Source organism: Lampris incognitus, chromosome 1, assembly GCF_029633865.1.
Source record: "Lampris incognitus isolate fLamInc1 chromosome 1, fLamInc1.hap2, whole genome shotgun sequence".
In the NCBI taxonomy this organism is placed as follows: Eukaryota; Metazoa; Chordata; class Actinopteri; order Lampriformes; family Lampridae; genus Lampris; species Lampris incognitus.
The window spans coordinates 50,666,008-50,738,096 of record NC_079211.1 but is presented as its reverse complement, the minus strand read 5'-3'; the positions used below and the strand labels follow the sequence as shown (position 1 = coordinate 50,738,096).

Here is a 72,089-nt window from a genome sequence, read left to right as displayed (position 1 = left end):
GCAGATATACAAGAAGCTGCTGTGCAGATGGCAGACCAACTGTAATGCAGAACGATTTGCGGAAGTTTATTTTTATTTTGATTGTATTTCACACAAACATTGCAGAGGTTCGGCGTCCGGGTAGAGTAGCGGTCTATTCCGTTGCCTGCCAACACGGAGATCGCCGGTTCGAATCCCCGCGTTACCTCCGGCTTGGTCGAGCGTCCCTGCAGACACAACTGGCTGTGTGTGCTGCTGGTGGGAACCCGGATGTACGTATGTGTCCTGGTCGCTGCACCACGCGCTACGCTCCCCCCCCCCCCCGGCGAAATTCCTCACTCCTCACTGTTGTTCCAAGTGTAGGTGCATATGAATAACAGACAGAGTCGGGCTGTGTCGCTTAGTAACATGTATTCACCGGCTGTGCCCATAACAGAACTGAGGCATGTTACACAGGGCAAGTATACATCCATCGGTGCCCCCAGGGGGAGCTGTTGGCTGCATAACATTACCCTACAACATCTCCCTTCCTTTCGTAGAATACAATACTAAGTAATATAATGGATAGTATTAGCCATTAGAACATTAGTGCTCACATCCCAATATTAAAGTAGTGCATTGGAAATAGTGCATCAAGAAGGAACAGCAAGTCAATATCAACCAAAACCTCTGCAGAACAATAACGACAAAATGGTAGCATCAGAGCATCCACAAGACCACTGAATAAGAACATTAGAAGTGAACATCACAGTTTTTGTTTCGTTTTTTTTTTTTTAATGTCCACAGTCCAGTGTGTGTGTGTGTGTGTGTGTGCGTGTGAGCGTGTGTGTGTCAATCTCAGTACAGTGTATGACCTAGAGGTCAAGTCTTTCTGGAGGCTTAATCTGCCTCCCGCTCCGGGAGAAGGCCCGGCCCTGTAACTCACGGCATGGTGTGGTCACAGCCTGTGGGGGAGATGGCGGCGACCTCGGGGCTGACGACCTTGGAGACATTACAGGGCTGCTGACGACTTCCTCCATGCTGCCCCCGCCCACATGGCCCCCTTCAGCTGCACACGCGCCCACAGGCTGCTCCGGTGGCCGTTCTGTGTGGGCTGACGGCTGTGGAGGGGCAACCTCCGCTGGTCGGAGATCAACCCTGTTGCGACGGTACGTGGTTCCCTCCACGTTGACGAGATAGGACCGCGGTCCCACCTGCTGCAGGCATACTCCTCTCCTCCATCGGCCCGTCCTCTCACCCGGGATTGGTTTCATCCTGACAGGCTGGCCGACGTTTAGCTCTGGCAGATCCCTCGCAGTTCTGTCATATGTCAACTTCGCTGCCTGATGCTTCACCCTCAGCTTGTCTGTGACCCCAGTGATGATCTGAGGTGCTAGCAGCTGGTCGGCCACAGGGAGAAGAGTTCTCAGCCTCCGTGACATCAGCCGTTGTGCTGGGCTGCCGCGCATGTCCTCAGCGGGCGTGTTTCTCCAGTGTAGAAAAGCCTTCCAGGGGTCCTCGTCGGCCAGGTCTGCTTTTCTGCATAGGCCTTTCACAATCTTCACTGCAGACTCTGCTTTGCCGTTAGCTTTTGGGTGTCTCGGGGAGGACATGACATGTTCGAAGCCCCACTCCCTCGCAAACGCCCGAAACTCTCCACAATCAAACTGACCTCCGCAGTCGGAAATGACCCGGTCAGGGATACCGTACCGTGCAAACTGCGCCTTGCACCTTCGGATGGTCGTTTCTGCCGACAGGTCTGGGAGTAGATCAATCTCCCAGAAGTCTGAATAGTGATCCACCATGAGCAGGAAGTCCTGCCTTGCGTAGCTGAACAAGTCCATGCTCACCAGCTGCCAGGGACGTGTGGGGAGCGGGTGTGACATCATAGTCTCTTTTTGTTGCTCGTGTGCATACTCGTTACACACTGAGCACTGCTGCACATAGTCTTTGATTTCCCCCTGAATATTTGGCCAGTAGAGAGTATCCCGGGCCTGTCTATAACAAGCCTCACCCCCCACGTGGTTGTAGTGGATCCGTTTCAGCATCTCAGGACGCATAGCTTTCGGAATGATGACACGCTGGCTCCTAAAAAGCACACCGTCCTGTGCGCTTATTTCATCTCTGATGGCCCAGTATTCTCTGACGGCTATGGGGCTCTCCTCTTTGTGTTCTGGCCATCCCTCCAGCACGACCGACTTGAGTGTTTGAAGACACACATCCTCCTCTGTGTGTTTTCGAATCTGTGCGAGGCGTTGGCTGGTGACGTTTAGATAGTCTGCCTGCTGAATGGCTGCCGTGTCGTACTGCACCTGTTGCATGCTGCAGACCATTTCACGTCTGTACTGAGTGTCCGTTCTCTGTGGCGGGGTGGTGGCTCTGCTGAGCGTGTCACTGATGTACATTTCAGGGCCTGGCTTGTACATCACCGTGAGGCAGTAGTTCTGAAGTGTGAGGAGCATGCTTTGAAGGCGCTTTGGTGCACTGAGAAGGGGCTTAGTGAAGATTGACACCAGCGGGCGGTGGTCGGTCTCTGCAGTCACATCACCCCTCCCATATAGGTAGTAGTGGAAGCGTTGACAAGCGAATACGATGCTCAGGCACTCCTTCTCAATCTGTGCATAGTTTTGCTCCGTCTGGTTCAGCGCACGGGAGGCGAACGCGACCGGCTGTCCCCCCTGAAGCAGGCAGCAGCCCAAACCGGTCTGACTGGAGTCGCTCTGTATGGTGACTGGCTTGCTGACATCATAGTAACGTAGTACTGGCACCGCCGTGACCAGCGTCTTGATTTCTTTCATAGCAGCATCATGTTTGGGCAACCAGTGCCACAGCACACCTTTGTCCAGCAACCTTCTCAGCGGTTCACACACCTCTGACAAGCGGGGCATAAACCTCGATAAATAGTTAACGAAGCCGACACACCGCTGAACGCCTTTTGCATCCGTGGGGTTTGGCATGTCCAGGACTGCCCTGACCTTCTCGGGATCAGCTTTGAGGCCCTCCACCGACAGTATGTGGCCGTGGAAGCGGACCTCCCTCACACGAAACTGTAGATTTTTTATGCTCAGCCTCAGCTTCACTTCCCTGCATCTGTCCATCAGAGCAATGAGGTTTGCGTCGTGGTTGCGAACAGCCTCCTCCTCCGTGTCCCCACAGCCGACAATGAGGATGTCATCGGCTATGGGCTCAATTCCTTTCAAACCGGCCAGCAGCTCATGTTGTTTCCTCTGGTACAGCTCTGGTGCGACTGACACGCCAAAAGGGAGCTTCAGCCATCGCTTTATACCCCACGGCGTCCAGAACGTTGTCATCAGGCTGCTCTCCTCATCAAGGCGACACTGCAAGAATGCGTCGCGCGCATCCACTAGGGTGAAGATACGTGCCTTAGGCAGCTTGTACAGCACGTCATCTAAAGTGGGCATGAGGTAATGGGACCTTTTCAGGGCTCGGTTAAGTGGCTTGGGGTCGATGCAAAGCTTCAATTTGTCTGGCTTCTTCACTATGACCAGATTGCTAATCCAGTCTGTGGGCTGAGTGACTGTGGTTAAGTGTCCATCCTTTTCATATTGGTCCAGCTGCGCCTTAACAGCTGCCTTGAGGGCCACCGGGACATTTCTTGGTGCGCACTGGACAGGGGCCACAGTGCTATCCAACTCGAAGTGAACATCACCCGGCAGTGACTCGACTGGGCTGGTGAACACGTCATTGTAAGTGTTAATGAGACAGCCTTTGGTTAGCTCACCTGTCTTGCAGTGCTCCACTTTATTCAGCTCTTCGGGAATGGTGAAGCGTATCAAGCCAAGTCTCTCGCATGTCTCCCCTGAAAGCAAGGGCTTCTGGCTGGTGCGCACAACCTCAAAGTCCAGTCTGTGCGTCTTGCCCCTGATGACACACTGTGTGCTGTACACGCCCATTGAGCTCATCCACTCACTGTTGTAGAGTCTCAGCCTGGTGAGACTTTTCTGAAGAGGCACTCTAGGCGCCAGTCTCATCTTGTCTTTCAAGCTCATCACATTGCAGGTGGCTCCAGAGTCAAGCTGGCACCTCTGGACCCCTCTGTGCAGTGGCAGGTTTACAAACCACTTTTTCCTTTGAGTGTTCACAGCCCCCACGCTCTCAGCCGTGTACACATCCCTCTCATCGCGGTCGCTGTCCTCCGGGTCCCCTAGCGGCGGGTCATCCACAGCGTTCAACTGACGTGCTTGCTGGCCTCTTTTCATGCATACTTTGGCAAAGTGATTAGCAGTGCCACACAAGCGACATGACTTTCCAAATGCGGGGCACAGGTCTCGCCCCGTCTGTGCGGTGTGCCACAGTACTTGCATTCACCTGTGCCTCTCTGTGGCTGTGCAGATGTGTTGGTGGGCTCGGATGGCCTGCTGGTAGGTCTCCGTCCTGGTCGCTGTCCATGTGCTACATTGATGCTCTCCGCAGTCACAGAGCTGCTAAGTGACATGGATTTTAACTTATTGTCCAACACCTCCGCTGCACGGCAAATGTCAATAGCTCCCTCCAACTTAAGCTCCTTTTCTCTTAGCATGCGTCGTCTGGCGCCCTCATCAGTTGTTCCAAGAACAAGCCTGTCCCTTATAAGCTCGTCTCTTATAGCTCCATATTCACATGTGGCAGCCTTTTCTCTCAGTCTCGTGACAAAAGTATCCACAGGTTCTCCTTCCTCTTGTTTAAGGTTGCCAAAAACATACCTCTCAAAGATGACGTTTTTGGTAGGTGTGAAGTATTCCCCCAGTTTGTCGAGTATCGCTCCGGCGTCTTTCTGCTCTTCCGCTGTGAGTCCCAGGTTGTGCACGTAAACATGGAGGCATTCCTTCCCCATTAGCCTCCGGAGCGTCGCTGCCTGCACCGGCTTCTCTGCCTTGTCGATCCCGATCGCAAGCACATAATCCTCAAACTCTGATCGAAAGCTAGCCCAGTTGCTGTGAAGATCCCCAGTCATCTTCATGGGCTCCGAATATTGGAAGCCATCGTCTTGGCTCGATGCTAATGCTAGCAGGCTAACTGAAACTTCTAGCTACGCTTAGTAAAAAAATAAACGCTCGCTGTTCAAGCAACAGGCAACGTAAGACTCACGTTGGGTTCCAATACAGCTTCTGACACCATGTTGCAAGTGTAGGTGCATATGAATAACAGACAGAGTCGGGCTGTGTCGCTTAGTGACATGTATTCACCGGCTGTGCCCATAACAGAACTGAGGCATGTTACACAGGGCAAGTATACATCCATCAGTGCCCCCAGGGGGAGCTGTTGGCTGCATAACATTACCCTACAACAACTGTCAGGTGAAAAGAAGCGGCTGGCGACTCCACATGTATCAGAGGAAGCATGTGGTAGTCTGCAGCCCTCCCCAGATCGGCAGAGGGGGCTCGGAAGAGTGGGCCAAGTACAATCTGGGAGAACAAAGGGGGGAAATACCCCCTCCCAAAAAATAAATAAAAATAAAAATACACAGGTTTGACAAATCTAGAAGCACATCTTATTTAAACTCTAGTACGTGTTGATAGATGTAGTCCATATTTAACAAGTCCAGCTGCTATGGTTGCCCAGCTAGACCAGGTGGTTCGTACCCTGCCCCACCACGTTATGAATGCACAGCTCTTCATAGCAACGTACACTTTTTGGACAGAGAAGATAGATGGTTTGAAAGAGGGGTGAAGGAAGCCATCTAAGCGAAACTGGAAAAACCATCCCTCAACAGAGGAGGAGGTCTGCCACACCACCTACCTCCCACTTACAATGCCGTCCTCTCATCTCCACCCAGGAGACTCAAGAAGCCTCGCCTCCAAGAACACCAGTCGCTCACTAACGGCTCCAACGACCCTCATGACCACTGAACAATGAAGTGGAAACTAACCCCCCCAACCACCGTCGCTGCTAAACACATGCAAACCAATAGCTCCGATAACGACGGGCGCGGCCAAACATCGGGACACAAAAGAGCCATGGACATCTACAGCTCTGACAGCGACTCCTAGAGGATAAATGCTGAGTCTCATCAGCAGCCAGTCAGACCAGCTTGGTCTAGTCAGAAAGGCAGGAACTGAGGAAGCCTCCTGGATGAGAGGCGAAACGTCTTCACGGATATATACCAAGTCCAGCTGCACTTGATTCACCTCCTTTGGGTAACCATGACGACCTGGATGAATGAGAACATTCACAGACATCTTCATAAACTATGTGCTTGTTTGTTGGGGCTTGACAGGCAAGTGTGTATTTGTGAACCAGTCCATGAATCGTTCTTAACCATCTGCAGTTGGTCTGACATCTCCGCTGGTAGCTGGTACGGCTTCCTGCTACTGGATCATATTTCCCCTGCTGGGAGGGAGAGACGGCAGGGTGTTACGTCTGCATAGGACAACACAATATTATCTCATATTGAACCGTTGTCATGTTGTCTACAGCACATACAGTCGCACAACAGTCCTGCTGTGCTCCCCTCTGTTCTGGGCAGGATGGTGACGGGAGAGAGGGCAGGAGGCCAGGGAAGAAATCAATACCTCACACAATCACATGCAAACACAAGGGCGGCTACACAACAACAGATTTGCTGTGTGTGTGTGTGTGTGTGTGTGTGTGTGTGTGTGTGTGTGTGTGTGTGTGTGTGTGTGTGTGTGTGTGTGTGTGTGTGTGTGTGTGTGTGTGTGTGTGTGTGTGTGTGTGTACATGTGTGTCTTCTCCTGGATCGCTACCTTGCCATTGTGGAGAAGCCTGCATGTACCGATGATCCCAGTAGCTATGCCGTCCGGAGCTGGTGAAACTGGGCCAGATCTGGGCCGGATGTATCACATCAACTGGCGCGGACCTGTGAAACGGATTTTTGCACAAGGGGCCAATACGGACGTGGATCCGGCTTACGGAGCCGTACCGGCTTTGGGCCGTACCTGGCCCAAAGCTGGTACGGACCCACAGGCGGACTAGGAGCGGATGTGATTGCTATAATGATCTGCCGGAATCGGCACAGAGGCGGGGGGGGGGGGGGTCTATGGGCGGATGTGATTCCTATGTGGATCTGCCGGACTGTGGGTGGATCCGGCCCAGTGTCAGGTGATATGAGAGTAGGGTCACCCAAGGTGGATAGGTCAAGTGGGAGGTTCCAGACAAAGCACGATCCAACAAAGACCTCAACGGTGGAACTGGTGGAAGATGTCTCCAGGCCACAACGGCAGTGAAGCTGGATGAAGGCTGCAACAGAGGGTGCTCCCCAGTCGTCTTGGTTCTCCATGACATTGGACTCTGGTCTCTCCCTGCCAAGGACCGTGTGGCGGCTGCAGGCACATCAGCCACTCCACGTAAGCTGTCACTTGCAGGAGTCCTCCCATTATGTGGCTCCAGGATCAGCATCTACACCCACCTGAGGACCCAGAGAGACCCAGAGGGAGGATGGTCATACTCAACCCATGTGACCGCTGATGATGACGACGATGATGATGATGATGATGATGATGATGGTGGTGTGTGTATGTGTGAGTCTGAAGTTTGGCTGTGGTGCTGCTGAATTGGTTTTGCTTGACTGCGTGCAGCATCTCACCTCTTTGCCAATTATTTGTCTATTATCGTTGTTTTTTGAAGAAATATTGTTGCTCATTGCTCATCTTAAGCAATTAAGAGCTCTTTTTTATCTTGAGGCCATTTCAATCAAGGGAGCCCATATTTATTTTCATTTTTTTCGTTTTTTAAGACCGGGATCTCATTGTGTGAATCATATAGCTGCAAGTTACATTCCCTGGTGCTGCCTTTTCCCCTAATGAAGTCATAATTGTAAATTAAATCAAGAGGCCTTAAGGTCTCACACCATCCTACTGTTTAGATATTGCATCATTGTTGGAGCTGTCAGGATAAGGATGATGTTCAAACATTTCACTTTATTGATGCAAACTAGTTATTTTTATGACAATGTCCAAATTAAGCTACATGGACATATGAACAGTAAGAGGAGAGACAATTTGGACAAGAAATAGTCTTTGCTGGTGTGTAACCTGGAAAGAACTTGGCCCATAACTGTCAGATGGAGATTTATCAATAGTCATGTTATTTTCTTACCAAAGGGGTCTAAATTAGCCAAATGTTCTCAAGGGGGGACAACAGTGCTCTCTTAGTGCTGATGGTCCATTACTGTTAACTACTACTACTACTATTACTTCTTCTTTTGGCTCCTCCCGCTAGGGGGCGCCACAGCGGATCATCCGTTTCCATCTCCTCCTGTCCTCTGCATCTTCCTCTGTCACACCAGCCACCTGCAAGTCGTAGTGCCAACATTCAAAGTTCCGACTCTCACCTCCACACTCCTACCCTTCCTCCTCTCCTGCTGCCTCTGGACATGAACCCCCCCCCCTTTCTCCTTCACCCAACAGTAGTATAGTTTCCACCAGCCCCCTGCTGGCCAACATTACCGGTGGCGGTCGTTGGTAGCCTGTCTCTCGACCTATCCGGAATGGAAATCTGATTTATAATCTTCATATTTGATTTGGCAAAGATTTTACGCCGATACTGTTAACTGTTAACGCCATTACTGTTAACTATATAATGGAAAAGTAACACACACCATCGGCTGTAGTGGTGCTGCTCACTAGAAGTAGAGTTGAAAGTAGGAAAAAACACTGGCTCCACATGTATATCTCCGTTTTATTTCTATTTTATTTAGATTACATTTCGGCCCTCAGGCCTTCTCCAAAATCAACAATAATAGTAGGACACAGGCACTGGTATGCTGTGTAGGCCACACACTAGTAACACCTCTGATGGTGATTAGACCATCATGTTCCACCACTAGGGGGAGAAAACCCATCAATGGGCATCCAGGTGGCATGGCGGTCAATTGCTTTGCCTATCAACATGGGGATCACCGGATCAAATCCCCGTGTCACCTCCGACTATGTCGGGCATCCCTGCAGACACAACTGGCTGTGTCTACGGGTGGGAAGCCGGATGTGGGTGTGTGTCCTGGTCACTGCACTATCGCCTCCTCTGGTCGGTCAGGGCGCCTCTCGGGGGGGGGGGGGATAGCTTGATCCTCCCACGTGCTGCGTCCCCCTGACAAAACTGCTCACTGTCAGGTGAAAAGAAGCGGCTGGTGACTCCACATGTATTGGAAGAGGCACGTGGTAGTCTGCAGCCCTCCCCAGGTCGGCAGAGGTGGTGGAGCAGTGACCGGGATGGCTCGGAAGAGTGGGGTGATTCGCCAAGTACAATTGGGGAGAATAGGGGGGAAAAAATCAAAAAAGGAAAACCAATCAAGAGGTCTTCAGTGAATCAAAACTCTCAACAGTGACAGGAACTACAGCCAATCAAATCACTTCAGACAAAGTGACAAGAACCATTATGTCTCATACCACATATAGAGATTTACATTTTATATAACAACGTTTGGTTAAGTATATTCAAAAATATTATAAATACATTTATTTTGAATAGATTTCTACTAGGTAGAGAGAAGAGTTAAACCTCGGCTTTAGATGAACATCATAAACAACTTAATCTAAATATCCAATAAATATAGGTACATTACAGAAAACACTTCAAGTCATAAGCCGTGACTCCGGTAATGGTCAAGCGAATTATAAGCAGGCTCTCAAAATGTCACCAAAAAAAAAAACCAAACAAACAAACAAATTAGGCACACTTCCATCAACTGGTTTGGAGTGAGTCAACTAGGCTGCACAGAGCACAGTTTCTTTAAAAGTTGGTGGTATAGGCTACATTATCATGGCTGTAATAAGCAGAGTAGAAGAAATAGAGGTTTTGAACCGGAAACACAACCAGTCACCTTGGCCATCTATGAGAGAAAGTGGAGAGAGGTCTTCAGGAATTGTTTCCATTGGGAAAGTTGTAATTGTTCTTTCACGTCAGCTATTATTGGCCATGGGAAGATGCTGACAGCAGAAACTGCTGATCAGTCATGTGAGTTACATCAGAACTTCTTCTGCAAAGGGGTTTCCATATCCCATGTAGCGCATTAACTCTTTCCAACAAGACAAAAACCACCTCAAGCGAGTGTACAAACTTTTTTTGCGAAATGGACTTTTTAAATTTTTTTTATCATGAACCTTTGCTAATGAGGTGCTTCAAAATGTGCATAAAAATACAATATGGAAACACAGCTGCTGTCTATATTCAGTCCATGAGGTTACAGGGTCCTCAGATGGTGGATCCAATAGTGTTCCCACCTGGAAAGTAAAACATCCAAGTTACCTCCTCTTGAGGGGAGTGATACCTTCTCAACACCAATAGTTCAATCAGGAGAGCCATAGTGAATGAATTAAATATGATTATTTACTAAAACAGATTATTTAGCAGAAATCAATACATGTCAAGAAAGTCTTAGGCACATAGACTCATCAGGGAGATTTTGTATTTGAGGGGCATCAGCCCTGAGCAGCAGCATAATACAGCATATCCCCCATAGAGTCCAGACACTGGTGCTGGTGGTGGCGTATGACTTCAGCTGAGATGATAGACAGATATTCCAGTTCATCTTGCCATGCCTAGGTCAGGGGCATTAACACTAATATGCATGTCTTTGATGGTGGGAGGATACCCACACAGACATGGGGACAACATGCAAACGCCACACAGAAAGGGCCTCTTACGGCCTGGGGTTCGAACCCAGGACCTTCAAGCTGTGAGGCAACAGTGCTAACCACTGGGTCACCATGCTGCCCCATAAGGCTGGTAAGGCTGATGAAGAGATAAAACTTATGATCTGTAAGGACTAAGTGGTGGTGGGGAGGTGGACGGGCACATATAGTAGCGGCACAAATGCCTAGAGGTGCAGAGATAAACATATTTGAAAAGATAGCAGCAAGATGATAGGCTCACCGTGCAGGTGTGTCACCACGCTATTGGATAGATGAGAACGGGTGATGTGTTCAGCTGATAACTCAATTAATAGCCCCAGACAATGACAGCGAGGGAGAATATGAGTGAGCATGCATGAGAAAACGGCAGGATAAAATAAGAAATATAACTACAGAACTATGCATTGCAAAATATAGTCTTCCTGACTGAGCGTTCGCTAAAGGTCAGTATTTTAGACAGGAAATTACATTTTTACTGGCTAATTCACATTTTTTTGTATCTAATATAGTGTTTCTATGTTCAGCATATGAGTTTTCAATGTTCTACTTGTCTTTCCAACATGACCTACCACAAGAGCAAGTGATAAGATAAGTGGCCGACTTGGTTTAACAGGAAATAACTGCTTTTATAGTGATACCTTCATCTGTGTGAGCATGTTTACAACTGTTACAGCAGTAAATATAATTACACTGACTACAACCACCACAGTGGCAGTAGCCCTCAGGGAGAGGTGCTAAGGTAGCTTGGGCTGGTACGGATTTAGGAGGAGGTAAATAGGAGTGTACCAGGTGTGTTTTTTCTCCTCTTTTATATACCATAAGAGGTCGTTCTTTCAATACACCATTGAGTTGACAATCAGATTTGAGTATTTTTGTTTGTTTAATGAGATCCCCATTAGCAATTCTTCCTTTGCTCCACAAAAAAAAAGCTTTACACTGTGACAGCATCATGACACCTCCCATAACAAAATAAACAGAGCAAACACTAGGACACATACAGAGACAAGAGAAGCTTCTGACACTACAATAACCCAAATATATGAAATCCAGTGACTTCATTTCCAGTGTTACGCGATATCTTCCGTCTGTCTAACCTGAAGAGCAGCTCACTCAGATGAGTGATGAAATGTATCTGTCAGTAAACATTGTATCCAGATGAACTGATTCAACTTTCTTTGATTCCCTGGGTTTACCTCCCTTATTCCTTATGCTACAAATGTGTATGTGGGCTATTGTTAGTCCCTTCTTAGGTAGTTGAATAAACTTATGATAATAACTTTGCTCTTCATCTAATAACCAGTAGACATCAGAACTCTCACTAAGACAACTTTTATTTATACACAAAACATACAGACAGCCACACATCAATTAAAGACACACACATACAAACACATTCACTCGCCCTGTCACACCAAACATCCATGTTTCCCGGCCTGGGTAACCTGACCTCCACGCTGACCATCTTGTTGTAATTCCTTTCATTTTTATTAATGATTCGGCTATTTCTATATGTTTTCCAATTAATCAATTATTTGTGAAAAAAAAGGAAAAAGTATAGTAATTTAGCTGAACACTGAAACAGTAGATTATTCTTGAGGTTCTACATTTTGAAATAATTCCATTTGTTTTAATATATAGTTTCAACACAATACATACTATATAATGTATAACTATCCTATTTATAGACCCATGTCTTATTCAAAAAAATGAACCCTTTCTAAAACAAAACAAAAATGTCTACTTTAATCTAGACATTGGGTCTCTCCTAGAGATTAGCCTATGCATATTAAAATACTGAAAATATATCAAGTGTACAATGAAGTTAAAATAAGTAATATAATTGAAACAAATACATTGAATAGGCTAATTCACAATTCAATTTAAATAATGAATCCACACTTTACCCAGTACTAGTTCCATTTTAGTTAGTAGTCATTATTTCCTTTATGTCTTGTCTATCTTGATATAAGCAAGTCCCTTTTCCAGTATCAACCTTATCACACTGGTAAAGTGGATTTGATCACCTTGCTGAAATAAGTCTCTGGAGCCTTATGATCCCGGAAGTATTTAGTATCTCCGTTGAAGGTGATTAGTGTGGCTGGATGGATTATCCCATGTTTAATCTCAGCTTCACATAATTTTGCTCTGACTTCTCGGCATTGGGCTCTTCTTTTGGCCATTTCCGCTGTCAGATCTGGGAAAATCCTCAACTTCATTCCTTGAAAGTTCATCGCTCTCTCCTTCTTCGCTATTTTCAAAATAGCTTCCTTGACCAAATATCTTTGCATTCTCACTGTCATCGCTCTGGCTACCGATTCAGTTACTGACCTGACTGTTCAATTTCTACTTCAGGCTCACATCGGACGATGTCTTTCCCCTTGAATACCTCTTTGGAGAAAGTTGCCATGAAAGTGGTGGGATTTCCCTTTTCAACATCTCGGCTCAGTCCAAATACCCATATACTGAACTTTCCTTTGTGGGACTTGAAACATTTTGCCCTTTTCTCTCAAATCCTTGTTCTCCTTTTGGAGTAACTCTTTGGAGTCTCCAGCAAGGTTATCTGACCCTGCATACTTGAAAGGGCCTGCTCTACCTCCATGAGTTTTTTTGTTTTATTCATTCAAATGGCTTTCATGGAGTTAAGTAGAGGCTGTAGTTTATTTTTTTTCTTCTGTTGGAGCGTTTATCCCCTCTCTAATTATAGAGCATTAACATGTCATGCTGGTCCTCATCTTTAGCACTTTCATTGTCCATGATGAGGTTCCCAGGTGAGTCAGCTGGATTGTCCCACTGATCTGTCAGTTCGTTCTTCATTTCTTCCCACATCACCATTAGCAACTAATATACATATATATATATATATATATATATATATATACACTACCGTTCAAAAGTTTGGGATCACCCAAACAATTTTGTGTTTTCCATGAAAAGTCACACTTATTCACCACCATATGTTGTGAAATGAATAGAAAATAGAGTCAAGACATTGACAAGGTTAGAAATAATGATTTGTATTTGAAATAAGATTTTTTTTACATCAAACTTTGCTTTCGTCAAAGAATCCTCCATTTGCAGCAATTACAGCATTGCAGACCTTTGGCATTCTAGCTGTTAATTTGTTGAGGTAATCTGGAGAAATTGCACCCCACGCTTCCAGAAGCAGCTCCCACAAGTTGGATTGGTTGGATGGGCACTTCTTGCGTACCATACGGTCAAGCTGCTCCCACAACAGCTCAATGGGGTTCAGATCTGGTGACTGCGCTGGCCACTCCATTACCGATAGAATACCAGCTGCCTGCTTCTGCTCTAAATAGTTCTTGCACAATTTGGAGGTGTGTTTAGGGTCATTGTCCTGTTGTAGGATGAAATTGGCTCCAATCAAGCGCTGTCCACTGGGTATGGCATGGCGTTGCAAAATGGAGTGATAGCCTTCCTTATTCAGAATCCCTTTTACCCTGTACAAATCTCCCACCTTACCAGCACCAAAGCAACCCCAGACCATCACATTACCTCCACCATGCTTAACAGATGGCGTCAGGCATTCTTCCAGCATCTTTTCATTTGTTCTGCATCTCACAAACGTTCTTCTTTGTGATCCAAACACCTCAAACTTGGATTCATCTGTCCACAACACTTTTTTCCAGTCTTCCTCTGTCCAATGTCTGTGTTCTTTTGCCCATCTTAATCTTTTTCTTTTATTGGTCAGTCTCAGATATGGCTTTTTCTTTGCCACTCTGCCCTGAAGCCCAGAATCCCGCAGCCGCCTCTTCACTGTAGATGTTGACACTGGTGTTTTGCGGGTACTATTTAATGAAGATGCCAGTTGGGGACCTGTGAGGCGTCTGTTTCTCAAACTAGAGACTCTAATGTACTTATCTTCTTGCTCAGTTGTGCAACGCAGCCTCCCACTTCTTTTTCTACTCTGGTTAGAGCCTGTTTGTGCTGTCCTCTGAAGGGAGTAGTACACACCGGTGTAGGAAATCTTCAATTTCTTAGCAATTTCTCGCATGGAATACCCTTCATTTCTAAGAACAAGAATAGACTGTCGAGTTTCAGATGAAAGTTCTCTTTTTCTGGCCATTTTGAGCGTTTAATTGACCCCACAAATGTGATGCTCCAGAAACTCAATTTGCTCAAAGGAAGGTCAGTTTTGTAGCTTCTGTAACGAGCTAAACTGTTTTCGGATGTGTGAACATGATTGCACAAGGGTTTTCTAATCATCAATTAGCCTTCTGAGCCAATGAGCAAACACATTGTACCATTAGAACACTGGAGTGATAGTTGCTTGAAATGGGCCTCTATACACCTATGTAGATATTGCACCAAAAACCAGACATTTACAGCTAGAATAGTCATTTACCACATTAGCAATGTATAGAGTGTATTTCTTTAAAGTTAAGACTAGTTTAAAGTTATCTTCATTGAAAAGTACAGTGCTTTTCCTTCAAAAATATGGACATTTCAATGTGATCCCAAACTTTTGAACGGTAGTGTATTTTATTGTCATTATTTTCAAATTGTCTCAAATGGATCTCTTATCGGCTTGTCAGTCATCTGTGAGGCACTTTGAACGTCACTAACCTGTATGAAAGGTGTCATTCAAATAAAATTTGATTGATTGACACAAGATAAAAAACCTTACATCTAAAGATAAAAATGTTGACACAGTAGTCGACTATTCTGACCCATACCTACTTAATACATCTTCAAAACAAGACTTGTTAAATAGTCTTCCGCTGTTTTTAGCAGGATCCATCAGGAGAGCCCAGACTCCCCTGTACCCGGTGTGTGTCCATTAAGAGTGACTGGTCTATGAATCCACCTCTTAGATTCAAAGATGGACACCACTCTACTGAGCAGAGGTCAGAATTAAACAGCTGATATGAACAGATGGTTTGGTTGTTATCAGACTCTACTGAACAGACAGAGGTAACAAGTCATGACACATAGAATTGGTCTGAACCTTCTGTTGGTTTAGTTTCTTCTCTCAAAACATCTCATCTGGTCAACACAATTTTTCTTGCATGGGGTTTTTCAATGGATTCCTGCTAACTTTTGGGTGTTGAATCCAAATCTGGCATTAGTTTTTGCCTATCAAATCAGATTTTTGAACAATGAAAAATCCTTATTTTTGAGAAAACAGCAATTTTACACTTGAAGTTAAAAAACACTGTTGCATTAGAAGATCGATAGATGCAAAATTGATTACAATGAAAGGTACCTACTTCAATTACAATATTAAATCATACATTAACATTTAATCCATGCTGGCTTGCACATATTTTTACACATTTTCTCAATATTTTTAATGTATGAAAAGTTTACAAATTTCACTAAACTAATATATAGACGGAAAAAGTTCCCCTAAACATGGTGTACATCACTTAAATACAAGGCATCACTCAAGCTCAAAGCAGTTTTGTGACTTTTCACGACATTCAAAATGCAGCAAAAATTTGCAAATATAAGAAATTAAGTACCGGTACTTGAAAGCGTAAGTATCCAAAGGCACAGGTATAATCATATTACAACATGGTAAACTTCCTGTTTGTGGACGATCTCTTATATACAGCATCTGGGACATCCCTCATCAAACTCCAGCAGTAATCTGCCGTCATATTTGAGTCCCAACGACCTTGATAACGTTCTTCCATCACTTTAATGTCTTGATGGAAACGTTCACCCTGTTCCTCGCTTACATCTCCAAGGTTATCTGGAAACTTGCTCAGGTGACTGTGCAAGTAGTGCACCTTGATGCTCGTTCTGCACCCCAGCGCTCGCAGACTAAGGAGCAGCTCCTCCACAATCTCTCGGTAGTTGTCATCTTTCTTGTTCCCAAGAAAATTCTGCACCACATTATTGAATGCATTTCATGCTCGAGCTTCGAGCATGAAACATAATCAATCAAGGACCCACCCTTCATAACGAAGGGTGGGTCCTTGAGTAATGTTCTGATCTGAGGTCCGTCGAATATCCCTGGTTTTTTCTTCTCGTCGCTGAGACTCGGAAAGGTTGAACATATGTAGCCAAAGCAGTCTCCAGTGTGATCAAGAGCTTTAACAAACTGCTTCATCAGACTGAGTTTGATGTGCAATGGTGGAAGGATGATATTTTTCCGATCAACCAGTGGTTCATTAATGATGTTCTTGTCACCAGGTATCAAACTATTCCTTGATGGCCATTCCTTTCTCACCCAGTGCTCCTCCTTAGCCCGACTGTCCCAGTAGCATAGGAAACAAGGGTATTTGGTGTAACCTCCTTGTTGCCCCAAAAGGAAGTTCACCGTTTGCAAATTCACACAATCAACCATTCATGATCGTGGTACTTCAATTGTTCAAGTACAACACTGATGTTTGCATACTCCTCCTTCAAGGTCACTGAGTGTCCTATAGGGATGGATCCATAGATGTTCCCATTGTGAAGTAAAAGACATTTCAAACTTCTTTTCGATTGTCAATAAAGAGTCTCCACTCACTTGAATGGTACGCAGGCAAACCCATAGTGAGAAGAAGCCCTGCAACATCATTGCAGTATACAAGTTGACCATCAGAGTGGAAATACTTCCTCAGTTGTGCCTCTCTGTTGCGATAAAATGAGACGCTTGTGCCAGGTTTGAGAAGGTTTTTCTCTTGCAGCCTGGAAGCCAACAACTCAGCAGATTGTTTTGGCAAATTCAAATCTCGGATCAGATCAGCAATATATTTATACAATACATGTGATATTACATGATAAAATACATTTATTTCAAAGATATGACAAATAAACACTCAGCCTAGCATGAAATTACTTAGGAAATGAATAGGGGTCATGTTTATCCCCACCAAGATTGCCAGACTAGATGGTCAACTTTTGTAAAATCCTGAATAAGGAGCGTACAGATAGCACAAAAACTTGATGTGATAGAGCAAATTTGAGCTCAGATTTGGATTCAGCAGCCCAAAATTAGCCAAAAACAGTTTCCAAAGTCCATGCAGGAAAAAAAAAACTATATTTTTGTAGACCAGTACCTGCATCCATCAGGACACAACACCTCAACCTCCTGTGTATGTGTGTGTGTGTGTGTGTGTGTGTGTGTGTGTGTGTGTGTGTGTGTGTGTGTGTGTGTGTGTGTTGCCAAATTTGAATAGCCCAATCAGAGCCCTGAACCCACCCAAAAATAGCCCTTTTTTTTTTTTACTGTTTAGTAGAAAGTTTCTCTGTCCGTCCGGTGTATGTATGTAATAATAATTATGTTTATCAGAGCCATTTTTACCCACTCAATCAAATAAAAAGTAGCCCAATCTGCCAACGCTGCGGTCGTGTGTGTGTGTGCGGTCGTGTGTGTGTGTGTGTGTGTGTGTGTGTGTGTGTGTGTGTGTGTGTGTGTGTGTGTTGATATATAGAGACCTAACATGTCATGTGTTCTCCGCAGAGACCACCAGGAGAGGTCAGAGGTTCTCAGTGGTCAGTCTGTCCAGGAGCATCAAACAGACCTGGACTCCATATTTATGGTGTGTAAATATACATCAACACCTTTTACTTCACCTTCAAATGAAATGAAAAACAATCATTCTGGTCATAATGGTCTTCATGCTCCACTGTTTACATCAGTGGGTTTTAATCAATGACAGATGGGCTTGATGTTTTGTTCCATGAGTTTAACATGAAAGTTTAATTCATATACTGATTCATTTCCAGCTGCTCGAGGAGAACATTGTCACTTTTGTGAAGAAGGAGCTGAAGAGGTTCCAGAAGGATCTGAGTCCAGATTACCCAGAGTGCTTAGAGAAACAGAGGGAGGAGGAGCAGAGGAGGAGTCCCAGAGAGGCACTTCTGAAGATCACACTGCACTTCCTGAGGAGTATGAAGCAGGAGCAGCTGGCTGACTCTCTGGAGAGCAGTAAGAGACTCTTTATTCAAAAGCCTCAACACCATGTAAAGGGTCAATAGAGGCAAAGTGGGAGGTGGAATTGTTTTCAAAACCTGCTGAAAATGTAGATTTATCACAGGAGGTTCAGACAGTTTCCATTTGGATGGTAAATGAAAAGAAATCTAATGGATAATCTGGTCAAACTATTGATTGGTTAATGAGGGTGTAAAATGCTGATGACATTGGTTCACATCAGCACAATAATACCAGAGAGAACCTCTTTAAGACGTCATCACTGTCCCCATAATCCCAGTAAAGATCTCCTATCTAATACATGGTTACTACAAGAGATGTGATAATAGCCATCAAAATATTATTACAGTAGAAATGAATTATTATTAATGTACATGTTGTTTGTGGAAATGTATTTTGATAAATCTACCCTTTATATAAATTATATAAATGTCTTCATTGTTTGTTTTAAATAAATCCTGCTTGTCCATCCACCAGTGATGAGCTGAATTAATACTATGGAGTTTGGTAAAGTTTCTGTTTCTCACATTTACAGTAACATCCACTCACTGGTTCCCTGGTTTGTTTATTCAGAAACCCTTGTTACCTTGTGCCGGAGTAACCTCAAAGCAGCTCTGAAGGAGAAGTTTCAGTGTTTGTTTGAGGGTGCTGCTAAACCAGGAGAGTCAACACTTCTGAATCAGATCTACACAGAGCTCTACATCACAGAGGGAGGCAGCGGAGAGGTCAATAATGAACATGAGGTCAGACAGATTGAAACAGCATCCAGGAAACCAGCGAGACCAGAAACACCGATCAAATGTGAAGACATCTTTAAAACCTTACCTGGACAAGATAAACCAATCAGATCATTGATGACAAGGGGAGTGGCTGGCATCGGGAAAACAGTCTTAACACAGAAGTTCACTCTGGACTGGGCTGAAGACAAAACCAACCACAATATACACTTCACATTTCCATTCACCTTCAGAGAGCTGAATGTGCTGAAAGATAAAGAGTTCAGCTTGGTGGGACTTCTTCATCACTTTATTGAAACCAAAGAAGCAGGAATCTGCAGCTTTGACCAGTTCCAAGTTGTGTTCATCTTTGATGGTCTGGATGAGTGTCGACTTCCTCTGGACTTCCTGAACAATGAGATCTGGACTGATGTCACAAAGTCCACCTCAGTGGACGTGCTGCTGACAAACCTCATCAAGGGGAAACTGCTTCCCTCTGCTCGCCTCTGGATAACCACACGACCTGCAGCAGCCAACCAGATCCCTCCTAAGTGGGTTGACATGGTAACAGAGGTGAGAGGGTTCACGGATCCACAGAAGGAGGAGTACTTCAGGAAGAGATTCAGAGATGAGGAGCAGGCCAGAAGAATCATCTCACACATCAAGACATCACGAAGCCTCCACATCATGTGTCACATCCCAGTCTTCTGTTGGATCACTGCTACAGTTCTGGATCATGTGTTGAGAACAAATGAGAGAGGAGAGATGCCCAAGACCCTGACTGAGATGTACATCCACTTCCTGGTGGTTCAGTCCATCCAGGGGACTGTGAAGTATCATGGGAGATCTGAAACAGAGCCACACTGGAATACAGACAGCAGGAAGATGATTGAGTCTCTGGGAAAACTGGCCTTTGAACAGCTGGAGAAAGGCAACCTGATCTTCTATGAGGCAGACCTGACAGAGTGTGGCATTGACATCAGAGCAGCCTCAGTATTTTCAGGAGTGTTCACACAGATCTTTAAAGAGGAGTGTGGGCTGTACCAGGACAAGGTCTTCTGCTTTGTCCATCTGAGCATTCAAGAGTTTCTGGCTGCTCTTTATGTCTTTCTCTCATTCATCAATGATGGAGTCAATCTGCTGTCAGCAACACAGTCAACCTCCAACTGGCTTAAACTATTTAGATATAAACCAGGCCTCTACCAGACAGCACTGGACAAGGCGTTAGAGAGTCCAAACGGACATCTGGACTTGTTCCTGCGCTTCCTCCTGGGCCTGTCACTGAAACCCAATCAGAATCTCCTACGAGGCCTGCTGGGAAAGACAGGAAGTAAGTCACGGACCAATCAACAAACAGTCCGGTACATCCAGAAGAAGATCAGGGAGGATCTCTCTCCAGAGAGAAGCATCAATCTGTTCCACTGTCTGAATGAACTGAATGACCATTCTCTAGTGGATGAGATCCAACAGTACCTGACATCAGGAAGACTCTCCACAGACCGACTCTCTCCTGCTCTGTGGTCAGCTCTGGTCTTCATCTTACTGTCTTCAGAAGAGGAGCTGGACGTGTTTGACCTGAAGAAATACTCTTCTTCAGAGGAGGGTCTTCTGAGGCTGCTGCCAGTGGTCAAAGCCTCCTATACAACTCTGTAAGTATATGGATTAGGCCTTTTAAAGTATTAAATCTATTATGTGTTATTATTTTTCATTGGTGATAAAATATTGTTTTATTACACTGATTATTGAAACTGTTATTGGGGTTACGGGTTCTAAAATCAAAAGTATTAAAGACATTAAAATTATAGAATAATTACAACTATTAAAACAGTAGTTGTAATAGTTGTAAGTAGCAGTAATCATAAAAGAAGCAGGTAGTAGTGGAATTAGCAGCAGTAGTAAAAGCAGTAATAGCAGTAGTAGCAGTAGTACTAGTCTACTAGTAACAATAGTATTAGTAGTCACAGTAGTTGTAGTAGTAGTACAAATTGTATTATAACAAGTAGCCATCGTAGTTATAGTAGGACTAGTAGTAAAAATAACAGCAGTAGTGGTACTCTTGTAGTAGTAATATTTTGATATTTCCATGTTTAGATGAGTACTATAATAAAATACTATTATCCAAACTGTTGTAATGATGAAAACAAGTAGTAAAATCAAAAGTATTAATGCCATTACAATGTGATAGAATGATATATTTGTGTGTGTGTGTGTGTGTGTGTGTGTGTGTGTGTGTGTGTGTGTGTGTGTGTGTGTGTGTGTGTGTGTGTGTGTGTGTGTGTGTGTGTGTGTGTGTGTGTGTGTGTCCATTCAGGTTGAGTTCCTGTAATCTGTCAGACAGAAGCTGTGAAGTTGTGTCCTCAGTTCTCAGCTCCAACTCCTCTAGTGTGAGAGAGCTGGACCTGAGTCACAATGATCTGCAGGATTCAGGAGTGAAGCTGCTCTCTGCTGGACTGGGGAGTCCACAATGTAGACTGGAAACTCTCAGGTCAGTATTCCTAAACTTCTACAACACAGGACCACTTCAGTCCTCATTTACATCCACTTTAATGGCAGTCAGTACATCCTTACCTGGGTGGTCTTTTCTCTGACTGGAGGAATTACTGACCAGTTGTAGTAACAAGCTCTGGTTCTACTTTCTACTTCCTGTCAACTGCTTTCCATGAGCACATACACCAGCAAAGAGGTCATGACAACACATTACAAATCAATACAGTTTGGTTTTCAGAGAAAAAGGTGAAATAGTCTAACAGGCATAGCAAGGCCTTCCTTCTGACCATATTCCAACTACATATTTATGATTCATATTTCTTGTTTCAGTTTGCAGTGTAACTCTGTTTTCACCTGAAAAATACTGCACTGGTTAAGATTATATTGTAGTGTATCAAACACAACTTAAATACACATGTGCTTGTATGAACACATGAATGTGAGGTGGTAACCCTGTGTAGAGGTTCATGTTTTAGTGGTTTTGTCTGTCTTTTAAATGTGGAGGTACAGGCCACAAGTTCTGGGGGTGAAGAGCGACTTCATCTTCCTATTACAGACACACTGTAGGAGTGAAGGAGACATCACTTCCTCTGGCAGTGTGTTCACACTCACATCTCTACTATGACAACACAATAGGATGCATTGACCTCTGCAGCTCTCTGAGCACACAATGTGTCCTCATCACTGTACCCCCCTAAGAACAAAACATGACAGTGTGTTAATGACATCATCTATATGGTGTGTGTTCATCACATGATCTATAAAGCTATGTGGTCCTTGTTCACTGCTGGGTTTGATACCTCTCTGTGGGGCTTCATGACTGTGTGTGTTGGCTCATTAATATCAGGATTCCCTCAAAACTGCAGATGGTCAGTACACCCAGCCACATGTGCTCACATCCCAGCTGCAAAGCATAAACTCTCATTTACATAGACTATCTGCTGTCAGAGAGGTCTGCTTGGAGCTGCCAGCAGCAGGGCCACAACACACACCTTTCTGGACCCCCACCATGTTAGACCACCCCTCATTATTAGAGATGGACAACTTCTTTACTGGAGGATCTTCTGGCAGAGATGGATGTTCTCCTGTCCTTTTTAGTTCACTTTTTTATTTTCATTTTTATTCAGTTTGGTGCAAATCATATAAAGTGTTAATGTGTTGTACCGTAGCACACATTCACACCACTGAAAGAATAAGGACAGGGAATACTGACCACTTTGGATCATGTTTTATATTTAGTCTTGATTTGTATCCAAGACCTCTTCATACAACTAGGGTTGCAGCTACTGTAAAAAATAACAAAGAAAAGTGTGCATACCAACATGGACCCTAGTCTGATCATGTGACGTGAGTTGACAGAGGAAGTTGTTGACCACCGTCGTGATATCAGTTAACTCAGATTGGGTTGGTTTGCTGGCAGCCATACCAACATGTACCCTGGCTCTTCCCATGACACAAGCTAAGCAGGTGTGGATTTGGCTCGAAGACTGCCCGGGAAAACTGAGTTGCTGCTGGATTTGGTGTAGGTTGGCCAGTAGGGGGCAGTCTTGCCTATGGGACTAAAAAAATGCCCCAGTGCACTGATGGGGACACAGTGCTGTAGGAGATGCCGTCCTTCTGATGTGACCTTAAAACCGAGGTACTGACTCACTGTGGTCATTAAAGACCCCATGGCACTTACAGTAAAGAGTAGGGGGTCCCCCGGTGTTCTGGCAAATTCCCCAGCCTGGCTCTCTCCATCTGGCCACCTAATCATCCCTAGTATGATTGGCTCAATGGTTCCTCCCTCTCCACCTCAAGCTGATGTGTGGTGAGCGTTCTGGTGCAAAATGGCTGCTGTGCATCATCCAGGTGGTGCTACACATTGGTGGTGGTTGAGGTGAGTTTCCTCCTTCTCTGTGAAGTGCTTTGGGTGTCCAGATAAAACCCTAAAAATATAATCCATTATTATTGTTTGGTTTAGTGAAGCTGAAGCTTATTCAGGAACCTGATTATGTTGAACATGTTTCATGAGACATTCTTACACATCAACAGCTGAAAGAAAGTAATCTCTGTGTGTGTGTGTGTGTCCATTCAGGTTGAGTTTCTGTAATCTGTCAGACAGAAGCTGTGAAGTTGTGTCCTCAGTTCTCAGCTCCAACTCCTCTAGTGTGAGAGAGCTGGACCTGAGTAACAATGATCTGCAGGATTCAGGAGTGAAGCTGCTCTCTGCTGGACTGGGGAGTCCACAATGCAGACTGGAAACTGTCAGGTCAGTATTGCTAAACCTGTACAACACAGGACCACTTCAGTCCTCATTTACATCCACTTTAATGGCAGTCAGTACATCCTAACCTGAGTGGTCTTTTCTCTGACTGGAGGAATTACTTGTAGATCTTCCAATAGTTGTTGAAGTTTTTACAATTACAATAGTTTTTATAAGTACAATAAGTACAATGTGTTTTCAAGACTAAAATAATAGTAACGATAACAGTTCGATAAGTTATTATTTGTACAAACAGCAATACCAAAAATGGCCATTAGTAGAAATATGAATAGTAGTAGCAGAAATTGTATTAGTTGTAACTGTAGTAGTAGAAGTAATAGTAGCAGTAGCCAGTAGGGGGCAGCCTGGAGCGGGCAGCAACAATGGTCCTATACAGTGAGAAAGGACCCTGTGCAGTTCCAGGTGACATTCTTCATATGAGACGTTAAATGAGGTCCTGACTCACTGTGGTGGTAAAAGACGGTAGGACATCTTTCATAATGAGAGGACTTACAGACGTCACTGGTTAAATAGCCAATCAAGTCATTACCCTCAAGACCACCTGACCATTTGTCCTACCTGATTGGCTGGATTAAACCTTTGTGCCCTGCTCTTTATAACCAATGTGTGGTGAGTGTTCTGCTTCATATTGGCAGCCATCTCATCGTACACGTGTACTCTAAACACTGCTGATTTTAACTGCAGTAGTAGTAGTAGTAGTAGTATTTGCAGTAGCAGTAATCATAGTATGGTAATCTCAGTATCATTGTGATTAGTAGTGGTAGCAGTAGTGGTAGCAGTAGTCCTTGTAGTAGCAGTAATCACAGTATGGTAATCTCCGTATCAAATCAAATCAAAACAAATCAATTTTATTTGTACAGCTGTAGCCCAATATCACAAATTATAAATTTGCCTCAGTGGGCTTAACAGCAACACAACATCCTGTCCTTAGACCCTCTCATCGGATGAGGAACAACTCCCTAAAAAAAACCTTTAACAGGGAGAAAAAATAGGAAGAAACCTCAGGGAGAGCATCAGAGAAAGGATCTCTCTCCCAAGACGGACAACGTGCAATGGATGTTGTGTTCATGCAATTTACGTAATACAACACTGAAGGAGGATAACAGAATTATAATGGGCATACAATTTATGAAGAACATGATGCACAGGATGCCAAGCAGTGTCCACATGCCAACGGAACAGTCCAGGACCCAAGCCACGCGACCAGCATCATCATGTAATAAAAGAAAAGTTTTTCTTTTATTACATGATGATGCTGGTCGATGGTCGATTACATGATGATGCTTATGTGAGGAGTGGAAGGGCAGGCAGCATCCAAATGGCGACCACCATCACCACGGAGACCTGGGAGGAGAACCGACTGCACATGCACGCAAGAGAGACTCACATGACACCATTCAAACACAGAAAAAGAGAAAGGAGAAGACATCATTCAGAGAGAGAGAAAATACTTGTTAGAGAAGAGAACAGTTTGCAGTAGTCATTAGCCATAATCAATTAAGTCATCAATCCATCATAATCTATACTCTGTAATCTATACTCCATAATCTCGTCGGCAGAACAGTGGTTGGTAAATTCATTGAGACAGAAAACCAACCCGCCATCCAGTACAGGTTGTGAAGCACTCAACTTAAAGGCAACTAATTGTAAACTAAGGCAAAAAGATGAGTTTTAAGTTTGGATTTAAAGACTCAACAGACTCTGATGGTCTGATGGCAGCAGGCAGGTTATTCCACAACAATGGAGCTCGATAGGAAAAGGCCCTGCCACCAGCTGACTTCTTTTTAACTTTGGGTACACACAGGAGCCCTGTATTTTGAGAACAAAGAGCTCGAGATGGCATGTAAGGTTTAAGGAGATCACACAGGTAGGATGGGGCAAGCCCATTTAGGATTTTACAAGTCAGCAGAACCACCTTGTATTCTGATCTAACATGGATAGGAAGCCAATGAAGGGAGGCAAGAATTGGTGTAATATGGTCAAATTTCCTAGTTTTAGTTAGGATCCTAGCAGCAGCATTCTGAACCATCTGAAGACTTTTAGTACTAGAATGTGGCAGACCTGAGAACAGAACATTACAGTAATCAAGTCTGGATGAAACAAATGCATGTATTAGAGTCTCTGCATCAGCCATGGAGAGAAAAGACCGAATTTTAGCTATGTTACGTAAGTGAAAAAAGGCAGTCTTGGTGATTTCTTTAATGTGCTTATCAAAGGAAAGGCTGGGATCAAACGTAACACCAAGATTTTTGGCTGCCAAACTTTGTGAAACCACAGAGTTGTCGATTGTTATCGTTACTTGATCAGACTGGTGTCTGTGTCTAGCAGGGCCAATGACCAGCATCTCGGTTTTATCTGAATTTAAAAGCAGAAAGTGAAGTGACATCCAGTTTTTCACAGTAGCCAAGCAGGCCTCTAAGTTAGTGGTTTGAGTATGATCATCAGCCCTTATAGGCACATACAACTGAGTATCATCAGCATAGCAATGGAAATGTATTCCATAACTGCGTATAATTTGGCCAAGAGGTGTAATGTAAAGAGAGAAAAGTAGAGGGCCAAGTACTGAGCCCTGAGGCAAACCATATTTAATGTCAGAAAATTTTGATATAATATTATTATAGCAGACACAATGTGTTCTTCCAGATAAGTAGGACTTAAGCCAAGAGAGAGCTAAGCCAGAGACACCAAAATTACAATTTAATCTATCTAAAAGTATACAGTGATCAATGGTGTCAAAGGCTGCACTGAGGTCCAGTAGTAGAAGCACAGAAGTGGAATCAGAGTCGATAGCCAGTAGAAGATCATTTACCACTCTGGTCAGTGCAGTTTCAGTGGAGTGACAGGGCCTGAAAGCCGACTGAAAAGGTTCATAGAGATGGTTTTCTTTTATATGGGTCAAAAGTTGTTGATACACAACTCTCTCTAGTACTTTAGAGAAGAATGGAAGATTAGAGACTGGCCGATAGTTATTAATAGACCCTGGATCAAGGTGCGGTTTTTTTAAGTAGAGGTTTAACCACAGCTGTCTTAAAACTGCTGGGAATAATGCCAGTAGTAAGAGATAAATTAACGATGTCTAGCATTGTAGGTCCAAGAAAAGGCCAGAGGTCTTTAAAAAGTTTTGCTGGTAAGGGATCAAGTAGGCAAGCAGTTGGTTTAGAAGCTGACATGAACTTAACAGTATCATTGTGATTAGTAATGGTAGCAGTAGTGGTAGCAGTAGTATTTGTAGTAGCAGTAATCGCAGTATGGTAATCTCAGTATCATTGTGATTAGTAGTGGTAGCAGTAGTGGTAGCAGTAGTATAAGAAGTGACAGCATCAGTATCAGCAGCAGAAGTAATGGTAGATGTAGTATGAACAGTAGTCAGGTGACAGGCATGGACACAAGTCCATGAATACTGGGACGGCGTCCAGCGCTTAACCTGTGCCCCGTCCACAGGGTTAGTGTTGTGTCAGGAAAGGCTTCTGACCTAAAATTTTACCAAATCATTTTATAGATTGACAAGACCGTACCAGATCGGTCGAGGCCCGGGTTAACAATGGGCACCATTGGTGCTGTGCCCTCACAGGGTACCAAACTGGAAAATCCACTGTGGTGACCCCCGAGAAACAGGGAACAAGCCGAAAGAAGAAGTAATATGAACAGGAGAAGTAACTGGAATTGGGTTTGTAAAAGCAGTTGGAGTTGTAGTAGTAGTAATAGTAGTTGTAGCAGTAGTAGTAATAGTATTGGTAGTAGTAGTAGTATTATCAGTGTTACCAGTATTAGTACAAAGTAATTGGAGTCTTTTCTAAATGTTCAGTGGTAATTTCTACTGGACTCAAACTGGGTGTATGATCTTATACAATACCAGTCAACAGTTTGGACACACCTACTCAGTCTCATAGTAGGATGTTTCTTTATTTTTACTAAATGAAAAGACTTGTTGAGCCAGAGGACATTTTATAATATATTCTTTAAATTCAAATTTGTTTTAAAAAGAGATTCAGATATAGGCAGACTTTTGACTGGTACTGTATATGTAGTGACTTGTACTGTATATGAGGGGACTGGTACTGTATATGTAGTGACTGGTACTGTATATGTAGTGACTGGTACTGTATATGAAGTGACTGGTACGGTATATGAGGGGACTGGTACTGTATATGAAGTGACTGGTACTGCATATGTAGTGACTGGTACTGTATATGAAGTGATTGGTACTGTATATGAGGGGACTGGTACTGTATATGTAGTGAGTGACTGATACTGTATATGAAGTGACTGGTGTAGTTACTGGTACTGTATATATAGTGACTGGTACTGTGTATGAAGTGACTGGTATTGTATATGTAGTGACTAGTACTGTATATGAAGTGACTGGTACTGCATATGTAGTGACTGGTACTGTATATGAAGTGATTGGTACTGTATATGAGGGGACTGGTACTGTATATGTAGTGAGTGACTGATACTGTATATGAAGTGACTGGTGTAGTTACTGGTACTGTATATGAAGTGACTGGTACTGTATATGTAGTGACTGGGACTGTATATGTAGTGACTGGTACTGTATATAAAGTAACTGGTACTTTATATGAAGGGACTGGTACTGTATATGAGGGGACTGGTACTGTATATGTAGTGACTGGTACTGTATATGTAGTGACCCGTACTGTATATGAAGTGACTGGTACTGTATATGTAGGGACTGGTACTGTATATGAAGTAACTGGTACTGTATATGAAGGGACTGGTACTGTATATGAAGGGACTGGTACTGTATATGTAGTGACTGGCACTGTATATGAAGTAACTGGTACTGTATATGTAGTGACTGGTACTGTATATGAAGGGACTGGTACTGTATATGAAGTAACTGGTACTGTATATATAGTGACTGGTACTGTATATGAGTGGACTGGTACTGCATATGTAGTGACTGGTACTGTATATGTAGTGACTGGGTGAATTTATGGCCCCACGGTGGACCTTCGGGGGTTTGACTCCCTCTAAAAAAGAACTGAGTTTGTGTCTCAGAGGCAGCAGGATCACAAACCCGGATGAGAGAAACATCCACTGACTGAGAACATCTGCTTGCCAGATGTTTTCATTTTGTGTGTCTTTTTATGTCTGTACTTTCACTTCATATAAAGTACACACACAGTAGTAACCGCAGTACCAAAGTAGTAGCAGTACTAACAGTAGTTGTAATAATCATAGTAGGGAGCAGTAATCATTGTACTAGTAGCAGCAGTCGAATTGGAAGTAGCAACAGTAGTAGTAGTACTAGTAGTAGTATTCGCAGTTGTAGAGGGATAAGTAATAAAAGTGGCAGCAATCATAGTACTCTTGTAGTAGTAACCATTTGTAATATCTGTGTTCAGATGAGTGTTGTCATAAAGTACTATTATCCAAACTGTTGTAATGATGACGACAGGTAGTAAAATCAAAAGTATTAAAGCCATTAGAATATGATAGAATGATATATTTGTGTGTGTGTGTGTGTGTGTGTGTGTGTGTGTGTGTGTGTGTGTGTGTGTGTGTGTGTGTGTGTGTGTGTGTGTGTTCAGGCTGTCAGGCTGTCTGGTCACAGAGGAAAGTGTTTCTTCTCTGCTCTCAGCTCTGAGCTCCAACCCCTCCCATCTGAGAGAGCTGGACCTGAGCTACAACCAGTCAGGAGACTCAGGAGGGAAGCTGCTCTCTGCTGGACTGGAGGATCCACACTGGAGACTGAACACTCTCAGGTATGGACAGGCTGGATGACACTCACTCATCATGTCTTCTACAAGGATTTTCTCCTCCTGCTCTGATGCTGGATCAGACTGGTTCTTCTGTAACAGTGGACAGGACTGATACTGGATGGAGGTTTATTAGATGGAGGATGTTCTGGTGTAACTGTGTCTCTCCTCCACCCCCAGGTTGGACCATGCTGGAGTGTGCTGGTTGACACCAGGAGTGAGGAAGTGTAAGTGTGTGTTTAGTTCCTTCATGAGAACAAAGCAGATCACATTCAGCTATTTAGATGGAAAGTGCGTCCACACAGCAGTGTGGGACATCCATTCATTCACATCCTACTGGGGATGAAGCTGATGGTGGACATGATGTTTCTTCATCACACTGCTGAGAAATTAACAGTCATTAGGTCTCATTTATCAAGGAAATTCAACACTGATGTGTGTGTGGTTCCTTCATACTGAGGTTTCCACATGAAAAGTGGATTTATCAACTTTTTCACCCATCTGACAGAAATGTATGAAAACCTGAGACCCCACGTAAGATGTGTGTCCACTCCTCACTTCTACTTTTATGCAGAAACTTTCACTTTTATTCATTAAATAGTCTTATTGTAACAGACTTTGTCCTCTAATATGGAGATATGAAGAAAGATGAACAAAAGACTTGAGAAAAACATGTTTGCAAACAATATTGAAGTGAGATAAAATGTTCAGAATGATTAATAGACTACTGAAAAGACTTCCTGTGATTGTTCCCTGTGTAATATTCATTTAATTATTGAAGAAGAAGATTTAAATTGACACAACACTGTAAAGTCCAGATGTTAAATGGGCCGACCTTGTCTTCTAGAGGATTTGACAAGAGCGTCTTTTCAGGGACAGGACGGATTTATGATTTTTTTTTTCCCTGAGAATCACGAGTGACTTTTGAGTTGATTCTGATTCACCAGAGCCCTGCTGTTAAAGACCACTATCAAGACCACTATTAAGACCACTATTAAGACTAATATTAAGACCATTATTAAGATCACTGTTAAGATCACTATTAAGACTAATATTAAGACCACTATTAAGACCGCCGTTAAGGCTAATATTTAGACCATTATTAAGACCACTATTAAGACTAATATTAAGACCACTATTAAGTAATATTAAGACCACTATTAAGACTAATATTAAGACCACTATTAAGAATAATATTAAGACCACTAGTAAGACCACTATTAAGACCACTATTAAGACTGATATTAAGACCATTATTAAGATCACTATTAAGACTAATATTAAGACCACTATTAAGACCGCTATTAAGACCACTATTAAAACCAATATTAAGACTAATATTAATACCACTATTAAGACCTCTATTAAGACTAATATTAAGACCAGTATTAAGACTAATATTCAGACTATATTAGTACAGTCCATTATCTCAGAGGTGGACTGAACAAGGAGCAGTTATTTTAATTCATGGTAAATAAGGTCATGTGACGTGCTTCCAGTTTATGAATAATTGGTGTTCATCATAATACACACAAGAATACAATGGAAACTTCATACTTCAGAACACGTGATAAATACAGCGGCAGTATAATTCATAACATGATACGAGGGAACTTACACATTTATGAACATGTTGATAGATGAGGTCCAACCTGTGACTAAATCAACACAAACCAAACAGAAGAGGAACATTAGATCAACAACCGCTGCTGTATTGTGTCTTGTTGTCTCCATCAGATGCCTGTGAACTCACACTGGACCCAAACACAGCACACAGAGACCTCCTTCTGTGTGAGGACAACAGAAAGGTGACATGGGGGAGAGAGGAGCAGTCGTATCCTGATCATACAGACAGATTTGACTCCTGGAGACAGGTTCTATGTAGAGAGAGTCTGACTGACCGCTGTTACATGGAGGTACAGTGGAAAGGAGATGTTTATATAGGAGTGACTTACAGAGGAATCAGAAGGAGAGGAGGAGGTGATGACTCTCTGCTTGGGTATAATGAAAAGTCATGGAGTCTGTCCTGCTATAGTGATGTATACAGAGCCTGGCATAATAAAAGAGAAACACAGATACGTATCTCCTCCTCCTCCTCTGACAGAGTAGGAGTGTATCTGGACTGGTCTGCTGGAACTCTGTCCTTCTACAGAGTCTCCTCTGACACACTGACACACCTCCACACCTTCACCTCCACATTCACTGAACCTCTCCATGTTGGGTTTGTGTTGTGGTCACCTGGCTCCTCAGTGTGTGTGTGTTAGATAGAGGAGGTAGAGATGCCTCCTGTGTCCTGGAGGAACACTCACACTCCTTCCCAAACACACCTGCTGACATGATAGATCACTCTGTACACACACACACACACACACACACACACACACACACACACACACACACACACACACACACACACACACACACACAAATACAGACAGTGTGACCAAAGATATGTGTTTTGTGGTTGTAATAGTTGTGTGGTGTGTTTAATGTGTGTTGGGTGTATGCTTCATTGATCAGTTTCTGCATTTTACTCATGCTTATATTCTTATATTTACATTGTTTATGTTCCCTATGTTTATGTAAGCTTTATGCCTATATTTGATATGTTGTCTTCTAATGTAAAGCACACTGAGCTTACTTGGAATAAAATGTGCTACATAAATAAAACGGCTAAACTATTCAATTGTTATTCAGTTTTTTATTGTATTGAATTAAATATATTAAACAACTTGTATTTTTTATATTTGTGTAAAATTTATCAATGCAAAACACCTGAACCACCATGAAAAAACATAGCCACACACACGCACACACACACGCACACACACACACACACACACACACACACACACACACACACACACACACACACACACACACACACACACACACACACACACACACACACACACACATGTTGGCTGAACCTGTGTGAAGTCCCTGCTGCTGTGTTGCTGTTGCAGGTCCACGTGGGTCCATGAGGCTCAGTGCAGCATTGGTTGTGCGCTCCATTGTGTTTAAGAGTGACTCGTTCATCTTCTGGCTGTACTGGAGGAACTTGTCGTCCCATCTCTCCATGTACTTCCTCTTCCCTGTGGGACAGACACACTATTAAAATGCAGAGTTCATGTGGTGCAGCAGCAAGGTGGAGCTTTGTTGTGTGTAAGTCTATTTGGACTCATCAGCAGCTCTGTGGTCTGTTCAAACTCCACTTTATTGTCATCAGCAGCTGTGTACATGTACACAGTTAGATGAAGTAGTGTTTCTCCATGACCACAGAGTGAAAACACCACACAAGACAATGTCCACAAACAGCTGGACAGTGTGGTGGAGGAGACGTGTGTAGCAGGATTGTTAAGTGAGAAAGGAGCAGCATGGGGTGGAGGTGCAGTCATGTGCAGCACAAAAAGCAAAGCAGCATATGTGTAACTGGGCAGCACCATCACAGGTGGCCTGTGTTGTGTTGTGTGAAGTGTGTTTACCTTCTGGTTCCAGTGCTTGTTGATGGTGTTGGAGGCGGTGGTTCACTGCCAGGTGGTGTTGAGCTGTTTTCATCACATGTGACGTCTTATAACACAACAGGATTATGAAATGAGTGTTTATGTGCAGTAAATACTGAACCCCACTGACTGCACATTGCAGCTGCTCACCCACTCAGCTGTTTGTATTTTGTATAAAAATTGTGTATTATAACACAATAAGTACACATTGTCTTCATTCATCAGCCCCTCAAAGTACTCCTTCCACCTCCTCAACACACTCTCCTCGCTTGTCAGCACATTTCCATCTCCATCCTTGATCGCCCTTACCTGCTGCACCTCCTTCCCAGCTCGGTCCCTCTGTCCAGCCAGTCGCTACAAGTCCTTTTCTCCTTCCTTAGTGTCTCAGGAAGGAGACGGTCTTCAAAGTCCTCTGTAACACGCTTCATTCTGAACCGGTTTTCATGAAAGGTCATTTATTATAAAGGTGAGGAATTGAGCATTTTACTGGTTCCTTATTGGAATGAAACTCAGTTACTGGGGGCAGATCTAATCCACTCTGCCCCAAAACACCACCCTTCTGAACAGCCACCTCCTCCTCTGGGAGGTGAGGGTTTGTGGAGTGTTGGAGTCAGTCTTGCTGTCAAGAAAGCAAGGCTGTGTGATGAAGACTGAGGCAGGTGACTGTGAGAGTGAAGACCTGACTCACTGATATGTGATGAAGGGTAAAGCAGGTGTGTGTCCACATTCATAGCTGATTATGAGGCCAAACTGAGAGGTGACAGTTTATCTGTTGGTTCAAGACTCTTTATTTGTTACGTCTCATTATACAAGTACAAGAGAGTCACATTCTTGTGTTTCAGCTCCTCAACACTGCAGCAACAACAACAACACAATAACAACAAAACACAACAAAACAGCAGCAATAACAATAAATAGTGTGTGGTGTATGTAAGGTGCTGTGTGTGTGTGTGTGTGTGTGTGTGTATATGAGTGTTCTTCAATGTTGTCAAACCGCTCATCCAAACAACTTCACTCGACACTGCACTTCCGTGGGTCCTCAGCAACACACCCAGCGAGTGTGAAGTCGATCGGGATGAACGGTTGGTGAGAAGACTGAAGGGCAGACAGACACAGACAGAGTTCCTTCCATTATGGTATGATAAGCAACTGTCTGGATGGTCTGGTAAATACAGGATCAGCTGGAAACCATGTGGGATACATGTTACTGCACTTTAGAGAGAAAATTAACAATCCCTGATAGATAAAATCACACCCGTCACATGAAAACAAGAACAAGTCTAAAATCATTCATTATGTTGAAGATATTTCATATCATTTATTTATATATTTTTACACACACACACACACACACACACACACACACACACACACACACACACACACACACACACACACACACACACACACACACGCTATATGTACAAAAGTATTGGGACACCTGGCCATTACACCTACAGGAGCTTTTATGACATCCCATTCTAACTCCATAGGCATTAATATGGAGTTGGTCCCCCCCTCCCTTTGCAGCTATAACAGCTTCCACTCTTCTGGGAAGGCTTTCCACAAGATTTTGGAGTGTGTCTGTGGGAATTTTTTCCTATTCATCCAGAAGAGCATTTGTGAGGTCAGACACTGATGTTGGACGAGAAGACCTGGCTCACAATCTCCCTTCTAGTTCATCCCAAAGGTGTTGGATGGGGTTGAGGACAGGGCTCTGTGTGGGCCAGTCAAGTTCTTCTACAACAAACTCACCCAACCATGTTTTATTGGACCTTGTTTTGTGCACTGGGGCACAGTCCTGCTGGAACAGAAGAGGGCCCTCCCCAAACTGTTCCCACAAAGTTGGAACCATAGAATTGTCCAAAATGTCTTGGCCCGCACAGAGCCCTGACCTCAACCCCATCCAACACCTTTGGGATGAACTAGAAGGGAGATTGTGAGCCAGGTCTTCTCTTCCAACATCAGTGCCTGACCTCACAAACACTCTTCTGGATGAATGGGAAAGATTCCCACAGACACACTCCAAAATCTTGTGGGAAGTCTTCCCAGAAGAGTGGAAGAGGAAGAGGAGCAGTTTTCCAGGTATGGACTAAGTCCCAGCAGGAGGTCTCCTTCTCCATCAAGTAGTTCAGACAGCGAGGAGGAAGAAGAGGAGGCATGGTGCTCCTGCTGCAGGGCGTTAGCCAGCAAGAGGCGCAGAGTCTGACGAGACATCACAAGAATGAGGAGTGCTGCCATTTGGAGAAGTTGTTGCACCATCTGAGTTTGGTTTGTTTTCTGACATGTTTTACTATTTTACATCAGTGTATGAAATACTTAAATGCAGCTGTACACCAGATTTTACTGCACTGAATTTAAGTATAAAAACGACCAAACAAAACACCAGATGGTGAGGGTTCACCCCCTCACAACAGTAGAGATAGTGACCCGTCCACTGTGAATCCCAGTCAATACAAACATGAAGCCCATTCAGTTAAATAACACTAGAGCAGTCCGGGTAGCGGGTTTCTATCCTGTGAATATCAAGCTGAAATGAGCATTTCTGAAATAACAATTTATTCAACTTTTGTACACATTACTATTGATTTAGTAGTGTTTAATTCCCTCCTTTTTTATATTTGTGACACTGTTAAAATGAGAAAAGACAACTACAGTGTCAGAAAGAGAACAGCAGAGAGGATCAGCTTCACCTTTCTTCTCGTCCATTCAAAGTGCGTCCTCCAAGTCTTTCTGTGCATGGGCTCTGACTCTCTGTTAGAGGACCTAATGAACGATAACACGTTTTATTTTTACACCTCTTCTCAAAACTAGGTTGTAAAAGTGCTTTACGAAACAAGACGCCGACAGAGTTCAAAACGACACAGAACAGAAACGAGAGACTAAAACTGAAAACACAAGAAGAGACGGAGAGACATGAGAGTAAATTGATAAAAAGAATAAAAGATGCACTACGAAAAAGCCTTAACTTGAAAGTCAGTTTAAAGTGTCTGTGCCCCCTCGTGAGTGTAAAAAGGGTAGAATAAGAGGTGTGGATGAAGAGGCCAGAGGTGGCGCTGTGGGGGAGACTGAACGTGGCAGTAATGTAGTACAACACCTCGCCTCAGCTCGTCACACATCTGTTAGTGGGCTCATGTCAGTGTGTTGCTTTTCTAATATCTGATGAGGTGAGTCGCGAGTCCTGCTCCTCCTCCGGACCTGCAAGGGTCTCCCATAATGTGGGGGTCCTGTTGCAGGCCCAGGCCAAGCAACAGGCCTCCTTCTTCACTGGTCTTTATTAGTTCAGACAGCGAAGAAGAGGAGCAAGAAGAAGACTGGGGTCACCCACTGGACCCAGAGGAGGAGAAAGAGGATGAAGAGGAAAAGAAAGAGGAGGTGTGGTGATCCTGCTGCAGCCAGCAGGAGGTGTAGAGTCGTAATAGAGCCAGACTCGGAGGGCCTGTCCTCAAAGAGACATCAGGAGGATGAGGAGAACCGCCATGTTGAGTCGTGGTTGGTCCCCTCAGGTTTGTCCTTTACCGCTGTCTGCTGTTGCTGCTGAAGAAAAGGGTGGAACCTCAGATTGTGAAAGTCTGGCTGTTTTCTATCACCAGTATATTAATAGTGGTGAGCGGTGGTAAACCAGACCCTAGCCCACTGTGTTTAAGATCATTTTATCCTCTGTTTAAACCCACTTGGCTCATCAGATGCTGAGGGTTTGTCATCTCACAGTGGTAAAGCTGCTGGCCTGTCAGTTGGCCGTCCCCAGAAAAACACATCAAGTTAATGGCTTCCTCGTGGTGGTCAAAGCAAAACATCAGTTTCTCCTCTGAGGATCGATGCTTGGTAATCCAAGGTACAACAGGAAAAGAGACGTGTTATCTGTTGTTGTTATGAGAGCTGCTGATGACACATTGGATGGTACGTTGGTAAGACTTGGACTTGTGTCTTCTGTTAGAAGCCTGAGGTTCAACATGGAGGCTGCTGGTTACAGCAACTCATCTGCCTCATAAGAGAGCGAGCTGGGAAGTCCCCTATCAAGTGCAGTCAGGGGAGTGTCCACCCTGTGAACGCCACATGGACAGGATCTTTCTGGAATACTGAAATCTGATAGACTGTGATGTTTGTTGCTGCTTATTTTGTGGTTTTTCTGTTAAAATTGGGATCAGAGAGAATTTGTTCATGCGGGGTCAAATATAGAGGATGTGTATTCGCCACTGTCACAAAGTGTGTGTTGTGTATTCCTGGTAGTGAAACCAGAGGATCAGGAAATCTAATGTATAGCACCTTACACAGTTTCTATTCTGAGCCTTCAGAAGAAAATTTGAAAACTCTCTGGGGTTTTTTTTTAACTTTATTTCCAGTCATGTAAGTTAACAATGCAGAACATAATCACCTTGAGACTGGGCTTCACTTGACGTACATGCACGTATATATGACATAACACCAGACATGGGTAGAACACACACATACATATGCCTACACAGATTATATATCAAAACTGTCCAGCCCAGTACAGTCCAGTCCAGTCCAGTCTAGTCCAGTCCAGTCCAGGTTTCCTAGCCAAGGTAGCTAATACCTGGTGTCCATCTCCTGATAAAAACAGGCAGTGAACGTTGTAGCTGGGCAGTTGTGCGTTCCATCATGTAGACATGTTTGACTTTTTGCAGCCATTGAGTCATTGTGGGGGGTTAGGCTTCATCCAGTGTATCGTAATTATTATTATTATTATCATTATTATTATTATTATTATTATTATTATTATTATTATTTGCACCCATCAACAAAATATGCAGTCTACAGCACGGGTCTGTGGTAAACAAGTGCTTCTGTGACATTTCCAGTAGAAACAATGGCGGGTCTAGGGGAATGTCTGTTTCCAGGATAATCTCCATCTCTTCTTTGACGTTTCTCCAGAATGTCTGTATTTTCGGGCAGTCCCAGAATATGTCAGTATGGTCTCCGACCTCACCAGTCTCTGCAGCATTTGTTGGTAGGATTGTTTTTAAAGACACAGGCGGTCAGTGGGGTCCTAAAGAACCTCATTTTAACCTTCCAGTCAAACTCTTTCAATAACTGGCTCCCAGTCTCCTCATGACAGCTTGAGCATATGTCTTCCCAGTCGTCATCGTCCACTGTTGTTTCACCTGCAGTTCCCATTGCCCTGTGATATGTATGGTGGTATCACATGTGTCCCACACCAGCTTTTTGTATATATGGGATATTTGTTTTCTTGTTAATACAGGGTGTTCAAACAGCTGTGTGAAGTGGGTTTCTATATTTACTGGTTCTCTTTTAATAACATCCCGGTCTGTATTTTCTCTAATATAGTGTCTAATTTGTAAATATCTGTATAGGTCACTTGCGGGTAGAGCAAACTTGTCTTGGACTTGTGGAAAATATTTCTGTGGTTTTCCCCACTTTTACTTGGATGTAGCATGTGGCGACAGGCAACTGGTGCAAGTCCATGAATACTGGGATGCATCCAGGGCTTCACCTGTGCCCCCGTCCATAGGGATGGTGGTTGTGTCAGGAAGGGCATCCCACGTAAACTTCTGCCAAATCAGTATGCGGACTGACAAAACCATACCAGACTGGTCGAGGCTCCATACTGGATCGGTCAGGGTCTGGATTAACAATGGCCGCCATTGGTGCTGTGCCCTCACAGGGTGATGGAAACTGTAAAATCCGCTGTGGTGACCCCTGAGAAACAGGGAAGAAGAAGAAGAAGCTTTGGATGTAGCATCTGGAGAGAAAAAAAAAACATTTTTAACAACCAGTGAAAAGAAAAATATACATTGGTTGCATAAGACTGCACAACCCTCATAAATGTGAGTTAAATTGTTGAGCACAAAGCCAGCTTGGTTAAAGATGAAATCTGGGGTCATTTCCATGTTAACATGTCTCAGTCACTAACACTCAGCAATGAATGAATGAACCAATTTCTTTCTTATTTTGCCTTCGTTCAAGTTTTCACTTCCAAACACCAAACGTCTTCCTCGCTACTGAATGCAAAGAAATTCAAATTCATGCCAAGGAAAAGTATTGGAGGTACACATCTTGTGAAAACCATGACATGGATAGACAAAGAAGTCCAACTCAGAGTCCATCAGTGAGAAAGAGGGAATAAAGAAACATCCTCCATGATGACTTATTTTACCTTTAATCTGAAAACAGAGCTATCTCAAAACTACAGCAGGACTTCCCCTCAGCCTCTCCATGTACTGAGTTGATTTACTGAAGCGGGTTTTCCTCATTTTTAAATTCATTTAGAGCTGATAGACATTAGTAATATCAGTCTAGCTCCTGTCATCTTACGTTCTTTCATAAACAGACGAAGGGACAACATGAGATTAATGAGCGTTTTAATCTTAAGGTAAATATCTTGTTCCTTCTACAGCCGCTGACTGATAGATGAAGACACTTCATGTCAAACCTCATCTTCTATGTGTCTTGTGTCTTCTGACTCTTATTGTTATAGAACTCAAATGATGGGTCTTACAGTGCCATTTTTATGGGGACTGGCACACATTGGCATTGAGGGAGATGAAATAGCAGATAAGGCTGCAAAGAAGGCTAGAGAACATAACCACATTGGTTTGGTAGTTACTTTAAGCAAGGCAGAAATAAAGAGCATCATTAAGCACAGATTGAAGGACAGGTGGCAAAAGCAATGGAGGAAGAGAGGAAAGGACGGTGGTTTTACACAGTTCAGAGGAAAGAGGGGGAAATGAGGTGTGCAGGAAGGAACAGGAGAGATGAGACAATAATTTCAAGACTCAGATTCGGACACACTGGACTAAACAGTACACTTTTCACAACAGGCCAACACAATACAGGCAGATGTGCTGGCAGTTTCCCTATTGGCTGATAACGATTTATTTTCAAAAATGTATCAAAAGTTGTGTCGTCCTCCCCTCCCCCATGAGTCAGTATAGCCTATGGTGGAGACGTAAAACTCGGTTCTACTAACCAAAAAAATGTCTGGAAACAAATCTGGTTGTAAGTGTAGCCGGGTGGTAAATCTGTTAAATATGTTAAATGATTTTCCACTTAAATTTAGTATAGTTTAACTGTTAATATATGTAATTGTTACACTGTCAAGCCATGTAAAATGTCATTTGATGTATTTAAATTGTGAAGCAGATTGTGAGTGTATTTTTATAGTTTTGGTTGTCATTGCATGTTTTGACCAATAAGTGGCAGTGTTGCGGACTTTTATTGTAACTCCGTGCAAGTCATCCAAGTGCATCTTGGGTACTCTTTCTGCAAGTTATCCAAGTGCATCTTGGGTATTCTTTCTTTTTTTCTTGTGTGGAGCACCTGAAGATTGCGGTGTGACGGTGCTCTGACTCCGCAGTAAGTAAGGGTAAATATCTTGTGAAATATACCTGTAACATTATTCCAAACAATATTGTATGTCGGTAATTTGACAAGATGGTTTGATTTAGACGCTACTGGAGTTGATGTTCGGTGATTTTGGGCGCGAGCCGTCGACCACTGTTCGCCATTGCAGGCATGAAAAGGTAATGTTGGCGTGCATAAAGCCACACCATGCCATTGTATTTGGGATGTAAAGGTTTTATATGCATTTTAATTCTGTTTAAAGGTAACTGACAGAGTGAGAAGTTGCGCGATCTTCAGGAAGTTCCACATGTCTTTGTTAAACCCTGTTTAACATACATAGTCCACTGCCGTATTTTGCACCGTATGTTGTATGTTGTATTTATTTTCCTTTTAAAATCTTTTCTGTTAAACTTGCCACATCTGTGAACATTTATGAGCTGTTTGCTCGAAAGACACAGGAATTTATGCACTCAGTAAAACGATCTGCATTCGAAGGTTCAAACAATAAAATTAAAGCGACAAGAACCCCGGAAGTAATTGTGTCCTGTGTGGTATCTAATTCCACGGGCAACATAATTTTGGTACCAGGAGTGGGGTGTAGCTAAAACATTTTTTTTTAAATTGGCAACAGAGTGGCTTATTTTTACTTAAAAAAAAATACGGCAGTGGTGAAGATTGCTGGTGACGTCCGTTGGTGTTGAGTCTGAAGCCATCCTGCTGTGGAGGTGGTGACCAGCGAGAGACGACGTGAGGGGCTCTACGAGGTTCTGGTGCTTCCTATGTCACACGACTCAGCCGTACCAGCGCAGAGGACTCCAGCGCTAACTTCAGCTACAAAGACCAAGATTCAGCAAAGCTCCAATTTAAAGACTGTCCTTGTAGTATCCTTGAACCAGGTTTTGAACTAAATATCCTCATTTATACTGGACTGAGTAAAGATTAATATATCATTATGTCTAGTGATTCTGGTGATGAAGGGAGTTCACGTAATGATAATGGCCACACCTCAGGTGGCATAACGGGTATAGGTGAAGGTGCTACAAAAGAAATGCAGACCACCATGCAAGAGCTCGCCAGACTGCGAGATGAGCTCACCAGGTTAAATGGTGAAGCAAGGGCTCAGAGAGCAAGTGATAACAGTGCACCCACACGTTCATACATCTACGTTCCAAGAGAACGCCAGATCCAATCATTTAGTGGGGAGTGTGGTACAGACAGGAGATCTGTCGAAGAGTTTATTGAAGAGGTTGAAAGGGTTTTAAGATACAGAGAGCAAACAACAGAAGAACAATGTGACTATATACTATCTCTATTGCGTGGCCCTGCATTGGAAGAGGTGCGACTATGCATTAGGGGTCAGTCAGTGGGGCCCAGTGATTTATACTCTTACCTGAGCAATGCATTTGGGGAAAAGCGCAGTTCCAAACAGCTTTTGCAGACCTTTTACAACCGTAACCAAACTGATGGAGAAGACCTCCGTGACTACTCCCATGCACTATCCCAGATTTTGAGCTCTGTAGTGTAACAGTCCACAGATGTAATACCTAATGAGAAAACTGTGCTCAGAGACCGGTTTATTGAGGGTTTAAGAGAAGCAGCACTCAGGCGTGAACTCAGGAAAATGGTTAGGGACAAACCAGAGAGCAGTCTTCTAGATGTGAGGAACGAGGCCCTCCTGTGGGAGATGGAGGACAGCAGGTCTCATCGTCCCAGGGTCATAAAGAGCAACCAAGTTACATCAGAGGTTCCAGAAACCCAGTGCTCTATTATTAAAACAAACAATGACCAAGGTACTGCATTAAATGATGTTCGGAGAGCAGTAGCCCATCAGGAAAAACAGCTAGCAGAGTTAGGCAAAGCACTTGCTGATCTAGCCTTTGCTGTAGGTGAACTGAGTAAGCGCAGCACTCAACAGACATTCCTAGAGCCCAAGCCACGACCTAGACCCCAGCCAAAGTTCACACCAGATGGTCAGCCTATCTGTTTCAAGTGTAGAGGCATAGGTCACATTGCAAGAAAATGCTCACAGGCCAGAGGGGGTCAAGGGGACGCAACACCTAGTTCTTATGTAGTGCAGGAAAACTCGCACCCTCAGTTGTCATGAGCCACACAACTCGAGGGGAGGAAGCTGGCTCACCAAAAGAGACTCCAGACAGAAGCAGGATCTTAGAGCGTGCAGTCGGAGAATGTAAAACTGTTGAGGTGAAACTACGAGGTGTTACAGTGTCCTGCTTACTTGACACTGGTAGCCAGGTCAGTACAATTTCTGAGAGTTTTTTCAGGGAACACCTGTCAGTGAAAGGCGAAGACATTCACCCGGCATTTGAGTGGTTAAAGATCACTGCAGCTAATGGATTAGACATACCCTATATGGGCTATGTGGAGCTTGATGTAGAAGCCATGGGTCTGACTATCCCACAGCGAGGTTTTCTGATAGTTAAAGATTCTGAACACTCTTCCTCTGTTCCAGGTCTAATAGGGATGAACATTGTCAAAAAATGCAGAGAGCTAGTACACACTGAGTTTGACACCACACTGCAGGAGAGGTTTGACTCAAACTGGAGAGAGGCTTTTAATCATCTTCATGCAGTACATGCAACAGACAGACTCTCTTTCGCTAGGGTAGCTGGTAAGGATGTAGTCCATATACCTGCTTCATCTGCTGCTACAGTTATGGCTAGGGGACTCAGGACCGTGAGTGAGGATGGTTCTTTTTTGTTGCTGGAGTCTGTGGGTGTCCCCGTTCCTGGAGGTTTGGTTGTTGTGCCTACTTTGGTTTCATCGGGCAATCACATTTTTCCAGTCCGAGTCATGAACATGTCTGATGAAGATATCTGGCTAGGGCCACGGACGAGGCTAGGGGTTTTGACTCAGGTAGACTGTGTGAAAAGTGATGAGCTTTGTGAGGTACAGTTCCAGAGAATCTCAGCAGACACTGAACAAGTGAGTATCAGTGAACACCCCGAAACACCGACAGATGTGCAGGAAATTCTCGGCAAGCTCAATTTTTGTGGTAGCCCAGAACAGCAAGCACAGCTGACTTTGTTACTGGAGAGGTACTCTTTTGTGTTTGCAACAGAAGATGAAGATCTAGGCCACACTGACAAAGTACAACATGAGATCCATCTGACAGATGGCATACCTGTAACACAGCCATACAGACGAATCCCACCCACACAGTACAGTGAAGTCAGGGAACATATTGGCAAGCTGCTTAAAAAAGGGGTCATTCAAGAAAGCTCTAGTGCTTATGCTTCGCCCATAGTACTAGTGAGAAAGGCAGATGGTAGTCTGAGGCTATGTGTCGATTACAGGAAACTCAACTCAAAGACAAGACGTGATGCATTCCCGCTCCCGAGAATTGATGAGAGTTTTGATGCGCTGAGAGGGGCAAAGTTCTTTTCGACCATAGATCTGGCAAGCGGATACCACCAGGTAGCTATGCATGAGAGAGATCGGACTAAGACTGCATTTACTACACCGTTTGGTCTGTATGAGTACGTGAGAATGCCTTTTGGTGTTTGTAACGCTCCAGCTACATTTCAGAGACTTATGCAAGTTACTATGAATGATCTCATTTTTCAGATACTCCTGGTCTACCTAGATGACATCTTGGTTTTTTCAGAGACATTTGAGCAGCATTTGGAGAGACTTGAGACTGTGTTTAAGAGACTGGCAGAGACGGGCCTTAAGGTGAAGTTGCAGAAGTGTGCTTTTCTACAACAGTCAGTAAAGTTTTTGGGTCATCAGGTGTCAGCAGAAGGTATAGGAACTGACCCCTCCAAGGTCTCTGCTGTTAAGAACTGGAAGGTCCCAACCACTGCCAAAGAGCTGCAGTCGTTCTTGGGTTTCTGTAGTTACTACAGGAGATTCATTTGAGGCTTCTCACAGATTGCCGGGCCACTGCATGACCTAGTCAACAAATGTTCAGGTGTGAAAAAAACAGGGAAAGTAGGTCACCAGTTTTGTAATATGTGGACACCAGAGTGTGACTCTTCCTTTGAGCAGTTAAAGGAAAAACTTACCTCTGCTCCCATTTTGGGTTTTGCCGATTTCACACAACCATTTGTAGTTGAGACAGATGCTAGTCAGCATGGATTAGGCGCTGTATTGTGTCAGCAGCAAGGTGACACCAGACGTGTCCTAGCATATGCTAGCCGCAGACTACGCCTGGTTGAGAAGAATGACCGAAATTGTAGTAGCATGAAGTTGGAGTTGCTTGCCTTTAAATGGGCAGTTGCTGAAAAATTCAGGGGTTACTTACTTGGTTCAAAGTTTGTTGTCCTGACTGATAACAATCCCCTCTGCCACCTCAAGACAGCCAAGTTAGGTGCTATAGAGCAGAGGTGGGTAGCGCAACTGTCTGTTTTTGAGTTCGAGGTTAAGTACCGTCCTGGTTGCAGTAATGCCGCCGCAGATGCTCTCTCTAGGCAGGAGTTTGCAGGGGAGCCTGAAACAGACCCTGACTCGGATTTTGACGACTGTATCACTGTGTGTAACCTGATTGAGCGAGGAACAGTTCTGGATCCTGGTCTTGTCTCTAGAGGTCTGGAGTGTTACAAAGTGAGACAGATCCGTGCTGGGGAGTCGAGGTCTGGTGAGACAGGTACTAAACAGGGCAACACCCCCACACTGCCAGGTTATACCAGAGAGGAGCTGGTAGGTTTTCAGGCCGGTGACCCCACCCTAAAAGAGTTTAGGGCATTTTGGGATCGGGGGAGGAGGCCATGTCCCAGAGAGAGAGCAGCCCTTTCTAGTCAAGTGAAAAGATTGTTGAAACAATTGAGATGCATACAACAATGAGAAGGGTTGTTGTACAGGGTTATCACAGACCCACGTCATAGAGAAGTGTGGCAGTTACTCGTGCCTAGTTGTTTGAGGGACCAAGTTCTAGAAAATGTACATAACAACATGGGACATCAGGGCATAGAGCGCACTGTAAACTTGCTAAGAGGGAGGTGTTTTTGGGTAGGGCTATGCGAGGATGTTGAAAGCTGGGTTAAAAACTGCGAGCGGTGCATTTTGACCAAGATGCCTCAGCCAAAAATCCATGCTCCAGTTCAGGCATTCCTGGCCTCCCGACCTCTAGAAGTGGTGGCTGTTGATTTTACAGTGTTGGAGGCAGCTTCAGATGGCCGTGAAAATGTCCTTGTTGTGACCGATGTGTTTACAAAGTTCACACAAGCGTATGCTACCAAAGACCAGAAGGCTGACACTACAGCTAAAGTTTTGCTCAGGGAGTGGTTCATGAAATATGGGGTCCCAGAGAGACTGCACTCAGACCAAGGTCGAAATTTCGAGAGTGAAATTATAGCAGAGCTGTGCAAACTCTATGGGGTTAAAAAGACACGGACAACTCCCTACAGGCCACAGGGAAACGGTCAGTGTGAAAGATACAATCGCACACTCCATGACTTGTTAAGGACACTCCCACCAGAGAAAAAAAAGCGTTGGCCAGAGCATCTGTCTGAAGTAGTATATGCCTATAATGTCACTCCTCATTCCACCACAGGGTACTCGCCTTATTATTTGCTTTTCGGGGTACAGCCACATCTCCCAGTAGATGCTTTATTAGGGCGTGAGTGTGTGTCAGACAGGAAACAGGATTGGTTGTCTGTTCATCAGGAGAGACTCCGACAGGCACACGAGAGAGCCAGAGAGTACTCAGAGCAGAAGGCAGCTGAGAGGATCTCACTGCAAAATGAGAAGGTGTATTGTCCTCCTGTGGACATTGGTCAGTTGGTTTTCCTACGTCACAGACCCCCAGGTAGACATAAGATTCAGGACACATGGACCTCAACAGTCTACAAGGTAGTTGACATCCAGGGTACCACACACACTGTTGAACCTTTTGAGGGAGGTCCCATTAAAAGAGTTCATAGGTCAGAGTTGCGACCTTGTGCAAAACCAGTTCCCAAACCAAGAACTAGAACTAGGTTACAGACCACTACACAGCCTGTAGCTGAGGATGAGCCTGAGTCACCTGAGGCTGATTTTGTTATTGTTGAGGAAGTCATCCCTCGCCGGCTTGTGCAAGTACCTAGCCTGCCTCTTGCAGCAGAAAGTGTTAGTTTACATGTGACAGCACCCACAGATGAGAGTGACGGTGAAGGACCTGAGGAAGGTTATTCAGATATGAGAAATTGTGGCACAGAAACAATGTGTTAATGATGTGCATCCAGACGTTAGCGACAGTGACTTGCCCATTATTGAAAACAGGGACAGGCCCGCACTAACAGATGATGCTGGTGGAGCAGGACGTAGAACCTATGCACCTAAACCTGCCATTAGGAAAAGCAAGCGGGAAATGGCTGGATCTCATTCAAACCCATTTCATCTGCCAAAGTCAGCCTGTAATGCAGTCTCAGTCAGCACAGACATGGTCTCTAAGGTTTTGACAAGCCTGGGTGCTGCTCTCTTTGAAAAGGCCTTGCAGGGAGTATTTGAGTCAGTTCATGTTTCGTAGTCACCGAGGACATTGGCTATATTTGCAGGGGAGTATGTAGCCGGGTGGTAAATCTGTTAAATATGTTAAATGATTTTCCACTTAAATTTAGTATAGTTTAACTGTTAATATATGTAATTGTTACACTGTCAAGCCATGTAAAATGTCATTTGATGTATTTAAATTGTGAAGCAGATTGAGAGTGTATTTTTATAGTTTTGGTTGTCATTGCATGTTTTGACCAGTAAGTGGCAGTGTTGCGGACTTTTATTGTAACTCCGTGCAAGTCATCCAAGTGCATCTTGGGTACTCTTTCTGCAAGTTATCCAAGTGCATCTTGGGTATTCTTTCTTTTTTTCTTGTGTGGAGCACCTGAAGATTGCGGTGTGACGGTGCTCTGACTCCGCAGTAAGTAAGGGTAAATATCTTGTGAAATATACCTGTAACATTATTCCAAACAATATTGTATGTCGGTAATTTGACAAGATGGTTTGATTTAGACGCTACTGGAGTTGATGTTCGGGGATTTTTGGCGCGAGCCGTCGACCACTGTTCGCCATTGCAGGCATGACAAGGTAATGTTGGCGTGCATAAAGCCACACCATGCCATTGTATTTGGGATGTAAAGGTTTTATATGCATTTTAACTCTGTTTAAAGGTAACTGACAGAGTGAGAAGTTGCGCGATCTTCAGGAAGTTCCACATGTCTTTGTTAAACCCTGTTTAACATACATAGTCCACTGCCGTATTTTGCACCGTATGTTGTATGTTGTTGTGGTGGACACGTATTGGGGAGAGAATTCAACCCAGGAACTAAGGGTTAAGTCATGGTTGCCCTGGCAGGTTAACGCAGGGTTAAGTTATGGTTGTCCAGCTAGTTTTCTGGTTATTCTTACCACCTCCGCTCAGTCGAGCTGTGGTTTGGTTGTCTCTCTGATTTACCGTGGATTAAAGAAAGTTGCCTACACGGCTAAAGTGTGAACCTACGGTCTTCTCCGTTCCTTCGGCTCTACACTGGTGACCCCGACGTCGGTTTTCGGATAAGTTTTCTGAAACCACACACATTATGGCTACGAACGCCGTTGCAATGAAACTGCCGGAGTTTTGGGAGTCTTCCGCGGCTACATGGTTCGCGCAGGCTGAGGCACAGTTAGCGCTCAGAGACATAACAGCAGACGAGACCAGGTACTACTATGTAGTGGCAGCGCTGGGGGGCGCTACGGCATCCAGGATAAGCGGTTTCATAACCAACCCACCGGCCGATGGTAAATACGCCGCACTTAAACATCTCCTCCTTGAAACTTTTGAACTGTCAGCAACGGAGAGAGCACGTCGCCTCTTCGCAATTCAGGGCTTGGGAGATGGCAAACCATCGGAGCTAATGAGCAGGATGTTAAACCTACTGGGTCAAGAAAAGCCATGTTTCCTGTTTATGGAGCTGTTTCTGCGCAACATGCCGCCCCACGTCCAGACTGCGCTCGCTAACTCCACCATCACTGATCCCCGTGAGCTGGCAAAGGAGGCTGACCGATTCTTCGTCGCTACACAACGTTCCTCCCATGCCGGGGTGCTGGCTCCTACCTTCACTGGCCCCCCGCCGACATCGCGGGCCTGGCCCTACGGTGGCGCCACAGCATCAGACCGCTACAAGCCCTCTGGACTCTGTAGGTACCACGCTCGATTTGGTGCGAAAGCTAAACGGTGCCGTTCCCCCTGCAACTACAGGCCGACGGGAAACGAGAGGGCCAACACTCAGTAGTGGCCATGAGTGTTGGCGATACGAGCAGGCTACTCTTCATCCTCGACACCATCTCCGGTCGGCGATTTCTTTGTGACACGGGCGCACAGAGAAGCGTGCTCCCTGCTACTGACGTCGACATCATGGGCGGGGAGCGGGGCCCCCAGTTGGCGACGGCTGACGGCAGCCCTATCCACACCTACGGCGTGCGGTCTGTAGAACTGTGTTTTGGTGGACAACGTTTCACGTGGGAGTTCGTCATGGCCAATGTAACGCTTCCCCTCCTCGGAGCTGATTTTTTGTGCGCTTACGGTTTGCTAGTGGACATTCAGAACAGCCGTCTGGTCGATGCCTTAACCTTCTCCTCCTTCGCATGTACGCGGAGGGAAGCGGCCTATGCAGGTCTAGCCAACTCTCTCTCAGAGGCAGACAAGTTCAACCGCCTCCTCGCTGAGTTCCCTGACCTCACCCAGCCTACCTTCTCTGCACCCACCGCTAAGCATGGGGTGGAGAATCACATTGCTACGAAGGGGCCCCCGGTCTACGCCAGAGCCAGGCGTCTCGACCCCGCCAAACTTGCCATTGCCAAGTCTGAGTTCGAGCACCTGGAACGCATGGGGATCATCCGCCGCTCTGACAGCCCGTGGGCGTCCCCACTCCACATCGTCGCTAAGCCTGATGGAGGTTGGCGCCCATGCGGGGACTACCGCCGACTAAATGACGCCACCACGCTCGACCGCTATCCTGTCCCGCATATCCAGGACTTTTCTGCAAACCTGTCTGGCAAATGCGTCTTCTCAAAAGTCGACCTGGTCCGTGGTTATCATCAAGTTCCCGTGCACCCCTCAGACATCCCCAAGACAGCGGTGACTACCCCATTCGGCCTATTTGAATTCCTACGAATGCCATTTGGACTCAAAAACACGGCCCAGTCCTTTCAGCGGCTGATGGATTCAGTGCTCCGTGGCCTTCCTTTCATCTTCGTCTATTTGGACGACATACTCATCGCCAGCGCCTCCGAGGAAGAACACCTGTCCCATCTTCATGCCCTCTTCACATGCCTCAGCCAGCATGGGCTGATCGTCAACCCGGCGAAGTGCCGGTTCGGGCTGACAGCCATTGATTTCCTCGGGCACCGCATCACTGGGGACGGGGCAGTCCCCCTGCCCTCAAAGGTGGAAGCGGTGGCGGCCTTTCCGCGCCCCCAAACAGCTCGTGCGCTCAGGGAGTTCATCGGGATGGTGACATTCTACCACCGCTTCATTCCCCGAGCCGCCTTTATCATCCGGCCACTGTACGAGGCGCTGAAAGGCATGTCCCCCAACCAGGCGGTCGACTGGACAGCAGAGCGGGACCGTGCGTTCACCGAGACTAAAGCTGCGCTCTCCCAGGCTACCCTGCTAGCGCATCCTTCACCTACAGCGCCTATTTCCATAACCACGGATGCATCGGACTATGCTGTTGGTGCGGTTCACGAACAGTGGGTGGGGGGGGCTTGGCAGCCTTTGGCCTTTTTCAGTCGCCAGCTTACACCCCGAGAGCGCAAGTATAGTACTTTTGACAGGGAACTCCTCGGTCTCTGGCTCGCCGTCCGGCATTTCCGTTTCCTGCTAGAGGGCCGCGAGTTTACTGCGTACGTGGACCACAAGCCCCTCACGTTTGCCATGTCCAAGACGGCCGAGCCATGGTCCGCTCGCCAGCAGCGACAACTCTCCTACATTTCGGAATTCACTACCGACATCCAGCACGTCGCTGGTAAGTCTAACCAGGTAGCTGACTGCCTCTCTAGGGCAGGGATTGGAGCGGTCCACCTAGGCCTGGACTATGCACAGATGGCTGCTGACCAGGCCACGGACCCGAGCATCCTCCGTCTCCGGGCCTCCGACACGGGGCTCCGCCTGCAGGACGTTCCTTTCAGCGACACAGGTGTCACCCTCCTGTGTGACGTCTCCACAAGACAGCCCAGGCCCATCGTCCCGCACAGCTGGAGACGCCCCGTATTTGAAGCTGTGCACGGCCTCTCTCATCCAGGCGGTAAGCCATCCGTGCGCCTGACCTCTGCTAAGTTTGTGTGGGAGGGACTTAAGAGAGACGTGAAAGCGTGGGCCGACTCGTGTGTTGCCTGTCAGCGGGCTAAGATACACCGCCACATTAAGGCGCCCCTGGAACGCTTCGCAGTGCCGGAGAGACGATTTGACCATGTCCACGTCGACCTGGTTGGTCCCCTACCCCCCTCCCATGGGTTCACCTACCTCTTCACTGTGGTGGACAGGACTACGCGCTGGCCTGAAGCTGTTCCCCTGGCATCCACGACGTCTTCTGATGTGGCCCGGGCTTTTATTGGGTCGTGGGTCTCACGTTTCGGTACGCCTTCCGACCTTTCATCTGACCGCGGGCTACAGTTTACCTCAGAGCTATGGAATGCTGTGGGTGAGGCTCTGGGCGTCAAGCTTCATCGCACTACCGCCTACCACCCTCAGGCGAACGGCCTATGTGAGCGCTTCCACCGGTCCATGAAGGCTGCGCTTCGGGCTACTCTCAAGGACTGCAACTGGGTCGACAAGCTCCCATGGGTCATGCTGGGCCTGCGGACCGCCCCGAAGGAAGACCTACAAGCCTCCTCTGCGGAGCTGGTGTACGGCACGCCGCTGCGAGTCCCAGGCGATTTCATGCCCAATGCAACGCGTCCCTGGTCAGCTGTGGACCAACGAGCCTCCTTGCTGGACGGGGTCAGAGCTTTCACACCCGTCCCTACCGCCCAACACGGCGCTCCGGTGTCCCAGGTGCCCCCAGGTCTGCAGTCAGCGGACTACGTGTTCATCCGTCACGACGCACACCGCCCCCCTCTGCAACCCCCTTATGACGGCCCCTTCCGCGTCCTGGAACGGGGAACTAAGCACCTGGTGGTGGATTTTGGGGGCACGGCCGAGCATGTTTCAGTGGACCGAGTTAAACCCGCACACCTGGACTTGACGCAGCCGTTGGAGTTAGCCCAACCTCCTCGTCGCGGTCGTCCCCCGGCTCCGCCTCCTCCCCCCGTGGAGGCCCGAGCTGCCTCTTCTGCTCCTCAGGCCGACCTCCACAGGCCCGCGTCAATGCCTCCCACAGACACTCCGGCCCCTGTTATCCGGAGCCGCCGCGGACGGCCTGTCGTCCACCCGCGCCTGCCTGACTTCGATTACTAGGGCGAATTCTGGGGGGGCTCATGTGGTGGACACGTATTGGGGACAGAATTCAACCCAGGAACTAAGGGTTAAGTCATGGTTGCCCTGGCAGGTTAACGCAGGGTTAAGTTATGGTTGTCCAGCCAGTTTTCTGGTTATTCTTGCCACCTCCGCTCAGTCGAGCTGTGGTTTGGTTGTCTCTGATTTACCGTGGATTAAAGAAAGTTGCCTACACGGCTAAAGTGTGAACCTACGGTCTTCTCCGTTCCTTCGGCTCTACATTGTATTTATTTTCCTTTTAAAATCTTTTCTGTTAAACTTGCCACATCTGTGAACATTTATGAGCTGTTTGCTCGAAAGACACAGGAATTTATGCACTCAGTAAAACGATCTGCATTCGAAGGTTCAAACAATAAAATTAAAGCTACAAGAACCCCGGAAGTAATTGTGTCCTGTGTGGTATCTAATTCCACGGGCTACATAAGAAAAGAAAATGACAGAAACGTAAGGTAGAAAATACAAAAAAGAGGCAGAAAACGCAGAGAAGGTATACGGTGCTTGGCTTAACGTTCGGGCAGCAGAACACTTTGGAGGATGCTGTGGATAGCAATGAAGCTAGCACATCCACCACATGTGCTGACTCAGCAGCAGAGGATACCGGAGCGGACAGCGACTGCGGCGCTCATGCTAGCACCTCCACCGCTATCGAGAATGCAAACGACCACCGAGAATCTGTGGAGGAAGAGGGAAGTCACGGAAGTGATGGGGAGCGTGAGTTGGACTTATTTGATCCTGCACAGTGGCCAGACAGAATGCAGGATGATGACGTCAGAACGGACATAGAAATAAACCACTGCAGGTCACCGATTTTGATTTCCCTAAAACGGATGGCCGTCGTTTCACACCAGCTAATTACACCAGGACAGTCGCTGCCCTAAAAGCACCTCGGCCATGGTTAGTCTACTCAAAGTCTGCCAATGCCGTCTTCTGTTTCTGTTGTAAGTTGTTTGGAACTGACAAAGGGATCTTCACTACTGGTTTTTCAAACTGGGTCAAGTTATCAACGAGACTGACTGAACACGAGAATTATCGATCTCCTCTTGAGAACTTTTCAAAGTGGGAAACTCTGGAATTCGCTCTGGCTGCTGGTACAACGACTGACAGCCACCAGCAAGCAGAGCTTCTCAGTGAGAGGCAACGGTGGCATGAAGTGCTTAGCAGAATGTCGGATTGCATCATGTTTCTTGCATTACAAAACCTTGCAGTTAGAGGAAGTGTCGATCGCCTTTACCAAGAAAACAACGGCAATTAATATGATGCGCCATTAGCACGACATGTCAATCATTCCAAGACTACCCACTACCTCAGCAAAAACATTCAACATGAGTTCATTGGACTCCTAGCTGAGGCAGTGTTGGAAAACATCGTGCAGAAGGTCAAAACAGGAGGATATTACAGCATCATGATGGACTGCACACCAGATGTGTCGCACAAAGAACAGCTCTCTCTCGTTTTGCGATATGTTACAACAGACCAGAAGGTAGAGGTGCATGAGAGCTTTTTTGAATTCATTGCTGTGAAAAGCACAACGGGCGAAGCACTTGCAGACACACTGCTGGGAAGGCTGGCTAAATATGGCATTAACATTGATGATTGCAGGGGACAATGTTTCCATAACGGGGCCAACATGAGGGCTGTGCACAGGGGAGTACAAGCAAGGGTGAAGCAGGTTAACAAGCGGGCTTTCTTTGTGCCCTGTTGCCCTCACAACTTGAATCTGGCCATTGAACATGCAGCCGAGTCCTCGAACGAGGCCAATGTCATGTATGAAACACTAATACTGTTCTAAACTGTTTAAGTAGATAACTGGAAAGTGCACACGGCAGACTTATGACAGTAACGTAGTATATTTATTATTACGCTGTAACAACCTAGCTATCCCGAGTAGAGCGGAGTACCAAGAGAACGCCCTGGTGGCGATTCTGCCTTATATACGCTTCAGGAACAACCAATAGCTGACCTCCACCTCATTCAGCACCAATCACATTGATCTGTGCACATTCAAAACCAACCAACCCACACTGGTTAATATTCTGTGTTGGGAACACCACAGCTCCTCCCCTGTAAATTCAAACTTCATTTTTTTTCTAGGGTTCTAACATATCCTTTTTGCTCTTAAGCTCATAACCATGTACAGTATTTCTTCAACAGTAACCATACATTACATTACAGATTTCTTTTCTTTTTTCTTTTTTTTTTCAATAACCAATCTGCATGTCAGTCACAAGTTCAGTCTATCAGGAGGACGTCTGTCTCTCACAGGTCGAGTGTTCCTTTCCACAACTGGCGGTGGTGGTTCTACAGGTCGTTCTTCCACAACCTGTGGTTCAGGATGTTCTGACACATCAGTGTCTGCATTGAAATCATCAATCTCCCCAGAAGCTCCATCACAAGAGTCCATTTGAGTCTGATCTGGATTTCCCTTGACACCCAACATCTGGTTCACATGTCTTTTCACACAAGTTCCATTTACTTCAACACTGTATGTGACAGGACCCAACACTTCACTTATAACCCCATTCAACCATTTCTCCCCTCCCCTGTAATTTTTTACCAACACGTGTTGACCAACCTTAAAAGACCTAACACAGGGAAGATTTGGTTCAGACTCGGTCTGCATTCTCTGAGAGAACTTTGGTTTGATAAGACACAACCTGGTTCGCACCTGTCTTCTCAGAAATAGCTCAGCTGGGGTCTTTCCTGTCTTAGTATGGGGTGTGTTTCTGTACCCAATCAGAAAATTTGCTACACAGTGCTCAAGCGTCATACCACCAATGGCTCTACTCTTTGCAAGGGATTTCTTAAGATTTTGGACCAATCTTTCAGCTAAACCATTACTTGCAGGATGGTATGCAGGTGACTTGATGTGTTTTACTCCATTTTTAGTCAAAAATGACTCAAACTCTTGCGATACGAACTGAGGTCAGTTATCAGTTACAACCTCTTTAGGCAACCCATAAGCTGCAAATAATTTTCTCATTGCTTCAATTGTCTTAGATGAAGTAGTAGTGGTCATGGGAACTATCTCTGGCCATCTAGCATAGGCATCCATCACTACTAAAAACATCTGCTTGTGGTCCTCAGCAAAATCAAGATGTACTCTTTCCCATGGACTCGAAGACCATTTCCATGTATGTCTCGGTGCCGTAGCAGGCATACTACGTTGCTGCTGACAAATAGTACACTGATTCACTTCACGTTCAATACTGTCATCTAATGTAGGCCACCAGAATAAACTTCTGGCGAGGGACTTCATTTTAACTATTCCCCAGTGGTGCTCATGTAATTCCGACAATAGCCTGTCTCTTAGTTTATCAGGCACTACCACACGGTAACCCCATAATAAACAATCATCCTCAATGCTAAGCTCTAATTTTCTCTGAAAATAAGGCTTCAGTGACTCATCCTGTACATGTTTAGGCCATCCAGTTAACACCAACTGTTTAACCACTCTTAACACAGGATCTCTGTCTGTTTCTTTGGCTATTTCTCTAGCAGTAAGAGGTAAGTCTGCCAGGTAAGACACTCTGTAAATTGGGTTTGACACCACATCTACATCAGGCTTCACAGGTAATCTTGATAAAGCATCAGCATTGCTATGCTGCTCTGACTTCTTGTACTGGATTTCATATGTATACGCTGCCAAAATTAGAGCCCACCTTTGTAATCTAGCGGCGGCCAGTGTTGGCACACCTGTTTTAGGCCCCAGAATTTTCAACAGTGGCTTGTGGTCTGTCAATAACAAGAATTTCCTTCCATAAAGATACTCATGGAATTTCATAACTCCAAAAACAAGACCCAGTGCCTCTTTTTCCAGTTGAGAGTAATTCTGTTCTGTTTTAGTTAACATTCTGGATGCAAATGCGATAGGTCTCTCACTTCCATCTTTCATTTTGTGGCTGATTACAGCACCAACTCCATAAGGAGAAGCATCACATGCTAGTATGATATGTAACTCTGCATCAAAATGTACTAACAATTTATCTGACTGAAGAGACTTCTTTGCACTATCAAATGCACTTTGACATTTCTCTGACCATTCCCAGGTTGCATCTTTATACAGCAATGCTGTCATTGGATGAATCAGAGTAGATAGATTAGGGATAAACTTCCCATAGTAGTTTAACAGAGCTAAGAATGACCTGAGTTCAGTTACATTTTTCGGAACTGGAGCCCTCTGAATAGCATCTGTCTTTTCCTTCATTGTATGCCCCTGGCATCAATGACATGCCCTAAGTATGTAACGCTGTTCTGCATGAATGCACACTTCTCCCTTTTAACCCTGAGATTGTATGTTTCAAGTCTACTAAGCACCTCTTCCAAGTCAGTCAGGTGCCTTTCTGTATCTTTTCCAGTAATTAAGATGTCATCTAAATAACAGATGACCCCTTCCATGCCCTGAAGAACCTGATCCATAATCTTTTGAAAAATAGCAGGGGCACTAGCAACACCGTAGGGTAACCTATTGTAGTGATACAACCCTCTGTGTGTGTTGATAGTTAGGTATTGTCTTGAATTGTCCTCTAACAGAACTTGCTGATAAGCCTGCGACAAGTCTAATTTGGTAAACTGCTGACCTCCTGCTAGTTTAGCAAATAAATCTTGGGTTTTGGGTAGTGGATACTGTTCTACATTCAACCATGGATTGATGATGACCTTGTAGTCTCCACATATTCTCACACTATCATCCTTTTTAGGCACACAAACTATTGGAGCTGCCCACTCACTGTAATTAATGGATGAGATGACACCTTCAGCTTCCAATTTTGCCAGTTCTCTCTCTACGGCTTCTCTTAATGCATAAGGCATGTTTCTAGGCTTACAGAACTTGGGCACTGCATCTGGAACTACATGTAGTCTGGCTTCAATACCTTTTAACTTGCCTAGCTCAGGTTTGAACACTGATGCATGTCTGGCACACACATCATCCACTGTATCAGGAGTCACTCTGTTGACTCTTGACCAATCTAGCTTTAATTGACTTATCCAGTCTCTGCCCATTAATACAGGACCTCTTCCTTTCACGACTAGTAGTTCTAGCTTTTCTGAGCGTTTCTTGCATTTCACCTTTGCTGTGAATTTTCCTATCAACGGCAATTATTCCTCACTGTAGGTTTTCAGCACACAATTTGCAGGACTAAGTTTCACATCTTTGAACCTGCGTTTAAGTAGAGTTTCAGATATCACTGACACGGCTGCGCCAGTGTCTACCTCCATTTTCACCCTTGTACCATTTACACTGACATACACATAGTAGGGTTTCACAATGTCACCTTTACCCGTGTTCATTGCAAAAAGTTCGGCCCCTCCACTGTCCAATGTCTGACCAGTGTCAGTGTTCTGTACAGCATCCACCATGCACTTTGTCGGCACACAGCAGTCGTCTCTGGCACTGCAGAGCTGAGGCTGGATAGGATCTCCATCTGCCCGAAGACTGTGAGCCTTGCTCTGGTCCACGTGCTGGGGAGCGTTGCAACCAAGTCTTCCCTGCTGCTTGATAGCGCTGGAATTTGTACATGTCCTGTGCTTGGGAGCGTGGCAACATTCCAAATGCCTGGTCCCTTTCGATGCCTTGCCATAGCTTCCTTCTTTAGGGGAACGGCATGCTTTTGCGATGTGTCCCTTTTTCTTGCACTGGTGACACTCTGCGTCCTTGAACCTGCATTCATCCAGTCTGTGGCCTTTTCCATTGCAGCGATAGCAGGGCTTTCCATTGGCTGTAGACTTTACCGTAGCCTCTCTATGCTTTAGGGTAGCCTTCTTTTCCACCACATTAGCTTTATAGCCTTTCTGTGCAAACTGTTGCGCACTGTTGCCTTTTGTTACCTCAAAAGAAAGCGCCATTTCAACTGCGAGCTGTAATGTTAAGTCTTTTGTGTGAGCAGCATTGAGTAACTGATCTCTTAGCTCACTGCTCTTAACTCCACAGACCAACCTATCACGCAGTGCTTCATCTAAAAATGCTCCAAATTTGCATGTGGCTGCTAACTTTCTCAAACTTGCAATGTACTCACTTACTGTTTCGTTTTCCTTTTGGTTTCTTCCGTGAAACTTGCATCTCTCGGCAATAAAGTTGGTTTTCGGGATGTAGTGCTTTTCTAGCATTCCCACCAGTACTTCATATGTTTTACCCCATGGCTTATCTGGTGCACACAAATCCATCAGCAAGCTATGCGCCCTTTTTCCTACCACCGTAAGAAATACCGCTTTGGTTTTCTCCTCTCGAGTGTCCAATCCATCTGCTGCGAAGTACTGCTCTAACCGCTGGCGATAACTATCAAAGCTTTCCTCACTTTCCTCGAAGTGGAAATCTTCTGGCTTAGCGAATGCCATCTTCTGTTCGACGGTCCTTCCACTCACCGAACGTCTCTCTGGTTGTTCGTCGTTTACTTCTGCCTCGCTGGAGCTGCTTGACATGCGAACTCTGTGACTTCCAACTTAAACATCCCATCCTCGTCGCCAAACTGTGGTGTATGAAACACTAATACTGTTCAGACTTATGACAGTAACGTAATATATTTATTATTACGCTGTAACAACCTAGCTATCCCGAGTAGAGCGGAGTACCAAGAGAACGCCCTGGTGGCGATTCTGCCTTATATACTCTTCAGGAGCAACCAATAGCTGACCTCCACCTCATTCAGCACCAATCACATTTGAATGTGCACATTCAAAACCAACCAACCCACACTGGTTAATCTTCTGTGTTGGGAACACCACAATCATTAAAGAAAGTAAGTTCTTTGTACGTGAGAGCAGAGGATTATAATGGAGGTCAGGAGAGACGTCTTACAGACTGCTTTCACTACAGAGAAGTCTTTTTTCCTCTGTCACTGGTCACAGCGCTCTCTTTACAGTCCCACTAATACGAGTTTGGACTTGACTCTGTATCACACAGGATTATACACTGAACATGGAATAAAATGTACGAAAGAGTCTCTTCTAAACTCTGTTATTGATTTAAGGTTGTGTACTCCAGCTGAATAACAATTACACATCACAAACATAGAAGCGCTGCTTAAACAACAACGTATATTCAAAGAAAATGTGCTTTTTTACAGCCATAGAAAGATTTAAAGGTATCATGACGACTTGTACCAAGGTATCACAACAGACCATGTAAACCATTGATGACATAGATTCCAGGAAAAAGGTCTCTTGTCATGTGACCTCCTGTGAGATAAACGTCTCACCTGATTGGCTGAACTTAGACTGCATCTTGAGGATCATTTTGTATTCATGTCATAGATTGAAGGCCACAACTGATTCATTTTCCCCCCAGTGGATGTGTCCTCTGGTACATGCATTGACTGGTTCAGCCCAATACATGTCTTTTAAAGCAATCTGTTGACCTGGAACATATCTGAGGAACATGACCTTTGATTTATTGTTTTATGTCTTAGTGTTACTGTTGCAATAAGCATGTGTCATCATGTATAAAATAAGGATCAGACTACAGGTTGGTAATGGTTAATAATTAAGCCTTGGTTTATCATTTAATAGGAATCCACAATCAATCAAGGAGTCTTGAGCCACAAAAAGTAGGGAGTGATCTCCTGGTTAACCTCGCAGACGTGGATTTCATTGGTGAAGAGACCAGTCTTCTCAACAAAGGACTTTCCCTCATCCCAACCCCTTCTGCTAACCCCTTACAAAGTAAGGTTGAACTTTTCAAGTTTTTTCAGACTATGAAATTGCAGTACTTTGTTCATAAGGACAGAACGGGTTGGTGATGTAGACCTGACACGTGAGCCTGTGTTCAAAGTGGAGAGTACCTTCACAGCACCTGTAAGTAATGCAGCCATAGATACCTTCTGTAAACTAGTGGACAGAGACGGTGGATCCATGTATAATTCTGCTCCTCACAAAAAATGCTCTAGTTGTACTAAACCACAGTTGCTGGTACTTTCTTCATGTGTCCGTGTCCAGGGGCCCATTGTCTCATAACTCGCCTGTGTTCTGGGTTCACATTAATGAACATAACAGCGCGAGCCACAGACAAGACTCCACATCTCCGGTAGCGCAACATTTCAAGGAAGCCAAATATTTGACTTCTGATTTGAAATTTATTGGGATTGATAGAGTTTTTCCCACCTGTAGAAGTAACTGCACTAGCCAGAGTCTACTGGAAGGTGAAGCACGGTGGATTTTCTATTTGAAGACTCTGAGTCCATTTGGGCAGCACGGTGACGCAGTGGTTAACACGGTCGCCTTACAGCAAGAAGGTTCTGGGTTTGAGCCCTAGGGTAGTCCGACCCTGGGGGTCATCCTTGTCATGTTTCCTATAATGTAATTTAAAGGCCTGCTGACACCTATGATGGACACTGATTCTTGCTATGAGTGAATTTTTTACTCGGCTGAACATTTGACTTGTGTGCATGGTCTCTGCTTTCACGTTGACTGTATGTTTCCTCCCTATGATGATGATGATGATTACTATTATTATTATATATTAATTAGGTTTCACACATGCTGTGTTATCCCAATTGGGGTTGCGGGATGCTGGAGCCTATCCCAGCAGTCATCCCGCGACCCCGATTGAGATAAGTGGCTTGGATAATGGATGGATGGATGGATGGATGGATGGATGGATGGATGGATGGATGGATGGATGGATGGATAGATAGATGGATGGATGGACATGCTGTGTTTATTATTTGGAGCATGTCTCTTCAACAAAGCTGTGGAGGAAAGTGTTTGCCTAGTTTGGTTTAGGGACAGCGTTTGCGTGGTTCGTCCTCCAGTTAGGATTAGACTATTGACAGGTGTGTCTTTTTCCTGAGCGTTTGCTCTGAGGATGGTCTGAGAGCAAGAACGTGTTGCACTGGGGAGCACTCTGCACCCTGCTCTTTTTATGTAGTGAAAGTACTTTTCTCTGCGTCAGTATTTGATGGTGTGTGAGTTGGTTTTGGACTGACTGATCCATGATCATTAAATCTCATCATAACCTTCATCATCAGTATTCATGACTCCGGTTAACAGCTGTGCAGGACAGTCAGGATTTTACACGGTAATGTCATATGAGGAATAAAAAGAGTTTCCTACAAACATTTTAACATCTTCAGAGTGTGTTGAAGAGTTTTAACATTCAAATCAAAAACATTTGGTGGATCTGTCTTTTACCAAATACCATGTTATTGTCCAGGAGCAGACCAAACTGGTTTTCATTGGTTTAAAAGGCGGAGCAGCACTGGACAGAGGAGTGTTTCACAGTCATACATGTGAAGTGGAAGTTACAGTACATCAGAGTCTCGGGGTTGGTTTAGTCGAGACAACTCGTTTTGTCAGCAGAAACACACCCTCGGTTTCTTCAGATGAGACGACAGGTAGCAGGGGTGCTTCCTCTGAATTGGAGCGCCCCCCACCATCTGGGTGGAGGAGGTACAAAAGGGCAGAGTGCCAAATTAAAAGCATCACATAGGGTACCAGCAGACATGTCATTATAGTCAGTAATCATAACGGAAATGGATCCATCACACAGTATAATCTTCTAAGATAAGCAGCTTATGGACAAGATGTCGCATGAGGGGCCACAAATACAGCAGATATTATGCTGACAACAGACACAGCAAAACACAACAGACGGCCCATCAGAAAGTCAAGCCACCTTTCTATTCAGTCAGTGGTAGAGCTGTTACACACGGGCATGTCCACATACAGTGCATCCGGAAAGTCTTCACACCCTTTCACTTTCCCCACATTTTGTTATGTTACAGCCTTATTCCAAAATGGATTAAATTCCTTTTTTCCCTCATCAATCTACACACAATACCCCATAATGACAAAGTGAAAAAGGTTTTGTAGAAATTTTTGCAAATTTATTAAAAATAAAAAACTGAAATATTGCATGTACATAAGTATTCACACCCTTTGCTATGACACTCAAAATTGAGCTCCGATTCATCCTGTTTCCACTGATCATCCTTGAGATGTTTCTACATCTTGATTGGAGTCCACCTGTAGTAAATTCAATTGATTGGACATGATTTGGAAAGGCACACACCTGTCTATATAAGGCCCCACTGTTGACAGTGCATGTCAGGGCAGAAACCAAGCCATGAAGTCAAAGGAATTGTCTGTGGACCTCCGAGACAGGATTGTATCAAGGCACAGATCTGGGGAAGGGTACAAAAAATTTCTACAGCTTTGAAGGTCCTGAAGAGCACAGTGGTCTCCATCATTCGTAAATGGAAGAAGTTTGGATGTACCAGGACTCTCCCTAGAGCTGGCCGCCCAGGCAAACTGAGCAATTGGGGGAGAAGGGCCTTGGTCAGGGAGGTGACCAAGAACCCGATGGTCACTCTGACAGAGCTCCAGCGTTCCTCTGTGGAGATGGGAGAACCTTCCAGAAGGACAACCATCTCTGCAGCACTCCACCAATCAGGCCTTTATGGTAGAGTGGCCAGATGGAAGCCTCTGCTCAGTAAAAGGCACATGACAGCCCGCTTGGAGTTTGCCAGAAAGCACCTAAAGGACTCTCAGACCATGAGAAACAAGATTCTCTGGTTTGATGAAACCAAGATTGAACTCCTTGGCCTGAATGCCAAACGTCACGTCTGGAGGAAACCAGGCACCTCTCATCACCTTGCTAATACCATCCCTACAGTGACGCATGGTGGTGGCAGCATCATGCTGTGGGGATGTTTTTCAGCGGCAGAAACTGGGAGACTAGTCAGGATCAAGGGAAAGATGAATGGAGCAAAGTACAGAGAGATCCTTGATGAAAACCTGCTCCAGAGCGCTCAGGACCTCAGACTGGCGCGAAGGTTTACCTTTCAACACGACAACGACCTTAAGCACACAGCCAAGACAACGAAGGAATGGCTTCGGGACAAGTCTGTGAATGTCCTTGAGTGGCCCAGGCAGAGCCCAGACTTGAACCGCATTGAACATCTCTGGAAAGACCTGAAAATAGCTGTGCAGCGACGCTCCCCATCAAACCTTACAGAGCTCGAGAGGATCTGCAGAGAAGAATGGGAGAAGTACCCCAAATATAGGTGTGCCAAGCTTGTAGCTTCATACCCAAGAAGACTTCAGGCTGTAATCGCTGCCAAGGGTGCCTCAACCAAGTACTGAGTAAAGGGTGTGAATACTTATGTACATGCAATATTTCAGTTTTGTATTTTTAATAAATTTGCAAAAATTTCTACAAAACCTTTTTCGCGTTGTCATTATGGGGTATTGTGTGTAGATTGATGAGAAAAAAAAGGAATTTAATCCATTTTGGAATAAGGCTGTAACATAACAAAATGTGGGGAAAGTGAAGGGGTGTGAATACTTTCCAGATGCACTGTACATACAGATTCAGATCGGCGTAATACAGAACAGTACACATGTCGGCAGGCTGGTTTATAAGAAAGGTTTGAATGTGTGTTGTGCCATTGTGCGGTCAAGGTTGCCTGTGTGTGTGACGGTTTTAAGCTGGGATATCCTCATTTTGAAGCATCGTTTTGTGCGGCCAGCGTATAATTCCACACAGGGGCAGGTCACCACACACCACATGAGTGCAGCTGATGGACTGTGTGTACTTGAATGTGGGACCAGTGCAGGGTTGTGTTAAGTGTTGGCAGTTGACAGTGTTGTTGCATTGGACACATCTGCTGCATGTGTAGTTGTCTTGTAGTGAGAGCAGGGTGAGGGGTCAGGTTTTTGGACCGGCTGCACCAAGGTGTGTTTGATGGTGGGCGCTCGTGTGTGAGAGACGGGCAGGGTTTGCTCGGTGTCGGTGGAGCAGGGCTCCGTCTGGTGGACGGACCAGAGTCTCAGGACTGTTTGTCTGATCTGATCTGATTAAAGTCACGAAGCAGCGGCGGCGCGTGCTGTCTTTACACATCTTCTGTGATAGCAGGGTGGGTCTGGGTGTACGCTTGCTCTATAACAGAGTCTGCTTTCTGCCTCTAGGGGGCGACGTTTACGATGTGAAGACAGACAGAGACACTGTCATGTCATGTGTGAATAAACACCGTCTGTGAATCTGAAACATAGAAGCTGAATGTGTGAACAGAGAATAAATCATTCTGACCATGTTACAGAATGGATGTTTGAAACCTGCCCCCTCCCCCCCTCTGTCTGTCTGTCTGTCTCTCTCCTCGTCTCTTTATTATTTGTACTTTCACTTTGTGACCTCAGGGTAGAAATGTGTAACAGCAGGAGCAGTAAAAGTGGGTTGTAATCCACAGCAACACAACAGTCTCATAGTGGGATATTCTTCCATGACTTGGTTTTAGTGGCTCTCTGTTGCTGTTGACGTCTTCCTGCTTCATCTAGCGGACAATAAGAATAATGTAAGTGTGACTGGACTTTTCCACACTCACTCTGCTGTTTGAGACGACTCTTAATATCTGATGTTTCTGTTCAACACCTCGTCAGAATGAACAACTGTTAACACAGCAGTGTCTATGTGACCACGTTAACAGAAGCCGTTTGTTTAATGGCAGATTTGACTGAAACCGATTCAAGAGATTTGTCATCAAGAAAAGACGGAACAGAGACGAGGCCTGTTGATGAAGAACATTGTAGACCTCTAAACCACGAAGGAGCACTTTGAACGGTTTTAAGGCTCCATAGACATGTTGACTATGTTCATATATCAGACAAAACAATGTGTGAAACAACAGCAAACCATTTATCAAACCAGATCTGTCAACACAGAAACATGAGAGTTTACTGTTGCTCTGGTTTCCCCTCAGTAATAGACTTTATTATTATTTATTATATTCTGTACTCTGGCTGTGATTTTGTGTCATTGTAGACAGATTCTCATAACCACTGACTTTCTACCACAGCTACTGAATTTTAAATTGATAAAAGTTTCTCCACCTCACTTTCATTTCTGAGTTTTGAGGCTTTTCTTCAGTCCACCGTCCAAGATGTGATTCTTATCCTCTATCTAGTGGACACAGATAAACTAAACCACCTGACGTGTGGTTTGTCTGACACAGACTAGACCTGACCACTGGTTAGACTGGTCTGATGTCATTCTGACATTTCTAGACTTTGATACTGAAGTTATCAGGATGTGATCAAATGTCCACAGATATCCAGGACCCACCAAAGAGAATAAGAAGCATCTTCTCTCTGTGTGTCCTCTACTAATGAAGACAGAAGGTCTGTTTGACTTGATGTGGACCTGAGTTCACCAGGTAACAATCCTACCAGGAAACATATTAAATGTATGATGACTCGTCTCCCTCCTATTACTTTGTACTGTATAACTGTATAGTGGAGTTGTACCAGATGACGGTGGTAAAATCTTTCCAAATGTTTATTTGTTGCTTTCAGATCTGAATATTCATTGGCATTCATTACATCATGATTTCCAGCATTTCTGTCTGACTTTGGTGTTGAGATGAACATTTCATGAGAATGTTTTATGTGTTTTCCTTTCAGTGGTACCCAGACAGAACCAACAGCAGCCAACAGGCTATAGTGTGTTGTCTCTCCTCATTCTGTTGGTGAGTTGATCAGAAAGTCTCACAACTGCTCTGACAGCCCAGATAAGTTTGACTGAAGTACATTTTATCTACTGTTCATCTACTGAGTGTAAAAAAAACACTACTGCCTTCCAACACTGAGACCCACTCCCTTTAACACAACCACCTGTTAAACAGTCCAGGTCTCGACGGTCCACAAGGCTCCAAATCCTTCTTTCTGGATGTTTCTGGTCAGTCTGTTAGATGCAGACAGCAGGTGGTTCTAGTATTTTATACACTCAGTGTGTATGTGACATGTTACTAATATGAATGATGACAAGCCTACAAATAACTGATCCTCTAATGAAAATCTTATGGTGATGAATGTGTCCAACTAACACAGCATGTTGTGTGTGTTTATGTGAAGGTCTACACTCTGCTATGAATGTGTCTGAGGAGAGAGAGGAGGGAGGTCCTACCTCTAAAACCACTTTGTCTGGGGAACATGACAGCCAGACAAAAGCTAAGAGGTAAGATGAGGGTCTCTAACTGACCATGACTGGTCTCCATCTCAGAGCTCAGCAGTGATGCCATTATGACATCAGTCACAATCAACGGTCTGTTTGTGTTGTGTTGAAGCCCAATCCAGCAGGAGAGACCAGACTCCCCTGTACCCAGCTGTGTGTCCATCAAGAGAGACCACTCTATGGAAATACCTATTACATTCAAAGATAGACACCACTCTACTGAACAGAGGTGAGGTCTATGGTCACATCTATAGTGACTATTAGTTAAAACCAAAGTTCTTATTACCCTCTTGCATTGGAGGGATAATACTGTTCTTTTCACGTGTCCAATAACAATGTCCAAGTAAGATGTCCTCTTTGGGTGTGTGTTCCCATTTATCACAGCATGCTGGTTATTGAAACTTTTTATTGTGCTGATGTGGTGAATTGATGAGGGCAAGGTGATCCGAAATATTTCAAAATGAAATTTGTCTTTGTTCCAGTATTAAATTGTCTTCTTTATAGTAAGAACTGTGTTCTCCTGATACCCACTAGCATTTACATCCGTCCATCCATCCATTATCCAAACCACTTATCCTGCTCTCAGGGTCGTAGTGATACTGAAGCCTATCCCATTTTTCCTTTAACTTGTGACCTTGAAACCGCTGCCTATCACCTCAGCCATCACATTGTGAACACTTCCATCTAGTGTTCAAATTGTGACAGTGCAACAAAATAAACATTTTTCTATTTACATTCTTATATTTACACAACATGTGAAGTCCTCCTATAACAGGCACAAAATATAAAGATAGTAAAGTAAGTTTTTTCCAAATCGACTAGTCAGGTGGTTGTCTGGGTGAATAGTAAAATAGTGGCGACTTCCGGTTGGACGATGTAGTGGAAAGAGGTGTGGCGTTCGCCTCTCGTACAATTTCAGCGATTTTTGTTAATTATGGCTATATTTAAAGTCTACCTTTAGTGCAGTGGTTTGATTTAATCAGCTAATTTGCATCAAAATGACCACATCAACCTGAGTGAGCGGAAAAAGTCAGGCACAGCGGATTTCTTTGTTCTCCTAAGATGGGGCTAACATTAGCAAGAAGGCGACTGGGCCCCTCTCACGCTGGAGACGCTGATCATCGAGCTGGAAAAATCCAGGAAAAGCATGACTGCTGAACTCACAGCCAAGATGAACGAGGCTCTCGCCCAGTTTCATTCAGTTCTTGAATCCATTACCAGAACCGTGGGCAAACACACCTCTACTATATCGGAGACGGAAACTACCCTCTCGACTCACTCGGACAACTTTACAAGCCTGGAGCAAGAAGCCGTGCAGCTGCGGTCTAAGGTGGCTTCAATGACAGAAGAGCAAACTACACTTCAAGCAACTGTGGAGAATCTGATTTGTCGTTCAAAGCATCAGAACCCTCGGGTCTACCCGAGGGTATTGAACGCAAGGATTCGAGAAAATTCCTGGCAGATTTATTCAAGGAAGTCGTTGGGGCGCGCTGCCAGAATCTGGCCCTGATCTTGACCTGGCTCATCGCAGCATCGGACCAAAGCCTCGCCAAGGGTCTCACCCTGTGATAGTACGCTTTCGTCGACACACCGAAAAGGAGAGAGTGCTGCAGTGGGCAAAGGAACACCGCAATATTGTCTATCGAGGCCACAAAATCAAGTTTTATGAGGAGTTCAGCACTACAGTGGCGAGGAGGCGAACCGCTTTAAACGAGGTGAAATCCTCGCTCTCTCGGAAAGGCCTACATTTCTGCATGCTATACCCTACCCGGCTGCGCGTCACCTTCAATGGCGTGAATCATTTCTTTGACTCTCCCGAGCAAGCTGAGCAGTTCTACCAAAAATGCATACATAACTCGTGTACGACTGAAGCTAAGTAAGCATCATGGCCACAGATTTACTTGAGTTATATGGGTCTTTATTTTATCTCTCCTTGCTGGTGTAGCCCGTGGAATTAGATACCACACAGGACACAATTACTTCCGGGGTTCTTGTAGCTTTAATTTTATTGTTTGAACCTTCGAATGCAGATCGTTTTACTGAGTGTATACATTCCTGTGTCTTTCGAGCAAACAGCTCATAAATGTTCACAGATGTGGCAAGTTTAACAGAAAAGATTTTAAAAAAAGGGAAATAATAAATACAAAATACGGTGCAAAATACGGCAGTGGACTATGTACGTTAAACAGGGTTTAACAAAGACATGTGGAACTTCCTGAAGATCGCGCAACTTCTCACTCTGTCAGTTACCTTTAAACAGAATTAAAATGCATATAAAACCTTTACTACCCAAATACAATGGCATGGTGTGGCTTTATTCACGCCAACATTACCTTGTCATGCCTGCAATGGCGAACAGCGGTCGACGGCTCGCACCCAAAATCACCGAACATCAACTCCAGTAAGGTCTAAATCAAACCATCTTGTCAAATTACCGACATACAATATTGTTTGGAATAATGTTACAGGTATATTTCACAAGATATTTACCCTTACTTACTACGGAGTCAGAGCCTCGTCACACCGCAATCTTCAGGCGCTCCACACAAGAAAAAAAGAAAGAATACCCAAGATGCACTTGGATAACTTGCACGGAGTTACAATAAAAGTCCGCCACTGCCACTTACTGGTCAAAACACGCAATGACAACCAAAACTATAAAAATACACTCACAATCTGCCTCACAATTTAAATACATCAAATGACATTTTACATGGCTTGACAGTGTAACAATTACATATATTAACAGTTAAACTATACTAAATTTAAGTGGAAAATCATTTAACATATTTAACAGATTTACCACCCGGCTACACTGGTAAGACATGAATATAATGTCTAAACAGGCTGAGTAGGTTTGTTCTATTTTGCCTCTTAGTTGAATATGAGCAGTAGTTTAAGTCATGCACTGTTTGAATTACATATTATATATGATAGTGTTTTATTGTCCTTGCTTTATCGTCTTCTCTGTTGTTTTATATTACTGACGTTCTTGACCTGAGGCTTTGCTTAAATTGCGCAGCCTTTGTGCTGCTTACAAGGGTTAAACCTACTTCTACTTCCATCTAGCCTGTACGGGCCATCCACGGCATTAACTGTTTTCTGCGTTGTTGCATTTCTGCACTGTTTCATAGGAAATTGTCTATGTAAGGCATGTGTATGTGGCTATGCGGGATACTGAAATCCATTGCTTTCTTTGTGTGAACTGTAGCACCCCTGGTGGGCTAATTTAATTTAATTAATTTTATTTATTTTTTTGTTAATTTCTCGATTTTTCTTCAAAAAGTTCCAGTTGTTAATTGCTGTTATTTTTAAGTGTTCCACTACTTTTACTACGTGCAATTTAGCTAGAGTATATATTTAGTCTGACACAGAGGTAGCCCCTTAACTGTTTCATACTAATGTAGCCCGTGGAATTAGATACCACACAGGACACAATTACTTCCGGGGTTCTTGTAGCTTTAATTTTATTGTTTGAACCTTCGGATGCAGATCGTTTTACTGAGTGCATAAATTCCTGTGTCTTTCGAGCAAACAGCTCATAAATGTTCACAGATGTGGCAAGTTTAACAGAAAAGATTTTAAAAGGAAAATAAATACAACATACAACATACGGTGCAAAATACGGCAGTGGACTATGTATGTTAAACAGGGTTTAACAAAGACATGTGGAACTTCCTGAAGATCGCGCAACTTCTCAATCTGTCAGTTACCTTTAAACAGAATTAAAATGCATATAAAACCTTTACATCCCAAATACAATGGCATGGTGTGGCTTTATGCACGCCAACATTACCTTGTCATGCCTGCAATGGCGAACAGTGGTCGACGGCTCGCGCCCAAAATCACCGAACATCAACTCCAGTAGCGTCTAAATCAAACCATCTTGTCAAATTACCGACATACAATATTGTTTGGAATAATGTTACAGGTATATTTCACAAGATATTTACCCTTACTTACTGCGGAGTCAGAGCACCGTCACACCGCAATCTTCAGGCGCTCCACACAAGAAAAAAAGAAAGAATACCCAAGATGCACTTGGATAACTTGCAGAAAGAGTACCCAAGATGCACTTGGATAACTTGCACGGAGTTACAATAAAAGTCCGCAACACTGCCACTTACTCGTCAAAACATGCAATGACAACCAAAACTATAAAAATACACTCACAATCTGCTTCACAATTTAAATACATCAAATGACATTTTACATGGCTTGACAGTGTAACAATTACATATATTAACAGTTAAACTATACTAAATTTAAGTGGAAAATCATTTAACATATTTAACAGATTTACCACCCGGCTACACTAACAACTTGCACTGTTTTTTGTCTCTTCATTGATTTTTTTTCCCTGTTTTCTCTTCTCTGTTTTGATTTTATTTTTTTCTCTCTTCTCTCTTTCCCAAAACATTATCAGTTCGGCTGGCCTGCCATCTCTGTCTGCTCTTCAATTCCTGTTACAATGTCTCTATTTAACCGTTAAAAGTGTTCATATGGCGTATATTCTGGACTGTCAAGAGGCGAAATCCACTGCATAGCAAATCGGTTGTATACTATCCTATCCTGCAACTCGTCTTGTTCTGTTATGGTGAGTTTAGGAATGATTTGTTAATTGATTTCAAATTAATTCACTGTGGAAGTCTTTATGCTTTTGTTTTTGGGGGAGAATATTGATTATTGCAATGCACTGGGAGGTTTTTCATGTTTTTATCCTATGTTAATGTCCCTTGGATGCTTCTGGGATGGTCAGCTAATTTCTGCTTCTATCTTAAATGCTTTAGATGTGATCAATGGTTAATCCAAATACACCTTGGAGAGGAACAGATAGGTCTTCTATTAGGCTGGTGAGTTGGAATGTCTGTGGATTGGGGGGCCAGTTAAGTGATCCAGAGTGTTTTCACACCTTAAGGAGCTTAACACTGACATCACTTTCCTTCAAGAGACTCATCTGCGTGTAAGTGATCATAACAGAATGTGTAATCCCTGGACTGGGCAAATATTCTATTCAGCTCTTAACAGCAAATCCAGGGGCGCTGCTATTTTGATTAACAAACGTGTCCAGTTCTCCCCCAGTCAGATTGTTTCTGACCCCGGAGGGCATTATATCATAGTAAGTGGTACATTACATCAGACTTCAGTGGTGTTGGCCAGCGTTTATGCCCCTAACTGGGACAACCCACATTTTATGACCTCCCTTTTTTCCAGTATTCCAAATTTGGATACCCACCATCTTATTTTAGGGGGGGACATGAATTTAGTGATAGACCCTAAACTTGACCACTCACACCCTAGAACACGCCATGTCAAAGACACTGTCATCCCTCATGAGTCAGTTGGGCTGCATAGATCCCTGGCGTTTTTTTCACCCGGTCACAAAGGAATTCTCGTATTTCTCGAAGGTACACCAAGATTATTCTCGTATTGACTATTTTTGTGTTGACAGGGCTCTTCTCTCTGCTGTGAAATCTACTGAGTACTCTGCTATTATTATTTCCGATCACGCTCCGCTTATTTTGGATTTAGCACTTGTGCCCAACACCAATGGAGATTCGATACAGGACTACTAGTGAGTGAGGAGTTCTGTGATTTTATCTCAAAAAGAATCAGTGCCTTCCTTGAGATTAACAAGACTGAGTCAACTTCACCCTCTTTATTATGGGAAACTTTAAAAGCAGTAACAGAGGGGGGAATTATCTCGAACAGCATACATCTAGCCAGAAAAAATTAAAAACAACATTAGGAGCTAATTGATGCAATTCTCAGCATAGATAGAGAGTATTCCAATTCTCCCAGTCCAGACCTGTAAATCAAAAGGGTTAAACTACAGTCTGAATTCGATTTGCTCTCTACGAGCAAAGCAGAATACCTCTTGAGACGTACTAAAGGGACATATTATGAATATGGCAACAAGGCTAGCCGCCTTTTAGCTCTCCAATTTAAACGTCAGCCAGCCTCCTGCTTCATATCTCAAGTCTATGACTCCTCCCATTCCCTAACTTCCGATCCAGCTGAAATAAACTCTGTCTTCACTTCTTTTTACTCCAATCTCTATAAATCAGAACCCCCTTTAAACGAGACTATAATGGATGATTTTTTTTAGCTAGATTAGATATCCCTACTATAGATGCCAATAATAAGAGGGATCTGGGCAATCCTATACAGCTAGAGGAAATAGTCACTTGTCTTGGATTAATGCAAAATAACAAAGCACCAGGTCCAGACGGATTTCCAGTTGACTTTTACAAGAAGTTTTCCCACCTTATTGCCCCTTTATTATTAGA

General features: G+C 44.5%; 1 protein-coding gene and 1 long non-coding RNA gene across 2 annotated transcripts; both read left to right on the top strand.

Moving 5' to 3' along the window:
* Window positions 1-15,358: 15,358 nt before the first annotated feature.
* LOC130106739 (NLR family CARD domain-containing protein 3-like) lies at window positions 15,359-31,972 on the top strand. The gene is made up of 9 exons (XM_056272974.1): window positions 15,359-15,412; window positions 17,962-18,040; window positions 18,228-18,429; window positions 19,006-20,797; window positions 21,460-21,633; window positions 23,713-23,886; window positions 29,457-29,630; window positions 29,805-29,851; window positions 31,362-31,972. Exons 1-9 carry the CDS (start codon window positions 15,363-15,365, stop codon window positions 31,886-31,888), a joined length of 3,219 nt encoding a protein of 1,072 aa, XP_056128949.1. The 5' UTR covers window positions 15,359-15,362; the 3' UTR covers window positions 31,889-31,972.
* Window positions 31,973-59,568: 27,596 nt separating this feature from the next.
* On the top strand, window positions 59,569-64,310 carry LOC130106807 (uncharacterized). Its single transcript, XR_008809769.1, has 3 exons — window positions 59,569-59,648; window positions 64,088-64,144; window positions 64,298-64,310. It is a non-coding gene; the product is annotated as an uncharacterized LOC130106807 (long non-coding RNA).
* Window positions 64,311-72,089: the final 7,779 nt, after the last annotated feature.

What these genes read in the sequence shown, in the direction of transcription:
- LOC130106739 (XM_056272974.1), top strand. Translation starts at nt 15,363, where the DNA reads ATGAATCCACCTCTTAGATTCAAAGATGGACACCACTCTACTGAGCAG. An exon ending in ACCTGGACTCCATATTTATG is followed by an intron (nt 18,041 to 18,227) that starts GTGTGTAAATAT and finishes ATTCATTTCCAG; the next exon opens with CTGCTCGAGGAGAACATTGT. An exon ending in TGGAGACTGAACACTCTCAG is followed by an intron (nt 29,631 to 29,804) that starts GTATGGACAGGC and finishes CTCCACCCCCAG; the next exon opens with GTTGGACCATGCTGGAGTGT.